Below are 66,143 nucleotides of genomic sequence, written 5' to 3'. Positions count from 1 at the left end.
TTGGCCCTGGCCCCTGCCACCAAGGACGCTGCATGCCTCCTGGCCCCCCTGGAGCCCAGGGCTGTGTCAGGGTGGATGGCCCTGGGACTTGGCACCAACCTCAGCCCCGCGCGAGCTGGGCCTGTGGCGTCTGCTTCCACAACCGGCCGCCTCCACGTTCCGCAGAAAAGCCTGAGTGCCTCCCTTCAATCAGACTTTCTAGAATTCTCACAAGTGGGGCTGGGATGCTGGGGGTCCCCTCCCTCCCGGACCCCGGCCACAAACTCCAGTCCTGCGGTTCCAGCCCCCCGGCCCCCCGCAGACACGGAGCAGGGCGGAGCTGGGACGTGTTCTGACCGCTCAGCACTCCCCTCCGCCGCCCTGCGGTACCCCTGGCGCAGCCCAGCCAGGTGTGCCATCCAGGAGGCCGGCGGGCGTGTGGCACCTCCGGAGCACAGTGCTGCTGCTTGGCATCCTTGTCAGCGAGACCCACAGGCAGGTTCATGGACATCAAGTGTCCCCGTCTAAATAAACCACTGCATCCGCCGTTCTCTGTGTGCGTCCAGACGGGCGAGTGTGGCCCCAGGGACGGTGTGGCTGCAATCAAGACGCTGTCCACAAAGCTATGGCCGGGACAGGCTGGGCATTGGGCAGGACTGTCTGCCTCCCAAAGGCCCTGTCCCTGCTGTGCTCAGTGGGGGTCACCCCAGGGACTCCTGTGGCTCTGGGGAGGGTGTGGGCTCCACTCTGAGGCCCCCAGTCTGGGCTAGGGAGCAGGTGCAGGCCACGTAGGACTGGCCAGGAAGCCACGCTCAGACTCCCGAGGTGTCAGGAGACAGGTGTGGCCTGAGGACTAAGCCCCCCCTGCCTGTGCTGCCCCAGAAGCAGGGAAGCCACGGCCACCACAGCCACACGTGGCCGGGCAGCAGCCTTTATCCGCCGACCCCATCGGGAACTGCGTGGCACGGGGTGGTCAGGGGCTGCCAGGGTCCCTGGTGGAGGGTGGGGGTCCCTGGTGATGGATGTTCGGGTCTTGAGGTGTCCACGTCCTAGCCTGGACTCAGCTTCACAGGACGTGGCCACCTTGGCACACAGGGTGGGGGAGGGGAGCGGGGGCCTCTGGCCCTGTCACCAATGAGCATGAGTCTGCATTACCTCAACGTCCAAACGCTCGTTACAGATAAATAACTAAAATCAACTCACGTGCCCCTGAGCGTCCCCACAGGAGCACACGGCTGTCGCGGGGACAGCTCTCTCCGTGGTGGCACCTGCCTGCAGCTGGCATTGGACGCGCTCGTGGGAGAGGGGCCGGGGATGCGGGCACAGCCAGGCCCCAGGTTACCAATTAACCGGGCTCCACCAGCTTTCCTTTAAATAAACCGGAGGACGCGACGGAGGGGACGCTCGGGCTCCAGGCCAGCAGAGGGTGCAGGTGCGGTGTGATCTGGACACTCCCAGAGCCACTGGACCTCTATGGCCCAGGACCTCAGCCCAGACCCCGCCATGGACGCGCGGGAGGACGAGAGGCCCCGGTGGGACAACAAGCTCCAGTACCTGCTCAGCTGCGTGGGGTTTGCTGTGGGGCTGGGGAACATCTGGAGGTTCCCGTACCTGTGCCAGACCCACGGCGGAGGTGAGCCCACCAGCCACACCTGGGTACCCAAGGGGCTGGCCTTCCCCACCCCGACCCCTGGGCAGTGCCACTGTCCCGGGAAGCCAGACACGCGGGCCCCAGGAAGAGCCCGGCCTTGGCGTCTGCGCCCCGAGGACTTCAAGGGTCCGCACACAGGGTCCCAGGCCAGCACGCAGCTCTGTCCCCAGCGTCGCTGCCCCTCGGTGTGGAGCCGGTCTCCGGGGCGACCACCCCGGCGTCTCCCGGGTGACGGGAGCCCCGGGCTCACCAGCAGTCACAGCACACGGATGCACCAGTGTGGCCACACGCGTGCACCAGCCAGGGGGGGCTGCTCAGGGCTGTCGTAGCCCGAGTGCCCCGTGTGACGGGCAGGCCTGGAGTGCCCGCCCCTCCCAGTGAGGAAGCTGGGGACGTCCTCCAGGGGCCAGGGCCTCGGACGCAGAGGTCGGGGGAGGGGCCTCTCATCAGGGGTGCAGGCGAGAACATTCTGTCTTCGTCCTCCCCGGGCTGTGCTGAGGGGCGGTCTCACCCCAGCCCGTCCCTCGGGATTTTGTAAAGAGCGCCCCCATATCTCGCGCGGCTGCACTCACCCTCCTCGATCCTGGGCAGTTCCGGGGTCTTCTGAGCCGGTGGCCCTTCCTCGTCCTCACGCCAGCTCCTGCTCCGGGTGTCTGCTCGCCCACTCCGCCTGTCCACACTGGCCATGCCCACTCCGCCTGTCCACACTGCCTGTGCTCACTCTGCCTGTCCATACTAGCCACTTACACACTGTCCACACTGGCCGTGCCCACTCTGCCTGTTCACACTGCCTGTGCTCACTCTGCCTGTCCATACTAGCCACTTACACACTGTCCACACTGGCCGTGCCCACTCAGCCTGTCCACACTGGCCGCACACACTCTGCCTGTCCACACTGCCTGTGCTCACTCTGCCTGTCCATACTAGCCACTTGCACACTGTCCACACTGGCCGTGCCCACTCCGCCTGTCCACACTGGCCGTGCCCACTCCGCCTGTCCACACTAGCCGCACAGACAGCCTCTGAGTCTGCCCCACAGTGCCACCCGGCTGGTTTATTCTCCCAGGAGGCTGAGTATGCAGCCAGCGGCTATGCCAACCGCACCTGGCCAGAACTGGGGCCGGCCACCGGCAGCACGCCAGGCGCCCCGACGGGGAGCGAGGGTGGCCGCCCCTGACGCCGTGTCCCCGCAGGGGCCTTCCTCATCCCCTACTTCATCGCCCTGGTCTTCGAGGGGATCCCGCTCTTCCACATCGAGCTCGCCATCGGCCAGCGCCTGCGCAGGGGCAGCGTTGGGGTGTGGACGGCCATCTCCCCCTACCTGGGCGGCGTAGGTAGGCCGCCCTCTTCTCGCTCCCCAGGAGGACCCGCTCTGCGCGTGGGCGGACCGCCCCTCCCCTGCCGCGTGACGCTTTGTCCTCGCTGTCCACAGGGCTGGGCTGCTTCACGGTGTCCTTCCTGGTCAGCCTGTACTACAACACCATCCTCACCTGGGTGCTGTGGTACTTCCTCAACTCCTTCCAGCACCCGCTGCCCTGGAGCAGCTGCCCCCTGGACGGCAACAGGACGGGTGAGGGCGTGGCCAGTGTGGACAGGCGACCTCTCCTGGTCACCGGTCCCCGCTGGACCCAGGGGCCACCCAGATCCCCATCCGCTCACACACCAGGCCTGGGCCTCGCTTCCCAGTCTCAGCCTCAGGGGGAGGCGGGAGAGCACGGCTGGGCTGCCGGGTGGGGGCCGCTCCAGCGCAGGGTCAGCCGTGCCGGCGCCCGTGGCCCTGCTGGCTCTCGGGGCAGGGCGTGCACTGGGCCTGGGCCCTGTGGCCGGCCCGTGACGGGACCGCTGGCCGCAGGGTTCGTGGCGGAGTGCCAGGGCAGCAGTGCCGTGAGCTACTTCTGGTACCGGCGGACACTGAACATCACTGCCGACATCAGCGACAGCGGCACTGTCCAGTGGCGGCTGCTCGTCTGCTTGGTCACCTGCTGGGCCATGGTGTACCTGTGTGTCATCAGAGGCATCGAGACCACTGGGAAGGTGAGAGCGGCTTCCTCCGGCTCCGAGGCCCCCTCCCCGCACTGCCAGTGCTGGCTTGGCATGGGGGGGGCAGGCGCACTCGGGGCCCCACGGGCGGCTTCTCATCCTGGTGACAGTCTCTGCCCTGAACCGCACTCTGTGCCAAGGCAGCCACGCCGGCTCTTCCGGCGGCCACCGTGGTGTCACCCTGCCCATCCATCTCGGTGGACAGCGCCTCTCGTAGCCACCGCTCCACTGGGTCCGGCCTGAGGAGCCCCCACTCAGAGCCAGCGCCTCCCGGGCGGCTCGGGTTTGCCTCTGCCTCCCGACCGTTCCCCGTCTGGTCCTCCTCCTCCCATCTTTCCGCCTCCTGCGCGGCGGGGACACTGTCAGTCTTCTGACTCTCGCTGGATCCCAGAGCAGCGCCAGGGCGGAGGGCGCATGTGGCTCACGGTCTGGAGGCTTGGGCTCCGAGATGGGCAGCGCCTTGGGTTCAGGCAGCCGGGCGGCTGCAGGGTGGCGAGGGACCACCCCGGGGGCAGAGACACAGGGGGCTCACAGGCGAGAAAGAGCAGACACTGGTTTCTCTCCTAGGCGACTGGCTTCTCAAGGCCTTCCCTTGGGGCCACTGGGGTATACCGGGGTGGGGGGGTCTTGAATACTCGCGGCGGGGCCAGGGCTCCTCACGCCCCCTGCTCTGGGGCGGCCCACGCAATCCAGCAGCCACCGGCCTGAGCCTTTTCCCACGAGGCTCTGAGGACAGAGCCGGCGACCAGACCCTGCGGCTCTCACAGATCATCCTGTTAGGAACGCACTGGGGAGGCCCCGTGGCTTTGGTCTGTGTGGGGATGTGGGGCCGGCCCTGGCCCACCGCGGACTGGGAGCCACCAGGACAGGGGAAAGAGGGGGCTGGGCTGAGAGCCTGAGGCGTGCACAGGAGGGCCCCAGGCGGACGAGGGGCAGCCTGCGGTGGGGGGAGGGGGCCTGCCTGTCCCGAGTGCCGGTGCCCACCTTAGCTGACCCCCGGGGCCCGTGTGACCATCCACCTTCAGAGCTTGACCCAAAGAGCCGTGCCTGTGTGGTCACCCTGGGCCACGTGAGCGGCCACAATGGGGCGTGGCCCCTCCCTCGCGCCTGCAGGGCCGCTGTGCGTCTGACCCGGTGTCTCTCCCAGGCCATCTACTTCACGGCCCTGTTCCCTTACCTGGTGCTGACCATCTTCCTCATCAGAGGCCTGACACTGCCCGGGGCCACGCACGGGCTCCGCTACCTGTTCACCCCCAATGTAAGTGGGGGGGGGCAGGGGACACCCAGCGGGCAAGGGAGGAGGGCCTCGGGGTCTCAGCAGGGTTGGGGCAGGGACTTTGGTCTGGGGGCGTGGACTGGTGCACCTGCAGGAAGTCCAGGTGCCAACGAGGTGGGGCTGTGGGGGAGGGGCCGGCGGGGATCAGCTGTCACCTGGGGCAGGGGCGTCCAGCAGGTGCGGCACACAGGACCAAGGGGCTTCTCAGAGCCTACAGCGCTTCTAGACCATTCCATCGGTCCAGGACCCCAAGGGGGTTTCCAGAGCTGCCAACCGCCACCAGGAGTCGGCTGCACACCTGGGCATGAGGCTGTCTGCCCAGACACCCAGCAGTGGGCAAATGGGGCAGTGGGTGCAAACACCCCTGCCCAGGGGCCTCACACGGCCAAAGCCACGCGTGGGAGAGGGTGGGAGCATGCCCGGGTCAGAGTCGGCTCAGATCTGGTTCTAGGCCCCAACACAGAGTGCCAGCCACGCTCTGCCGTGGGCCTGACCAAGCCACAGCTTGCTGGCCGCATCGCAGAACAGGGGAGCCGCGTCAGCTGCCACGCCAAGCAAGCTCCCTCCGGGCACAAAGTCCTGAACGGTTCTTGGAATCTGTACAGGTCACACCTGGTTATGGCGTGACCCAAAAGGGCCAGGGAACGTTCTGGAACAGCGTCTGCTGTGTTCACGTCCCAGATGCAGATTCTCCAGAACCCGCGGGTGTGGCTGGACGCAGCCACCCAGATCTTCTTCTCCCTGTCCCTGGCCTTCGGTGGACACATCGCCTTTGCCAGCTACAACCCGCCCAGGTGGGCAGCTGCCCCAGCTTGCTTGGCACCCTGGCACTGCGGTGCCAGCCAGCAAAGGCTGAGCTGGGCACGGTGCTGTGGGACCTGCTGGCCTGGGGTGGGCTCCAGCTGGCTTGTCCGTTCCAGGAGCTGCTGTGTGTGCCCAGCCTGACTGTGGCCTGGGGCAGGTCTGGGGCCCACAGGCACTGAGCGCAGCTCTGAGCCTCTCCACAAATGGTCAAGGAGCGGAGTGACGCAGTGGGGAGGGGCCCAGGCTCGGTGGGCGGGGGGCCCTGAGTACAGCCCTGTGTGAGGGGCCCAGGCTCGGTGGGGGGACCCTCAGTGCCCCCGTGTGTGGGGGTCCAGGCTCAGTGGGGGGGGACCCTCAGTGCCCCCGTGTGCGGGGTCCAGGCTCAGTGCGGGGGGCCCCTGAGTACAGCCCCGTGTGAGGGGCCCAGGCTCAGTGGGGGGGGCCCTCAGTGCCCCCGTGTGCAGGGCCCAGGCTCGGTGGGGGGGGACCCTCAGTGCCCCCGTGTGCGGGGTCCAGGCTCAGTGCGGGGGGACCCTCAGTGCCCCCGTGTGCGGGGTCCAGGCTCAGTGGGGGGGGACCCTCAGTGCCCCCGTGTGCGGGGTCCAGGCTCGGTGGGGGGGGACCCTCAGTGCCCCCGTGTGCGGGGTCCAGGCTCAGTGGGGGGGGACCCTCAGTGCCCCCGTGTGTGGAGCCCAGGCTCGGTGGGCGGGGGCCCCTGAGTACAGCCCCGTGTGCGGGGTCCAGGCTTGGTGGGGGGGGGACCCTCAGTGCCCCCGTGTGCGGGGTCCAGGCTCAGTGTGGGGGGGTCCTCCCGAGGCCCTGAGTGCTCCCGTGTGCAGGAACAACTGTGAGAAGGACGCCGTGGTCATCTCCCTGGTGAACAGCATGACCTCCCTGTACGCCTCTGTCGCCATCTTCTCCGTCATGGGCTTCAAGGCCACCACGGACCACGGGCAGTGCCTGGACAGGTGAGGCCGGGCCACGCCGGGCAGGGCGGGGCAGGCACGCCGGCGTTCCCGAGGATGCTCACTGGAAAACTCGGGTGTGGATGGAGCTGAGGGCGCCCTGGGGGACGTGGGCCCCGAGTCGGGGACAGCCCCAGGGGGCGGGAGGGGTGCCCCCAGAGCCTCTGGGGGCTGCCACCCGACCCCATGCCCCCGGGGCCTCCAGGATCACAGGCGGCCTCCTCCACTCTGGGACGTGCACAGCGCACGGCCAGAAGGCAGCCCCAGGACGCCAACGCCGCCCGAGCGACCCTGAGGCCCTCCGGACACGGCTCATTCCGGGTGTCGGGTGGGCTGCAGCCTCTGGCACAGGGAGCCCTGCCCCCGCAGAGTACGCATCCCCAGGGGGCTCCAGGCACGCGGGGGGGCAGGGCTCCTGCTGAACCCGTCGGCACCCAGGACAGCCCCCGTGTGCAGAACCAATGGGTGGCGCCTGTGCCAACCTCACATCACTCAGAGGGAGGAGGCAGTGGACAGTCCAGCCACGGCCAGTGCCCCAGGAACACTGTGTGAGCGTGTGTGCCTCACGTGTATGTGCGCCTCACGTGTGTGCACCTCACATGTGTGCACCTCACATGTATATGTGTACCTCACGTGTGCCTGACGTGTCTGTGCGCCTCACGTGTATGTGCGCCTCATGTGTGTGCCTCACGTGCACCTCCCCTCAGTGCCACCCTCACCGGCGCAGGAGCTTCTCCCGCTCCTCCACCCAGACCCCAAGGACAGGGTCCTGTCAGGTGCTGGCCGGGCTCCCAGGGTGCTGTGGGGCACGGCAAGTGGTGGCCATGCTGCACCGTGCACAGCTGCTCTGTTCCAGGTCTCCTGCTCCTGGGGTCTCTGCCAGCGCTGGGTGAGGGGGCGCTGGGCCAGGGTCCGTGCTCCCGGGGGCCGTGCCCCACACTGTGTTCCCGGGGGCCATGCCCCACACTGGGGGTGCTGGGCTGGGGTCCGTGCTCCCGGGGGCCGTGCCCCACACTGGGGGCGCTGGGCTGGGCTGGGTGCCTGAGGCATCAGGATGAGGTCGCGCTTCCTCCCCCGGCCACACTTGGCCCTGCTCTGCGTGGCTGCGTGAGACCCTGCTTCATACAAGGCCCCAACGCCCCCGCACTGAGCGTGGTCAACAGCGCTGTCACTCATGCCTGGCGCCCACCTGACACGCGGCTTCCTCCGTGAGGCACGTCCCGGCCTCCCGCACTTAGGACACCGGACACGGGGCCTCTGAGCAGCCCGACCGGCTGCCGACAGAACACAGCAAACCTGCGGAAGACATGGCGCCTGAGCGACCCAGGAAGCTCACACGGGAGGGCTGGGCTCGGCTGGGCCCCCGGCCGGGAGCCTCAATGCCCAGATCAGGGCTCAGTGGACTGTGTGGGAGGGTGACAGGAGCAGCTGTGTGGACAGCGAGCCCCAAGGCCGACCTTGGGAGCGTGCGACGCCGGGTGTGGGTGCGGGGGCTCCCGGCCCCAGAGTGCCTGACCCTCGAGTCCTGAAGATGGGGGGGCTGGGCCCCTCAGCTGAGCTGCAGAAGCCAACACCCCTGTGCCAGCCGGGGCCTGCAGGGTGAGGCCGCCCCCTCCCGGAGCAGGAGTACACGTGGGTCGCCCACAGGAGCGGAGGCGTGGGCAGGCTGGTCCCCCAGGGTGCCGTGGGCCCTGTGCCTGGACACATCCGCTGGCCCGGGCGGCGGGTGGCAGCACAGCCCCACAGCCCCACCCAGTGTCCCCACAGCCCCACCCAGGGTGCCGTGGGCCCTGTGCCTGGACACATCTGCTGGCCCGGGCGGCGGGTGGCAGCACAGGCCCCACAGCCCCACCCCGTGTCCCCGCAGGAACATCCTGGGCCTCATCAACGAGTTCGACCTCCCAGAGCAGAGCATCTCCAGGGCCAGCTACGAGGCCGTCCTCGCGCAGCTCAACGCCACACAGCCGGAGAGGCTGGCCCGGCTGCCCCTGAGAGTCTGCCGCCTGGAGGACTTCCTGGACAAGGTAGTGCACGCGGGGCTGCGGGGCCACCCCGGGAACCCCAGGCGTCGGGCCAGGCCACAGGGCTGCGAGCCTGCCGGAGTCCAGTGGAGCCCTTGTCCAGTGGGGTGGCTTCAGGGCCGGGCTGACGGGCAGCCGGGCGCAGAACCAGGTCCCAGGCACCCGGGGCCTTCTGGGGGGCGGTGGCCGCGGCCTCCATGCAAGCGCACCCACGGCCCGTGCGCGTGGCCCACCGTGGCTTCCGGTTGCAGAGCGCCTCGGGCCCCGGCCTGGCCTTCATCGTCTTCACGGAGGCCGTGCTGCACATGCCGGGGGCGCCCGTGTGGGCCGTGCTCTTCTTCGGGATGCTTTTCACCCTGGGGCTCTCGTCCATGTTCGGCAACATGGAGGGGATCATCACGCCACTCCTGGACATGGGGGTCGTCCCCACGGGGTTCCCCAAGGAGGCCCTCACGGGTGAGTGCACAGCTCAGCCCAGGGATGCCTGCCGCCTCCCCTACAGAGCTCAGGGGCACGAGGCCAGCCCAGCGGCTCCGGGCAGGACACGGGTGGACCCCCGCTGACCACGGCCCGCTGAGGCCACGCCCTCGCCCACTCCAGCAGGCAGGGCGGGTGGGGGAGAAGGGCGGGTGCAGGCCTCCCACCCAGCCCCCTGCACCCCAGGGCTGGCCTGCCTGGCCTGCCTGCTCTCGGCCACCTGCTTCACGCTGCAGTCCGGAAGCTACTGGCTGGAGATCTTCGACAGCTACGCGGCCTCCCTCAACCTCATCATCTTCGCCTTCTTCGAGGTGGTGGGGGTCATCTACGTCTACGGCCTGCGGCGGTGAGCTGAGGTCCACGAGGAGCCCGGGGGCTGGGGAGGGCCCCGCAGCGCCGCTGAGCCCCGTGTCCGTGCAGGTTCTGTGACGACATCGCGTGGATGACGGGGCGGCGGCCAGGCCTCTACTGGCGGGCGGCGTGGCTCGTGGCCAGCCCCCTGCTCCTCCTGAGCGTCTTCCTGGCCTACCTCGTCCTGCTGGCCCAGAGGCCGCCGAGCTACCGGGCCTGGAACCCCCAGCACGTAGGTCCTCCCACGGGGATCAAGGGGCCGCAGTGACCCGCAGGGCGACCCTGGTGGGACCGAAGCCCCTCGAGTGAGGGCCTCAGAGCAGCGTCCAGACCCTGGGGACATCGGTCCTTCCAGCCCGCACTTCCCACGTGCTGTGGGGACAGGCAGCCAGGGAAGCGACCGATCCAGTGTCTGGGAGAGGTCGGGCGGCAGACTGGAGGAGGTCGCTCCCTGCCCGGTCCTCACAGGGGACCACGCAACACCTGGCCTGGGCTGGCCCTCCGAGTGAGCACCGGAACCCCTCAGGGTCCGCCTGGGGGAAGTGAGAAATTTCTGCTTTATCCCGGGGTCTCAGACCACACCTCACCTGTCCACAAGTGTCGGAGGCCAGTGGGTGGGGCCACGTGCCCTGCCTGCCCTGAGGGCTTCCACCCAGAGGGAGCCTCAAGCCCCAGCTCCCTCATCCCTGAGCACCCACCCAGGAAGCTGCCCTCTGGTAGTCCCAGGGAGGACTGGGGCTGCCTCCGTGCACAGTGGTCGGGTCAGCCTCGCTCTGCCCGAGGCCTGGGGTCTGAGGCCGGGGCCCACCCCTCCAGGCTGAGCTAGCTCTCTCTCTCTTGCGCCCCCTGCAGGAGCAGTTCCCCTCCAGGCAGGAGAAACTCTACCCCGGCTGGGTGCAGGCCACCTGCGTGCTCCTGTCCCTGCTGCCCGCTCTGTGGGTCCCGGGCGTCGCACTGGCCCGGCTGGTGGCCAGGTGCAGGAGGCACAGCAGGACACGTGGCGGGACAGGAGCCTGAGGCCGCAGGACAGCAGGGCCCGCTGGGGGCAGGGATGGCCGTGGGTGACCTCATCACGCCCTCCCGCCGACTCTGCAGGACCCTTGGCTCCCCACGTCTCGGGCCTGCTCTCTCCGGGCGTCACTGCTGACAGCAGCTCTGAGCAGACAGCCAAGGGGACAGGAGCTCGCGGGACCACAGCCGTCTGCCCACCCTCAAATGGGAGGCAGAGTCCACCCAGGGGTACCCCAGGTCCTGGCTGCCATGGGAGGCCCTCTGCGTCAGTGCCGCCCACACAGCCCCCACAGGGCACCGCCCACGCAGCTCAGCGATGGACAAAGGGCAGGCGAATCCAGCCCCAGGCTGACCGCAAGTCCAGCTCAGGACGGGGGACAGGGGTCATCTGCACACGCGTGAGGGGGACTCACGGGTGCTGGGAGCCCAGCCAGGGAGGACTCTGGGAGACACCGCCAGTGTCAGTGCCCATGCTCCAGTGACCTCTCGGCCACTCCCTCACGGTCCCCAGCCGCCCTCCCCGCACCAAGCACCCAGGCAGTCAGCCCCCACCTGCCCACCCCAACCCCGCTTCCTTCTGACCACAGACCCCGGCCTCACACTGCCAGACCAGCACCCACAGAGCCCCCAGCCCTTCCCTGGTGCAGAAACACACGGCTGGCCACGCCCCCGCAGCACCCCAAAAGGCTGTAGCACTATCGCCCAAGGGGCGTCTGCTGGGAGCAGCTCTCGCCGCCACGGGTGTGACCAAGCCCCGCCTGCAGAGCAGCTGAGAGCCAAACACCCCCTCGGCCCCCGCGCCCCGTGCACGTCCGAGCCCACAGTGGCGGAGGCCGACACTTAGCCCTCCATCGTGGCAGCCCTCCCCACGCCATGCTGAGACAGGTGGCAGTGAGCATGGGGTGTCACACGGGGGAGCCCACGGCATGAGGGGCGTCCCAGGGCTCAGCCCCGTCCCGCTCACTTGGACGTCACTGCTGACAGCAGCTGAGCAGACAGCCAAGGGGACAGGAGCTCGCGGGACCACAGGCGTCTGCCCACCTCAGCTCTGCCCTGCGGTGCCCCTTCGGCTGGCCCTCCCGGTTCATGACCTGCCCTCTGCACAGTGGACAGTGCAGGCAGGCCCCCAGCAGGGTGAGCGAAGCCCCCACAGGGCTGGGAAGCGAGGGCAACGCTGTCCCGACACTGCCGCTGTGGCCTGCACATCCTACCACTGCCCTGAACGGCTCCAGGGCTGCCCTTCCCGTCCACACCTCGCCTGGCCACCCCGTGCCCAGGAGCTTGGCCTGGAGGGGCCCTCGGGGGCTGGCGGTGGTGGTGTCGGAGCCCTGGTTCAGCAGCCAAGCGGGAAGGGGTGGGGCGTGGGGACAGAGACCCAGTGGACACCCAGCCTCCAGAAAACTCAGCCACGGATGTGTGGACAGATGGACACTCATGTGAACGTGGACATGGCTCGGGGGCTGCAGAGGGCAATGGCCGACCCGCGTGACACCCCCATGGGCACGAGCCCTCGATGTGACACCTCTGACTGGCAGGGGCTGGCACAGGAGCAGATGCTGCCCTCATGTGGCCAGAAGTGGCCAGAACAGAGGAGTCCACAGGGGGCCCCTCCCTCCTGGGTGCCGTGTCCATGGGCAACAGCCCCCAAGGGCAGACAGGGCCACCGCCACAAGGTCAGCCGATGGGGGACTACAGTTAGCATGACCAGCAGGGGGCGCTGGGGAGCAGGGCGCAGCATCTTGGTTTTGGGGGCGCTATCCCTCAGTCACAACAGCCCCCACTGGTGACACCAGTGAGCCCCCCTGGGGGTTCCCCCCCCCCCCCCGGCAGGAGCTGCTCACTGCGAAGGCCAGAGCTCAGGCAGCGAAGAGGCTGGTGCGCTTCGCCTGTGGGGATCCCGTGTCCACAAAGCGGCTACTTGACACTGCATCCCGTCAGCGCTGGCCAGAGGCCTGGCCGCCCTGCTCCCACCCAGCTCCCTGATGGCCCTGGAAGGCAGCAGAGGATGCCCAAGCACCGGGGCCCCTGCCACCCATGTGGGAGACCCAGATGGAGCTCCAGGCTCCAGCCTGGCTCAGCGCTGGCCATGGCGGCCACCGGGGGCGCCGGCGGGTGGGAGCTCTCTCCCCCTCTCGGTCGCTCTCAAATGAACCAATAAACCTGTGAATCACGAAAGCTCAGCTTTTCCAAGGTTCAGCACTCGGTGAAGCCCGAGAACCGAGTGACAGCACAGCATGGCTTGGGGTCCCCTGGGCATCGGCACAGTGACCAGGGTCTGGGGTCCCCCGGGCATTGGCTCAGTCACCAGGGTCTGGGGTCCCCTGGGCACGTCGGCTCAGTCACAGGACGGTCTGGGGTCCGGCTCAGTCACCAGGGTCTGGGGTCCCCTGGGCACGTCGGCTCAGTCACCAGGACGGTCTGGGGTCCCCCGGGCACGTCGGCTCAGTCACCAGGGTCTGGGGTCCCCCGGGCATGTCGGCTCAGTCACAGGATGGTCTGGGGTCCGGCTCAGTCACCAGGGTCTGGGATCCCCCAGGCATCGGCTCAGTCACCAGGGTCTGGGGTCCCCCGGGCACGTCGGCTCAGTCACCAGGACGGTCTGGGGTCCCCCGGGCACGTCGGCTCAGTCACCAGGGTCTGGGGTCCCCCGGGCACGTCGGCTCAGTCACCAGGGTCTGGGGTCCCCCAGGCATCGGCTCAGTCACCAGGGTCTGGGGTCCCCCGGGCGTCGGCTCAGTCACCAGGACGTCTTCCAGACGAGCGGCAAAGGGGCACATCCTGTGCCATAAAACCCGGCACGAGGCGCCAGGAGCCCTGTCCAAGGTCCACGTCCATGGCCCCATCTGCGACATCCTGGAAGGTTCTGGAATTGCTCACAGCAGCTGACCCGTCACACAGGTGCCAGCTCGGCCAGGCTTCAGGCTGCCCAAGCCGGCCCTTAGGCAGGGGCCACTCCTTCACCAAGATCCTCCCCCGACGCTGCCCTTCCTGCTCAGTAGGGTCCTCGGGACGCATCTAGTCCCCTGCACGCTGGGGCCTGGGGAAGGGGCTCCCTGCTCGTCCTCGCTGGGCACTAGGCGGCCCCACGCTGCCCGCCAGATGCGTGGCTCCAGCACGCGGCTCCAGACTCCCCCACGGCGTCCACGTGTCCACCTGCCCTGTTGTCCGAGGACGGGAAGGGAGTCCACACACACTGCACCAGACACTGGCTCCAGGGGGCCACTGCAGGGATGGGGGCAGGGGCGGGGCGAGGGGAGGCCGGGGCAGGGCTGCACAGCGGACACCTTGGCTCAGGGACGCTCAGCCTGGACTTTGGATGAGGGGGTGGGTGGCTTGCTGCTGCCAGGTACGTGTGGGTCAGCGCCCTGGGGCCTCCTCACTCAAGCTGGGCAGCGTAACCAAGCACAGAGCACAGGGCTTCCCCCAGCAGCCCTGGATCACGCGGGGGTGATGAGCAGGTCCAGGGTGGGGCCCACGCTCACAGGCCCACGGCCCACGGCCCACGGCCAGGTCTCCCACTGCCTCGGGCCATCCGTGGCCGGGGTCATGAGAGGTCTTGGCAGTGGGCTCTGCTCCCCTGAGGACAGCAGGGAGGGGACTGACCTGAAGGAAGGAGCCCCCGAGGACAGGCCCTGCCCTGTGTCACAGACGGCCCCTCCCCCGACAGCGATGTGCCCGGCTCCTCCGGCCTCAGTCCAGGATGGTCTTGAAGTCTGCGGTCAGGGCCGGGTCAGTCGCGGCCTCCAGGGCGGCCATCGTGGCCTCGGGCAGCTTCCCACGCAGCTGCGCCTGGGCTGCAGAAGTCGGGCAGTCAGGCCCCTTTGGTCGGTCCCCGGGGCGGGACACAGGCCGGGGTCCGGGAGGAAGCACGGAGCTTGGCCTGGCCACCCGGGGCGGCCAGCGAGGGTTCATGGCCCGGCATACCCGGCACACCCAGCTCAGCCAGGCGCCCGGGGGCTCTCCCCCCGCTTACCTGTCCTGAGCGCCCGCAGCAGGCACTTGTAGCTGGCTCGGTACCGGCCCAGCCGGCGTGCGAACGCGCAATAGCAGAGCCACCGCGCGGCTTCCGCAGGGAACGGGCCCGAGGCGCCCTTGGCCCCCAGCGACATCCCTGGGGGCAGAGCACGGCTGGTGACCCCCAGACCCCAAGCTCCTGCCTTCCCCCAGGAGACCAAGCGCCCTCAGCAGCGGCCTGACTTGCCCGGGGTCCCTGCAGTGCAGGCACACGTGCGGGCGAGGCACACGTGTGGGCGAGGCAGACGCACTTGCTCCCGGGCATCCACACCCGCCAGCCCCGCAGGCACCCTGCAATCCCCGATGGCACCATGCCCGCCCACCTGCGACCCCACAGCGTACCGCCTACCCGCGACCCCACGGCAGCGCAGCCCCGGCCCCAGGCACCTGGGTTCTTGGCTCTCAGCATGGAGTAGCAGCAGGACGCGGTGTCCGAGATGACCCGCAGGAAGAAGGAGGGGTTCCCGCGAACGTGCTGGTTAAACGGAAGCCGCAGCACACACGCGTGGAACCTGGGGGAGGGCGCAGGCGTCAGAGGACGCGGTCCCTACCAGGGCGTGCTGTGCGTGTGCAGACCGGTGCCTGCTTGTCCGCCTGTGTGCGCGCAGGGGCACACGTGTGCTCACGCGCGCACGACAGGGTCTCCCTGACCACCGCAGCCTGCTGTGGACAAGGCGAGGCTGTCCACTCGGCCAGTGCCCTTTCCCAGCCACACACCGAGGGCCCCCCTGCCGCCTGAGGGGGGACACACTGGGCGGGGACGGGGCCTTGGCCCTGTGGTCGGCTAAGTCAGGGTGCTCCGTGGGAGCCCACGGGAGACCTCTGCCCGCAGGACCCCGTGCCAGGCCTGCTGGACTCAGCCTGTGGGCTCGAGTCAGCTGCACCCCAGGCACTGCTGGGACACAGGTGGACACGTGTGGAATGCACCCACCCGCGACGTCACAGTCCAGCTCCTCTCCCCACGCCTGCCTCCAGGGATCCAAGTGCCCAGGACATCCGTGTGCCCGACCCTTCCCGACACAGCAGCCACCAGCCCTTCTGCCCCGTGGACGGGGAGGGAGCCACATGTGGCTGTGGCAGTCCTCGGGGCCTGAATGCGGGCTCAGGCCCTGTGGCTAGAACGGCTCCCGTGGCTGACTCGTGACCTGTGGGCGATCCCTGTGGACAATGACCCTGTGTGTGTGGCCCCGTCCCAGGTACACCGCGAGGACCTCTGCTTCCGGGGCCGGGCGGGTGGCAGGTGACGGCCACCACCTGCCGACTGCAGGCTGAGAGCCAGCGGCTTCTGCGTGTCCCTGGAGACAGGGTCGCTGGAGGTCAGCTCCCGCCCGAGCTGCAGGGGGCAGCGGCTTCCTGGAAACCTCAGGAGCCAAGTCCCCGGGGCACAGAGGCTGAGGCACGGGCACGGCCAGGCCAAGGGCACAGCGCCCGAGCCCGGAGGACACGGCCTGCAGGGGAGCTGCCCGTCCACCCCCCGTCCCCAGGATCAGCGAAGAACAGGGAATGTTCCAGAAGCACCATCAGCCATGGGCAGGAGCCCGTGTGTGGACACCAGGCTGGCAACGTGCTTGGAGCCACTGCCACCCTCCGCTCTGTACCCGACCGCGCCCTGTGTCTCCTGCCCAGCCGGCTGCTAACTCAGCCGCCTCTGAGCCCGACTGCCTACCCCAGGACGTGGGCCACTGTCCCCACCCGCAGGTGGGCGTGGAGTTGCCCGAGGCGGAAGCCAGGGACTCACCTGTAGGCCTGCAGCAGGAGGATCTTGTACAGGTTCACGTAGACCGTGTGGAGGCTGTTCACCTGCGTGGCCGGGGCAGCGGGGCGTCACGGGCACACGCTGGGAGCCCCTGGGCAAGGAGCCACCGTCCCCGGGGAGTCAGCCAAGCCCTGGCCAGGCGGGGGGTGGGGTGCCCAGCAGGGAGCCTCACCCTGAGCGTGCTGAGGCCAGGGAGGGCGGTGACCAGCCCCACACGTGCACACCCACAAGCCCACGTGCCCTTCACACAGGTGCCCCTGCCCCTCACACGGACGCACACACCGTCAGGCACGTGTGCCTGGTGCGCGCTAGCCACACCCGATCGCTCAGGTCTCGGCCGCTGCCCGCTCACCTGCAGGTCCAGAAACAACCCGTGACACTTCAGCCGCAGGACCGCCAAGAGCTTGCGGCGCAGGCCCCTCCCGGCCTGGACGCCGGGGTTGAAGGTGAGGCTGGCCCTGACGGACGTCCCTGCGAAGCTGACACAAGGGCACGCTGCACACCCAGCCCTGCCCAAGTGTGGCCCCGAGAACCCGTCCCCATCCTGGCCCTGGGTGTGGCTGACGGGGACGCCTGCCCGCCCTGCCCCGGGGTGGCTCCGAGAATCCATCCTGTCCGCATCCTGGCCCGGTGTCGCTGACGGAGATGCCTGCCCACCCTGCCCCGGGGTGGCTCCGAGAATCCATCCTGTCCGCATCCTGGCCCGGTGTCGCTGACGGAGATGCCTGCCCACCTGGCTCCAAGAATCCGTCCCCGCAGAGCCTGGGACGTGGCCTGCAGGGTGACGTCCACCCAGGACTTGGGCTTGCTCATCAGCGACAGACGAACGAGCCCTGGGGAGACCCGGGCAGGCCTCACCGGGAAGGAGGCGCCCGGCAAACCACACGGCCGGAAGCCTGGACGCCAACGGTGGCCCCACGCCCGACACTCGGTGGGCGACGTCTCGTCCCTGGACACAGCACAGAGCACCTCGGCCCGCGCCTCAGTGGCCCTGGCTGAAGGCAGCGCCCAGGGGCAGCAAGCAGAGGCCTCCCCACCCCGAGCCACACGGCAGCGGCGGAAATGAACTTCAGTGTCATCAACGTTCCAGAACAGGTGTCTCCCTGTGGCCGCGTGGCCGCTAAGCCCCTTGTGCGGGCTGCGCCGTCACTCCGCCAGCATGCCGGTCGGCCAGGGCTCCCTGGAAGCACCGGGGTCTCCAGTGCGGGCCTCCCGGGCCTGGCCAGCTCCGAGCGCCCAACGCCGTGGTCTGCCGCTTGCTCCAAGCCTGGGCGGAACCCCCGGGAGCTGCCACTGAGCACCTGCTGCCCGGTGCGCCCCGAGAACCGAGTGGGAGGAGCGTGGGCACCCAGCACCCGCGTGCGGGGAGACGCCTCTGCCTCGCGGCCGCTGATGCTCAGCTGCTCCCCTGGGGTTGTGTCCCGCCTGCACCCACCCTGAACTCCCGTGCCAGCGTTTCTCCGCACGTCTGTGAGGCGAGCGGGTGTCGGTCACGTCTCCCGCCGCAGCCACAGGAACCCCCTCGTGCCCCTCACCCGCTCCTCGCGGGGTTAACGCATTCGCTGGGCAGAGGCGGCCTCCTCCGCGGTGCGCCACTGCGTCACCGGGGCTGCGGCTGGGGTGGCCCCAAATCTGGCCGGGCCTGCCTTCACCCCACAGTTATTCGGTCTCCTTCCGGCCGCGGCTTGAAGCCCTCGGCCACGTGTGCCGGACACCCAGATGCAGAGCTCCGGAGCGGCTCTGGAGCCACTCCTGACGCGGCCACGACAGCCCCAGGGCGCCGGGGCCCCAGCTGTCCCAGCACCGGTACACACCTGCTTCCCCCACGCCCGCCGACAGGCTCCCTGGCTTTGCTAGTGTGTCCCGAGGGGCACGTCTCCCGACGGCGTCACCCACAGCTCGGCAGCGCTGGAGGCAGGGAGTGGGGGCGCCTGTCCTCCAGGGAGCCGAGTCCGTGGGCGAGGGCGTGGTGGCGGGGGCGGGCCCACACGGCTGCCGGTGCAGCGGACGGCAAGAAGCCCTGGACCATCCGATCTGAGTCCCAAGGACGAGGACAAACCACCCAGAGCCAGGGCAGGCTGGGCAGCCGGGCACCCCAGGTGGACAGGACACGGGGTTGCGGGGGACAGACAGGGCCTGCCCCACCCCCACGCAGCAGGTGCCCCGCGAGCACTCTGGGAATGGGGCTCTGTCCAGACCCGGACAGTTAACTGCAGAGTAACAGGCACTGCCCACACACGGAGAAGGAAACACTGACTCCCCCTCACGTCACTCGTGGCTGTGCCGAGCCTGAGGCCAGGCTGTGAGCTCTTGGCGTGGGCACACCAAGACGGCTACCAGACCACACGTGTCCTGCCAGAGATCCGGGGGCCCAGGCTGCTCCTGCACTCCACAGCCTGCACCAAAGCGCCGGGAAAATGTGCCTGGCAAGCCTCCCACGCCACGGTGGCCACGCTGCGGCCAGCTCTCGGCTGAGGCTCCATGGCGCCCCCCCCCCCCAGGCCCGCGGCCCTCACCTGGAGTAGTCACAGGACACCTCCAGGGTGCGTGTGTCGAACAGCAGCCCGCACCAGGGGAACAGGCAGTGGGCGGGCAGCTGGAGCGGGGCGGGGCCGTCCGGGGCCACGTCCCCCACAGGGAAGTTCACGACCGTCTTCTCCAGGTTGATGTGGCAGCCGTACTCGGGGACGCCGCTGACCAGGGCCCTGAAGCAGCAGGAGTCCGTCTGCAGACACGAGCTGGACACGGCCGGCAGCTGTGCAGGGACGGGCTTGGGCCGGCCAGCAGGGCCCGAGGCTGCTGTACCCAGCTCCCATGCTCCCTGGGGGCCCGTGGCCACCGCCCTGGCGCGCACCTGCATTCCCCGCCCTGACATTCAGACCCTCCCAGGAGGCCCCGGAGCAAAGGGACCCCCGGGGCAGCCCCTCGAGCGGGCCCAGCTCCCGGCTGGCAGGAGCGGTCTGGCTGGGGGGGTGGGTGGTCCCAGGCCTCGGAAGCCCCGGCACTGTCCCTCTGGGGTCCTTAGCTCTGGGACACGGGAACCACAGCGGTAGTGGCTCCACACAGAGCAGCCTCAGAACACGCACACGGCTGGTCCTGGCCTCACCTCCACGCGATGGGCACGGGCGTCTGTGTGGAGGGCGTGTGGAGGGTGTGGTGTTGTCAGTGCCTGTGGTGTGCACATCTGTGGCACGTGTCTGTGTGGGGTGTCTGTGTGGGGTGTGTCTGTGTGGGGTGTGTCTGTGTGGGGCGTGTCTGTGGCGTGTCTGTGTGGGGCGTGTCTGTGTGGGGCGTGTCTGTGGGGTGTGTCTGTGTGGGGTGTGTCTGTGTGGGGTGTGTCTGTATGGGGCGTGTCTGTATGGGGCGTGTCTGTATGGGGTGTGTCTGTGTGGGGTGTGTCTGTGTGGGGCGTGTCTGTGTGGGGCGTGTCTGTGTGGGGTGTGTCTGTGTGGGGTGTGTCTGTGTGGGGCGTGTTTATGGGGTGTGTCTGTGTGGGGCGTGTCTGTGGGGCGTGTCTGTGTGGGGCGTGTCTGTGTGGGGTGTGTCTGTGTGGGGCGTGTCTGTGGCATGTCTGTGTGGGGTGTGTCTGTGTGGGGTGTGTCTGTGTGGCGTGTCTGTGTGGGGCGTGTCTGTGTGGGGTGTGTCTGTGGGGTGTGTCTGTGTGGGGTGTGTCTGTGGGGGTGTGTCTGTGGGGCGTGTCTGTGTGGGGCGTGTCTGTGTGGGGCGTGTCTGTGGGGTGTGTCTGTGTGGGGCGTGTCTGTGTGGGGTGTGTCTGTGTGGGGCGTGTCTGTGGCATGTCTGTGTGGGGTGTGTCTGTGGGGGTGTGTCTGTGGGGTGTGTCTGTATGGGGCGTGTCTGTGTGGGGTGTGTCTGTGTGGGGTGTGTCTGTGTGGGGCGTGTGTGTGGGGCGTGTCTGTGTGGGGCGTGTCTGTGTGGGGCGTGTCTGTGGGGGTGTGTCTGTGTGGGGTGTGTCTGTGGGGGCGTGTGTGTGGGGCGTGTCTGTGGGGGTGTGTCTGTGGGGTGTGTCTGTGTGGGGCGTGTCTGTGGGGCGTGTCTGTGTGGGGCGTGTCTGTGTGGGGTGTGTCTGTGGGGTGTGTCTGTGTGGGGCGTGTCTGTGTGGGGCGTGTCTGTGTGGGGTGTGTCTGTGGGGTGTGTCTGTGTGGGGCGTGTCTGTGGGGCGTGTCTGTGGGGTGTGTCTGTGTGGGGCGTGTCTGTGTGGGGTGTGTCTGTGGCGTATCTGTGGCAGGCTCCTGTGTCGTGGGAACCTGTGTCCTGGTGCCCACAGCTCGGCAGCCCCCACAGCACCCCGGCTGGCAGGTGCGAGCCCTCACCTGAGGAAGGCTTTTGCCTGGGCCAGGTGCGGTGTAACCAGGAGGAAGTCGTCGACCAGACGCAGGAGCACCCTGGGGGACGGGCTCACTTTAGTTCCCTCGCAGCACCCGCGCAGGGGCCAGGAGGGCGTGCACAGCGGGACCTTGCGCCTGCGTCCTGCCCCCGCCGGGCCTCCGTATTGGCTGCACAGGCTGGTGGGATTTGGCACTGACAGCAGAACCTCACAACCAGGCCTGGCTCGGAGCCCTGCTCCAGGAGATGCGACCGAGAGCCAGACCGGGGACGGGGACAGCCAGGCAGGGCACCCTCCTGATCTCGCCCCGCCCGTGGAGCAGCTACACGCACGCACACGCACACACACCCCTGTCGGTGCACACACGGGACCGGCTGGGCTGCCGCGTGGCACGCTCACCCGTCCTGCTGGACGCCGGGGAACAGCCTGTTCTCCATGTCTCCGTAGCACAGGCTGCAGAACAGCGTGGACAGCATGGAGCCCTGCGGGACGCCCCGGCACTGCACGTAGGACCTGAGGGGCACAGGACAGAGAGGGACGCCTGCCGCGTCTGCCGCCTGGACAGCATGGAGCCCTGCGGGACGCCCCGGCACTGCACGTAGGACCTGAGGGGCGCAGGACAGAGAGGGGTGCCTGCCGCGTCTGCCGCCTGGACAGCATGGAGCCCTGCGGGACGCCCCGGCACTGCACGTAGGACCTGAAGGGCGCAGGACAGAGAGGGGCGCCTGCCGCGTCTGCCGGCTGGACAGCATGGAGCCCTGCGGGATGCCCCGGCACTGCACGTAGGACCTGAAGGGCGCAGGACAGAGAGGGGTGCCTGCCGCGTCTGCCGCCCCCAGGCTGCCGGCTGGACAGCACGGAGCCCTGCGGGACGCCCCGGCACTACATGTAGGACCTGAGGGGCGCAGGACAGAGAGGGGCGCCTGCCGCGTCTGCCGCCTGGACAGCACGGAGCCCTGCGGGATGCCCCGGCACTGCACGTAGGACCTGAAGGGCGCAGGACAGAGAGGGGTGCCTGCCGCGTCTGCCGCCTGGACAGCACGGAGCCCTGCGGGACGCCCCGGCACTGCACGTAGGACCTGAGGGGCGCAGGACAGAGAGGGGCGCCTGCCGCATCTACCGCCCCCAGGCTGCCGGCTGCGGGCCGTCCCCGGGCCCTCCCGCCCGCTGACAGGCAGGAGCCGGCCGGGGCGCCCTGCACCCACCTGTCCCCGACCCGGATGACACTGTGGTGCACAAGGCGCAGGAAGAAGTCGAAGAGGTCGCTGCTGGTCTCGTTCAGAGAGGAGCTCTGCAGAGAGGGAGCAGCGTGGCCATGGCCGTGGCCGTGGCCCAGAGGGGGAGCGGCCGTGGCTGTGGCTATGGCTATGGAACGGGGTGGGGGAGCGGCCGTGGCCACGGAACGGGGTGGGGGGCAGCTGTGGCCGCAGCCATGGAACGGGGTGGGGGAGCGGCCGCGGCCATGGCCATGGCACGGGGGTGTGGGGTGGCTGTGGCCGTGGCATGGTGGGGAGCAGCCGTGGCCATGGACAGTCTGCTGGAATTCCGGCCAGGACAGCGTCCCACGAAGTGAGAGGCTGTGCTGCAGGCCAGGGCCATGGCAGGTCCCGGGAGCTGAAGGGACAGCCAAGGCCTCAGCACACGTCCTGAAACCAGCACACGGAGCAAGGCCCCTGAAGGCACAGCAAGGCCTGGCACAGGCAAGCACACACGTGTGCACAGCACACAACCCAGCACAGCAGAGCCTGGTGTGCTCGGAAACGTGCACACACACACGTGCACAGCACACACACACGTGCACACACAACCCAGCACAGCAGAGCCTGGCGTGCGTCTCACATACACACAGAATGCGGGAACCTGGCTCTGGTGTGGGGCTTCCTCCCTCGCATCGCCGTGCCCCTCCCGGGATGGAGCTGAGCGACCCCCCTGGCATCTGGGCAGTGGGGGCTTCCTCCCAGCCTCGCCGTACCCCTCCCGGGATGGAGCTGAGCGACCCCCCCGGCACCCGGGGCAGTGGGGGCTTCCTCCCTGCCTCGCCGCGCCCCTCCCCAGGGCAGTGGGGCACCTGCTCGATGACGACAGCGTCCCTCAGCGCTCTCGTCTCCTGCAGGTGCGCCACGAACTGTCCCATGTAGGGCTGGAGGTCCTCCAGGGTGGACACCTGCGGCAACAGGGCGCGGGCGTGAGGCCGTGCACTGGGCACGCGGTCCTCCGGCCAAGACCTGCCCAGCGGGCACTGTGGCCCCTACGAGCCAGGAGTGTCCCCCGGCAGCTCCCAAGCGGGCACTGGGGGCGAGCGGGAGCTCACGGCCACGCCCCGCCCTGCCCCCAGCTACCAACCACCACCGAGGGTCACAGCCCAGGAGCCCCTGCAGCCACCGTGGGGACGGAGAACCTGCTGCCCCGGCCCACCTCTGCACCCGGCCCCGGCCAGGGGGAGAGAGGACCCCAAGTCAAAGGAACACACGCATTTGAGGAAGCCCCACTCGGCGCCCGCACAGGGAGGCAGGTGCTGCCCAGCCCACGCCAGACACGCCCCCAGAGGCTGGTATTCGGTCACACGTGTGTCATGACACCAAGTCACGTTACAAGCTTGCTGCAGATACACCTGTGCTACGGACACATCCCAGACACGCCTGGGTCAACAGGCTCACACGCAGCACCTGCCCGCCAGGGCCGTACACATCTCGTGCCTGTGCTACAGACACGCCCTGGACATGCCTGAGTCGACACGCCCGCCCTTACGTGCGTTTTGAAGGCCTTGTGCACATGCCCACGCGCAGCTCGGCGCACCACAGCGAAACGGCGCACGCAGTAGGTCCTCTCTGGGTGCCGGATGATGCCCCCAATCACCGCCACCAGCCTGTCCTGGGGTATGGCGTCGAAGGCCCCCGTCACGTCCACCTGCACGAGACACCGGGGCCTTGTGCACTGCCGTCCCGACCCCACCCTGACCTGAGGTGGAGGCCTCCAAGCCCCACGTGCGTGAACAGGTAGGCTCTCAGCAGGTGACCAGGGTGCCCAGGAGCTGGTGGCCAAGCCTGACTCAGGTCCCTCCTTGAGCAGGGCCAGCCTCCGGGGACCGGGGCATCCCAGGGAGGGCTCAGCGTTCTGCCCTCTGGGCTACCGGTGTCCCTGCCAAGGTGCCTGCAACACTCAGCTGGGAAACTTGGCCAGCAGCAGGCATGCGGGGGCGGGGCGGCAGGGAGGCAGGAGTGGGCGGGGCTCCGGGAGTGGGCGGGGCGTGAGGGGGACAGGATGGGGCACCAGGAGCGGGCAGGCGCGAGGGGGAGGGGCGGGCCCACCTTGACGAAGTGCAGCCTGGGAGCGGGGGCCCCAGCCCGCATGCGCAGCACAAGGGCCCGCCAGGCCCGGTGGACGTCATCCAGGCCCAGCACGGAGGCGCCCAGCAGGCCGGGCCGCTGCGCCCGCTCGTAGTTGAGCACGCTGAACAGTGTCCTGACACGCGAGGTCCAGGGCTGGGCCTGGGGCACATGGGACGCAGTCTCAGGGGGGCTGCAGAGGGGCGGGCAGCCCCACGCCCCCCCAGCTTCCCAGGATCCTGGGAGAGCCCAACGCAGAGCCGGCACTCAGCCCACCGGCCGGGCACCTCGGGGTTCCTGTCACTGCACCCCAGGAGCCCCCGCCCGGCAACACATGTGACCCTCAGGGACGCTGGGCACCCACCCACCTCCAGCTGAGCGGCTGCCTGGGGCTGGGGTCCGCAGCACCCCCCCCACAGAGGCCAGGTCCTTGGAGTGACCGTAGCAACGACAAAATCACCCCACCGTAGCAGAGGCACCAGCAGCCACGGGGGCAGGGGAGCCACGGGACGAGTCACGGGGACAGGGGAGCCACGGGACGAGTCACGGGGGCAGGGGAGCCACGGGACGAGTCACAGGGGGCAGGGGAGCCACGGGACGAGTCACGGGGGGGCAGGGGAGCCACGGGACGAGTCACGGGGGGGCAGGGGAGCCACGGGAAGAGTCACGGGGGGGCAGGGGAGCCACGGGACGAGTCACGGGGGCAGGGGAGCCACGGGACGAGTCACGGGGGGGCAGGGGAACCACGGGACGAGTCACGGGGGGCAGGGGAGCCACGGGACGAGTCATGGGGGGCAGGGGAGCCACGGGACAAGTCCCACAGGCCTCAGGGGGCAGTGACAGCTGTTCTTCCCACCCCTCTGTGTGGCGCCACGGCAGGATTCCGAGGGCCCTGGCCAGCTGCCCACTGTGGGCGCCCAGGCCCGGCTCCTCGTCCACCCGCGGCAGGACCCGTCTTGGGCACACAGGCGCGAGCCTGTGCACTTTGATGTGGGGTGAGACGGAAGCCGGGTCACCTTCTCCCTACGGCGCGTTCTGGCTGCCACCACGGAGTCCGCGCTCACGATGGGCCGCAGCCCGCCGGGCTTGGGGATGAAGCGCAGTCTGGCCGCGGGCAGGGCCGACCTGGCCTGCCGCTGGGCCTCCGCGGCCGACAGCTCCCGCAGCCGCACCCGCTCCAGGTGCTGCCTGCAACACGCCCGGGGCCGGGGTCAGGGCCCCGTGGACACGGCACACACTGCGGAGTGGGGCCGAGGCCACGGACGCCCACGCCCACCACAGACACCTCCCGGGGACCCCCACCCACACTCAGCACGACCCGGCGCGATCAGTCCTGGTCCCTCAGTCTGACTCAGCAGAACCAGGAGCCGGCATCTCTGCCACTGGGGCCCCATCCCCCTATGCCACCCCCACCAAGGTTGTCCAAGCACGGGGCCTCCCCTCTGCGGGCCAGCACGGGGCCTCCCCTCCAGCGACCAGCATGGGGCCACCACGGGCCAGCACAGGGCCATGGGCCAGCACGGGGCCTCCCCTCCAGCGACCAGCATGGGGCCACTGCGGGCCAGCACAGGGCCATGGGCCAGCACGGGGCCTCCCCTCCACAGGCCAGCACGGGACCGCCCCTCCGCGGGCCAGCACAGGCTGTGGGGAGTCGGGACAGGGAAGCCACACGCGGTACCTGATGCCCAGGCTTTGCAGCCTGCTCCAGACGCTCTTGCGGTAGAAGAGGAGCCGGTTCTTCTGGAACGTGGTCTCCGTGACGTAGAAGAAGGACCTGAGCAGCCCCACCACGTAGGCGTCCAGCAGCCAGAACAGGAACCTGGCCAGGATCCCCTCCCTCAGTCGGTGCTCCGCGGCCGGGACGTGGCCACGCCCTGGAAGGAGGCAGACCCCGCACGTGCACCCTCACGGGGCAGCCCTGGCCGGAGTGCAGCGCGCGAGGGGCCCCGCAGTCCCGAGCTGGCTGCCCCGGCTTTGGTGAACATGTCGCTGCACGCGTGCCGGCCCCTGGCACCCCCACGGTGCACACGCGGCTCTCTGCTCGGGCTGGCACGCAGAGCAGACAACGTGGAAAAGGCTCCCGGGTGCAGAGTCAAACTCACAGCCTCCGGGCGGAAGACCCGGCGCTGGCCAGGCCCAGCGGCTCGGACACACAGCGTGGCTGCACGGCTGGACCCCTGGGGGCCCTGGCATCAGACACCGCAGGCCACTCAGGGCCCACCAATAACCCGCTTAAGAGAAACCAGGGAGGGGCCGGGGCGGGGCAGACCCTGACCATGGGGACGGCGGCTGGGCAAGCAGGGACAGCGGCCAGAGTCCAGGTCCCTGCTCAGGAGAGCCAATGGCACCAGTTGGGTTTAATGCCCTCTGCCGCCCACCGGCGGCTTCCAAGGACCCGAAGGCAGAAGACAGTAAAGCCCGGGGAACGGGGACGCCAGGGAGGCAGCGGCGCCGGCGCCGGGGACCTGGAGGCCGCTCCTGGCTCTGGCTTTGGGGGCCGCTGCAGGCGTTTCAGCGGTGAGCCCGAGGACGGGCGCTGTCCCCCGTCTCTCTCGGCCTCTAAGGAAATGGGAAGCACACTCAGGCCGGCCTCTCCCTAAACGCCGTCCCGCGGGCTGGAAGTAATGGAAGCCTCACCCGTGTGCGTGGCTGAGCTGCAGCTAAGCCGAGGAGCCCGGCAGAGTAAACACCCAGGAGCAAACAGCACCACGGGAAAACACCCAGCCGAGGACGGCTGCAGGGCGACGTGGGGTGGCGAGTTCTGTCTCTGCGCAGGTGCGTGGTGGGACCCTCAGCCCCAGGGGCCATCTCCTGTGCCCACCCACCTCCTGGCTCAGCTGACGGCTCCACGGCACAGAGCCAACCCTCGGGAGCCCGGCGCAGGAGCCGCAGGACACCACCCAGGCCTCCCGGTTCAACCGTCGCCCCGTGCAGGCTCCGCCACCAGGAGTCACCACAGAGGGGCCGGTGCTGTGGAGCTGCAGGCTAAGGACCGCGCGACGCCGGCATTCATGTGAGAGCCGGGCGCCAGTCCTGGCTGCCGCACCGCCCTGCTCATGTTCCCGGGAACGCAGAGGAAGATGGCCCCAGCGCTCGGGCCCCTGCACCCACGTGGGAGGCCTGGAGGAAGCTCCCGGCTTCAGCCTGGCCAGCCGGGCGGCTGCAGCCATCTGGAGAGTGAGCCAGCAGATGAAAGCTCTCTCTCTCTTTTTCTCTCTTTCAAAGTAAATCAAATCCTTTGAAAAGCGACTGGTATCAAAATAACTGCTTCTTACAGCACGAGGCGCAGCCACAGCAGCACTCAGAGGCTGATGCGTAGCCACGCGTCCAGTCAGAAGTTTATACAGAACCACCGAAGAGAGAAACAGAAATCACTGAAACGCAGAACAAAGGCTCCACAGAGAGGACCCCACGGGGACAACAGCACTCCACTCTGCAGGTCAAAGGGCAACGGGGGGTGGCAGGAGGCTGAGCCGCACACAGGAGCACAGGGCCGGCCCTCAGGGAGGGGAGGAATCGGCAGGCAGCACACAGCTACCCAGGCCATCGGGCCAACGCCGCGGGCAGAGCGAGGGAGACAGGTCCCGCGGGCAGAGCGAGGGAGACAGGTCCCGCGGCTGCAGCGAGAGGGACCGGAGACAGCCCAGCGCCACAGCGCCACCCCTCCCGTGCGCAGCCCACACTGGGAAAGCCGGCCCGTCCCGCCCGTGCAACAGGCAGATCCCAACCCCAGCAACCCTGCTCCCCCGCGAAGGCTGAGCACACAGCGCCCGGGGGGGGGGGGGCGGGCGCATGGAGCAGCGCTGGGGGTGCCCGGGGCTGGCGTCGCGCCTCCCGCCGTGGGGGCATTTCCACGACACAGGGACAGAGCGGTCACCGCACGTCCCCATCGCTGGGGAGCCCAGCAGGGCATCCACCCCCACAAGCCCTCCCCATTGGGTCCCGAGGGAGGTGGCCAGCTGACTCAAGCCCCACCCATCCAGGAGCAGGCTGGGGGCTGGCAGAGACACTGCCACCGTCCCCTGGAGCTCAAGTGGGAAACACGACGGGGTCGCTGGCTCAGCCACCCGGGGAGCCAGGGCAGGAGCCCCACCCCTCCTCCCGGGCAGCGCTCACAGGAAGTGTATCCCCGCTCCTCTCCCCTGCCCAGCACCTGACCCGACACCCCCAACCCCACGCCGTCAGCACGGGACCTTCCAGTCCAGGGGCAGGGCAGCCGCGCCCACCACCCCCTCAGCTGCCGGCCTGGCGCTGGCCGCCGCCCGCTCACCTGGGCTCGCGCGCAGCCAGGTGCAGTCCCGCACCCTCACCTTCCAGGTCAGCTCCCGCAGCGAGAGCTTGGCGTGCTTCCCCAGCGAGATGAACTTCTTCGTGTTCCTCAAGAAGCGGCGCTCGTTGTGCCTGGAGCCCCAGAGGCCGGGGGGCACCAGGCGGCGTAGACAGGCCCGCAGGAACGCGTGCACCTGCCACGGGCTGCTGTGCTGCCGCAGGAGCCGCACCAGGCGCCGGGAGCCCGCGTCCTCCTGGGGGTCGGCGGCCGGCCTCGGGGAGCGCACCTGCGAGGCCGGCCCCCGCAGCGGGCAGTGCGTCCGGAGGAGCGCGCCGTAGGGGCACCGCGCGTGGTTCGCGAGCAGCTTCCGGAACAGGGGTCGCATCCTCCAGTAGCGCGGGGGCAGCCGGCGCGGCCTGCGGCTCGCCCCGGGCCTCGGCGTCCAGCCCAGGAAGATGGCCTCCAGCAGCCTCCGGGCGCCCGCCAGGCTGGGCCGCAGGGAGCTGAGTGGGAAAGACGCGCGCAGCCGCTCGCCGTCGCCCGCGCAGTAGAGGAAGCGCTTGGTCTCCGCGTACACCTGGGCCTGCGGACGCGGTGACCGCCGGGCGGCGGAGCGGCCGGGCTCCCGCTTGCGGTCCACTCCCGCGGACGCCCTGGAGCGCGTGGTCTCCAAACACTCGGCAGGTGTCACCGCGAAGGCCGCGGCAGGCCCGCGCCCCGAACCGCAGGCGGGCGAGCCCAGGGGCGCCCCGGCCTCGCCACCGCTGCTGTTCCGAACCTGTCGCGTGGCCGCGGGGCCCGTCGGGGTCCCACGCGCGCGTGGTGCTGGGGGCCGGGCCTCGGCGTCGGCCTCGTACAGAGGCGGCCCGCACACCTGGTAGGCGCAGCTCGGGGCCACCAGCAGGTAGAGCGCGCAGCGCGCCAGCAGGTGCGCGAGCACGTCGTCGCCCACGCGGCGCAGCAGCAGCCCCCACGCGCCGCTGCCGCGCAGCGTCTCGGTCACCGTGTTGGGCAGGTAGCTGCGCACGCAGGTGGTGAAGGCCCAGGGCGGGCCGCCGCGGGCGCCGTCCAGCAGCGCGAAGCCGAAGGCCAGCACGTTCCTCGCGCCGCGCTCGCAGAGCCTCTGCACGACCCTGGCCACCAGCTCCTTCAGCGAGGACACCTGCAGGGACGGGGCCTGAGTCCCGGGGCGCCGCTCCGCCTCCCCCTCCCCGAGCGGGTCCCCCGGGCGGCCCACCTGGCGGAAGGAGAGGGCGGCGGGGGGCGGCTGCGCGTCCCAGGGCACGCACACCAGGCACTGGGCCACCAGGGCGCGGAAGGCCGCCGGGTCCCGGCGCCGCACGAGCCGTCGGCCTTCGGGGCCCAGGCGCCGCACGAACGTGGTCAGCGGCAGCACCTCGCGGTAGCGGCTGCGCAGGAGCGCGCGCACGGCTCGGCACCGGGGCGCGCGCGGCATCGCGGGGCCGGAGCCCGGCGGCCGGGCGTGGAGATCCGGCCGCCCGCGCGGGGGCTCTGGCGAGCTGTGCGCGGGCTGTTGGCGCCCCACGTGCCAGGATCCTGCCGAGTGGCGCGCGCACGCGGGGCGGCCAGGCTCCCGCCCGTGCGCCAGCGCAGTGCGCGGAGGAGGCGGGCCCGGGCGGGGTCCGTGTGGAGGAGGCGGGGCGCGGAGAGGAAGGGGCGGGGCCCTACTGGGCGGGGGCCGGGGTCGCAGAGCGGGGTCCCGAGCCGGCGCCCGCGCTCCGCCCACCGCCCTCCTAGCGCTGCGCGCGGGGCCGCTTTGTTGGCGAGGGGCGCGCTGGAGGCCGCTCGCCCCTCTGGAGCTCAGGCGCTGAGTGTCCCGCGGCTCTGGGGTCAGTGACCACGAGGCGGGGGCCCTGGCGGGCGTCTGGGTCCTACTCCGCGGCTCCGCACCTTCCCAGATGCGCCGGGGCCGAGCGAGTTCGGGAGGGCGTGGACGGGCCCCACGGCTCCAGGCCGTGACTCACCGCCGTGGGTCTGGGACCCCCGCCCGCCTCGGTGCCCGCGAGCACCACGGGGTCGACCCAGCGAAGGGCGGGAGCGCCAAGCCCGTGCTCAGCCGGGACACCTGCAGGCGGCCGGCGGTGGTCGCGCAGCGCAGCGTGGCCCGCGGGCTGTTGGAGTTTGAATCTCTGGGAAGCGGAGACACGTGGGGCTCCGAGGCCTCGCCGCGCTGGGTGTGCAAACACCGAGCGCTCATAAACTGCACCCGCTGGCCGTGATTGCTGTTATCGGTGGCGGTGGCGGTGGCTGGCGCCTGCGGGGCCGCCCTTGCCGGCGCTTCCTGCTTCTCCCAGGTGCCCGTGTCCCCCGACGGCCTTTCCCACAGGTGCCCGCTGTCCCCCGACGGCCTCCCCCCGGGTGCCCATGTCCCCCATGAGCCCCTCCCCCAGGTGCCCGCTGTCCCCCGATGGGCCTCTCCCCCGGGTGCCCATGTCCCCCGATGGGCCTCTCCCCCGGGTGCCCGCTGTCCCCTGACGGCCTCTCCCCCGGGTGCCCATGTCCCCCAACGGCCTCTCCCCCGGGTGCCCATGTCCCCCGACGGCCTCTCCCCCGAGTGCCCCTCTTCCCTCACCTGTGGCTCCCACCAGCCTTGGGAGCCGTGTCCTCTCCCGCGGTCGCGTCCCTAGAGGACGTGCGTTTTCGGGGCGGCACTTACAGGGATGGGGGCCACGAGCCCTCCCCACCCCGAGGACCGCGGGACACCTGTGCTCAGACCCTGTCTGAAAAGCGATGGCAGTCTTTTTAAAACGTTATTTATTTGCAGGCCGGCGCTGCGCCTCACTTGGCTAATCCTCTGCCTGCAGCACCAGCACCCGGTTGGGGCGCCGGATTCTGTCCCGGTCACTCCTCTTCCAGTCCAGCTCTCTGCTGTGGCCCGGGAGTGCGGTGGAGGATGGCCCAAGTCCTTGGGCCCTGCACCCACATGGGAGACCAGGAGAAGCACCTGGCTCCTGGCTTCGGATCGGCGCAGCGCTCCGGCCGTGGCAGCCATTTGGGGGGCGAACCAACAGAAAAAGGAAGACCTTTCTCTCTGTCTCTCTCTCTCTCTCTCTCTCACTAACTCTGCCTGTCAAAACAAACAAACAAAAAAACCGTTATTTATTTGCTCACTCCCCAGGTGCCTGCAGCAGCCAGGGCTGGGCGGGGCTGCCCGGAGCGCCATCTGGCTTTGCCGGTGAATGGTTTGAGGCCTCGCCTGCTGCATTAGGGTGGGTGTTAGCAGGGAGCTGTGATGGACAGCACGGCCAGGCGTTGGAGAGTGGGGTGTGGGGGCCCTGCTCCCGCTGTGAGCGCTGGTTCCAGTCCCGGCTGCTCTGCTTCCAGGACACTCCTGCTGGCGCGCCTGGGACAGCCCTGGAAGATGGCCCCGGTGCTTGGCCCTGCACCCACATCCAACACCGCGTAGGAGTTCGCCCCCGGACTGAAATCCACCAATCCGTCGCTCCCCCTCCCCTCCCCCTCCCCTCCCCCTCCCCTCCCCCTCCCCTTCCTTTCAAATAAGCAAATCTTAAAAAACAAAAACCAGTGGGATGCAGGTGCTCCGAGGGCAGCTTAACCTCTGCGTGCCATTGCCGGCCGGGGGATGACCTTAAGTCATCACGTTAAACGTGAGAAATGTCTTAGGAAACATTTAAATTGCCAAGTTACAGTAAATCCAGGAACACCTGATCGGGGTTCCTGGCCCCACAGCACCGCCGCCCTCCTCCAGAGCTGCGTGACGGGCACGAAGCGTGGCCTGTGCCGAGGGGCCACGCCGGCCCCGGGAGCCGTGGCCATCAGCAGTGGACACAGTGGCCCCAAGGGGGGGCCTGCGTGTGCCTGCAGAGCTGTGCGTGTCCCTCCCTGGGTCCCGTCACGGGCAGTGGGCGGGGGCTGCAGGCCAGACCCTCGTGCTCCCGTTGCCAGCAGTCCTGCGGCTCAGGAGTGGAGGCCACGTCCTGGTGGCAGCAGGGCACAGCCACACCTGCGCAGGGGCCTCGTCCAGTGGAGGGGAGGGGACACGGCGGGCGTGGGGCAGGCTGGGGAGTCAGCAGGTCTCAGCTGCTCAGGCCACACGGAGCCCTTGTTTCTGTGAAAGCTGACGGGGGCGGGGTAGGGGTCCCAGCCCCGTGCCCCCCCTGCCCGCACTCCTGTCTTGGCGAGTTCTTGAACTTTTGCTGTGAGATGGTCAACTGGCCCTGTGCTGGTTTCCCACTGTGGCTGCCCAGGTGGGAGCAGGCTCAAGTGGGGTGAGTGGGGGCGGGGCCCGCGCCTCCCTGCCTCCCTCAGGATAACCCAGAACATCCCAGCTGCGGTGCGGGTCACAGGTGCAGGGGTCAGGAGGCGGACGGCGTTGGGGACATCGTTCTGCCCAGGCCACGCAGCTCTGCCCCTGTCCCCGTGCGCATGTGCCCTGTTGTCACCATACTCAGGCCAGTCCCAGAGTGGTGTCCCTGGAAGGTTTGTGTGCGTTTCCACGCCACTTTGCCACGTGTGGCCCGTGAACCGCCCCCAGTCAACACCTCAGGGGCTGGCCTGCACCCCCCACAGCCTAACTGGCCTGGGTTGACCTTCCATGTTGAATAAATGAGATGTCACGTGGGCCTTTGAGGTCAGAGCGACAGTTTTGCTCCGTGGAGTTCCTTTGACACTGTCCAGTCGGTCATGGGTACTGTGGTCAGTGGCTGGCTCCGCGGTCAGCTGGTTCTGTGGTCAGCAGCTGACTGTGGTGTGGCCACACCAGTTCATCTACCCAGCTTGTAGAGGACTGGGGTTTTCCCACCGTGGAATTCATGAATGAAACTTGGCCCTGGTTCCCGGCAGCCACGGCGTTTCCACCGCCCTGCTGGGTGGAGTGAGAGTCACCAGGGTTCCCCGGGGCGGGTCACCGTGCTTTCCCGTGGCCGCTGTGGCGTAAGCGGGGGGCAGCGCCTGGAGGTTGGCCCAGGCCACGGCCCCACACCAGGAGCTGCGCGTGGACCGGGCCAGGCTCAGAGCCCAGCAGGTTAGGGGCTGGCAGGCCCTGTTCCCTTTGCCATGAGGGAGGGGAGGGGACAGGGAGCCTCGTGCAGAGAAACGGTGAGCGCTTGGCCGGCTGGGGCGAAGGGGGAGGGCCCAGCCAGCGTCCCAGGGCCGGCCACACCACGGGGGTGGGGGCAGGCTGATGGCTGTCCCCAGGAGGTGGGGGCCACCCTGGGTCCTGGGATTCCCAGTCCTGTCTGCCAGGGGCGGCTTGGTTCTGTCCCGGGAGCCTGAGGTTGCCACCTGTGGTTTGTGAGGTCTGGAGACGCTGCCGGAACAGGTGTCTGTGGTCGGTGACTGATGGTTTTATTTACACTGGGATTTCCTGTGCGTTCTTTGCAGCCTGGGGCGCTGAGCTGGCAGCTGCAGGTTCTGTGTGGGCTGGGGGGCGCTGACTTCCTGCACACCCCAGGGGCAGCCCAGGAAGGCAGTGCGGGGGCGGGGACAGTCCCAGGCCAGGGAGCTGCTGCCAGGGGCCCAGCAGGCTGCGTTTAGTCCACCCCCAGGCCACTTCCCCGTGTGCTCTCCACCTGAAACCACCTTAGGAAACCAGTCAGAGGCGCTCGGGGCAAAACCCCTGTGCGTGTGGTGGCTCAGCCCTGTGTCGGGATTTCTGCCTGCTTGAAGGTCATCGGTGAAGTTTAAGGAAACGGTAAAGCTGTCGGCGCCCAGGCTGGGAGGGTTTCGGCGCACAGAGAAGTCTCCATCGGGCCGTGCCGCGGAGCTGGGGCGCGATGGCTGTGGCAGGGTCTTGACCCTGACTGCGCTGCCCCAAACCGTCATTGCTAAGGTGAAGAGTGAAGCCCCCTCCGGCCGCCCCCACGCCTCTTCCTGCCTGGGGTCTGCAGCCGCTAGCTGACCCCTCCATGCCTGCCCGCCGCCTGCGCCAGGGGTGTCCACGCGGCCCTGAGACGTGTGGACAGGAGCAGACTGCCTGAGCCGCTGGTCCTGCCCGAAGTGCACACCCTGTGCACACATCCCATGCTGGGGCCCAGGGTCCACACGGACTGGTGTCAGCCAGAATGGACACGTGGCCCTGGGCCTCCAAACACGCAGCAGCCCAGGGAACGAGTGGAAGCAGCCGCCGAGCAGGGCACGGGCAGGCGAAGCAGCAGCCACAGCGCATCCCGCACCGTGTCCCCTCCCGCCCGGCCAGCTCCCTGCTGGTGCTCCTGGGACGGCAGTGGAGGCCGAGTGCTTGGGCCCCTGCACCCGGTGGGAGCCCCGGCCGTTGCCAGTGGACGGGAGACCTCTGCCACTCTGCCTTCCAAACACATAAATCTTAACTAGCACGAGACAGAACCAGCACCGCACAAGCGACAGGAAAGAGACGAGCTCACACAGCGCGGAAACCCCCACCAGGGCCTGCGACGCCGGCTGGGCTGACGGCAGGCACGAGGGGCCAGCAGGACGCCCTGGGCCGCGGCCGCCGGGAGCCACTGCTGCGGGGGGCTCCGGGAAGCAGGGTCCCCGGTGTTAAGAAGAGAAGGGGCCAGGTGCCCGTGCACAGGGTGAAGGAGGGGGGGGAGAGGGAAGAGCCCAGGGGGCGCCTGGGGCCGCTCCCCGCTGCCTCCGTGGTCTGGGGGCCTTGGTGGGCGGCCCCTCCACACTCACACTGCTCCTTTCCTGAATGCCGGCAGGAACCCCCCGCCCCGCCCCGCGAAGCCCCGTGGTCCAGGGCTTTCTCGCGGCTTCCGAGAGGGCGGGCTCCCAGAACGTGCCGTCCGCAGCTGTGACCACTCCTGGGCGCTGGAGGCCAACACCGGCCGCTCAGGGTTCCCGCACAGGACGCGCCCTCGGCCGGCCGCCCCCAGCGCTCACAGCAGTCACGGGAGTCTCCGCTGTGTGCCAGCCCCGATGCCCACAGCGAGGTCCCCCACGACCCACTCGTAGGACGCCGTTCAGAAACCCCGAGGGAGCGCGCATGGCGAGGGAGCCGTGGGCGGGGCTTCTCACACCACGTGTACAGTGACGGAGCCGTGGGGGGTTTCTCACACCGCGTGTAGGCCGAGGGGCCATGGGCGGGGTTTCTCTCGCACGGTCCCCTCCGTAAAGAGCACACGTTTGCCGTAGTCCTAAGGACACGATCCTCCCCTCCGTGCCGTCAGCACCACAGCTAAGGCGGCGCGCGGCGTCTTGGGGTCTGGTCCCGCGCACTGCGAGGCGCGGCGGCGCTTGGTCTCCACCGCTGTAGCCCCCGCAGGTCCTGGCGCCTGCTGCCCGTGTCGGAAAGCCCTTCTCAGGAATCGTGTTTTCTCCGGACAAAGCCCTAAGGCAGCCCCCGGCCGTGCAGCGTCAGCCCCCGCCCCGCCCCGGAGGTCCCGTCCGCACCGTGAGCCCCGGGAAGAGGTGAGGCCCGAAATGCCCCCGCGTCACCAGGTCAGGAAAACGTCACAGTCAGAGAAGTTTACTTTAAAATAGAAACATACATACATTCATCTTTAAAACAAAATCTTCAACAAACAAACGGGGAAGGAGCGTTGATCCCAGAGTCCACGTGGAGCGCGCTTCCGTCCGCTTGCGTTCCCGTAAGGAGCACTTAACACAGGGAGAACCGAGACCGGCCCGGGCGGGCGCGGGCGTCCCGGCGAGGCCTGGGGGCGCGTGGGGAGCTTTCTCGGGGGTTTGGCAACGCAGAAGATGCAGTCTGGGGAGCTCCGCTGAGCCTCGCAGCAGCTCGGGCGGCTCAGTCCGTGTGGGATTTCCGCCGGGGCTTCTCCTCGTACGACTCCCCGAACTCGTTCACCCTGCTCTTATCCACGGGATAAAGCCTGCAAGCAAGCGCACGGCTGCAGCGCGCAGGCCCGCCCGGCAAGGCGGCGGTGGGCGGGGCACTAACCCCCTGTGGGAGGGGCTGACACGCCTGTGGGCGGGGCACTCAACACCCTATGGGCGGGGCCGACAGGCCTGTGGGCCCTGGACCCCCATGAGGGCGGGGCACTAACCCCCTGTGGGCGGGGCTGACACGCCTGTGGGCGGGGCACTCACCAGCCTATGGGCGGGGCCGACAGGCCTGTGGGGCCCTCAATCCCGCGTGGGCGGGCACTCTCCCCTGTGGGCGGAGCACTAACTCCCCTGTGGGCGGGGCTGACACGCCTGTGGGCGGGGCCGACAGGCCTGTGGGCCCTCGACCCCGCGAGGGCAGGGCACTCTCCCCTGTGGGCGGGGCGCCCCCTGGCCAGCACAGGTGCTAGGAGGACTAGAGGACTCTCCCTGCGTGGCTCCCCAGTCGGCTGCCGCAGCAGGCGAGCAAGGGACTAACGTCAGCCACCATTCTCCTGCCGTCCCGCAAGGCAGCAGGCGCAGGAGGGGGCGGGCAGCCCGCACTGTGGAGGGGCAGTGGTCACTTCCTCCAGCCCCGGGAACGGCCGCCCGGCCTGCCCAGCGTCACCCCGGTGAGAGGTGGGGACGTGGGCAGGAGCACAGCACCGGCCGCCAAGACTCCTGGCGCCAGTGTTCAGCCTCAGAAGCCGGCCCTTTCCCACCAAGCACCTTCGCCCGGACTGGAGTGGGGGCGGGGCCTCGGAGAGCGGCAGGAGCCCCCTCTGGCCTGACGCCCCCTGGAGAACCACAGCAGGCACCACCGAACCGCGGCCCCAACTGCAGCAGCCGCGGACGGCACGTGGGTGCAGACCCGCGGACACACCAGGCGTGGCGGGGAGGCCGGAGCCACGGACCCTGTCTCACAGCCCGGTGTGGGCAGTGCCCTGCGCTGCGTGATGTGACATGGTGACATGTCCACTGGGACCCCGCCTGGCTCGGGTGGGAGGTGGGCTGTGAGTCCGGCACATAGGCCAGGCTGGGGGGAGAAAGCCCCTCCCCTCCCCGGGAAGACGCTGGCCCCGGGCAGGGTGCAGACAGCGTCAGGGCCGCTGTGGGTGAGTGATGGAGGGACTTGGGGTCTTGGGGGAGAGGACACAGCCTAGCAGCACACGACGCTCACTCCAAGGAGACCCCCCCTCAGGAGGGGAGGGGGAGGCGAGGCTCTCGTTGCGGGCACGGCACGAGGCTGGGCACCCTCATGGGTGCAGGGCGCGGGGAAGCCTGGGCTGGGGTCTGCCGTTTCCCACCCTGACGGAGGACGGAGCCCTGCGGTCTCGGGCGGCACCGCCAGTGCGGGGGAGCGAGCCTCCAGCAAGGCTACCGCCCACCCCGCGGCCAGCCCCCCAGGAGGGAGGACAGCTGGGCGCACGGAGACCCCGCCCCTGCGGCGGCTCAGCAGCTCGGCAGGGTCCAGCCGCGCCGGCAACACGGAGAGGCCCAGCGGCAGACGGCCTCTCCCCACGGGCGCCACGCGAGGGCCGCGGCTGCAGCCGGCACTCACCATCGCTGGTACAAGTAGACCAGGAAGACCACGTCGTCCCGGAAGCACGCCAGCCGGTGGGACGTGGGCATGGTGATGATGAAGGCGAAGACGTCGTCGATGAAGGTGTTGAAGGCCTGCGGGGCGGGCGGGGGACGGCTCTGCACCCCGCCCACCTGGCCCCGGGGCTCTCCCCGTCTACACTGAGGGGGCCACGCTCTCCCTCTCTACACTGAGGGGCCGTGCTCCGTCTACACTGAGGGGCACTGGGCTCTCCCTGTCTACACTGAGGGGCTGTGCTCCGTCTACACTGAGGGGCACTGGGCTCTCCCTGTCTACACTGAGGGGCTGTGCTCTGTCTACACTGAGGGGGCCGTGCTCCGTCTACACTGAGGGGCACTGGGCTCTCCCTCTCTACACTGAGGGGCTATGCTCTGTCTACACTGAGGGGACCGTGCTCTCCCTGTCTACACTGAGGGGCTGTGCTCCGTCTACACTGAGGGGCACTGGGAACTCAGCAAGGCTGTTGCACAGCGCACGCTAGGAGCAGGGCTGGCTCGCGCTACTCCCACACCCCGGCCCCTGCACCAGCCCCAGACTCCGAGGTACTGGGCCGGGGGTGGGGACGGGGCCTGCTTCTGACAGGTGACAAGAGACAGGAAGCCACCGCGGCCGCCCGCCCGCCCGGCACCACGGACACCACGCACCTTGTAGGTGAAGGCCTTCCAGGGCAGGTGTGCCACCGACTTCATCTGACGGAGAGAGGGGCCAGTCAGGTGGGCGGCATGACCACGGGCCCGGGCAGTGCCCGCCCGCGCCTTACCTTGTAGTTCACGAAGAGCTGCGGCAGCATGAAGAGGAAGCCGAAGGCGTAGACCCCTGCAGGGGGACAGAGGCAGCGTGAGACGCCCGGGGCTGGCCCTGGGCCAGGCCTGCGCGGAGCTGCTTCACCCCGCAGCCACCGGCAGCCAGGCCCGCCCGCGGGGGCCGGGCGAGTGCCGGTCACTCCTGCCCCGGGGGCAGGGGAGGCGGGGCCAGCTCCCGTATCACACCAGGGAGCGTGGGGTGCAGGAGCCGCCCGCTCCCCCAGCCTTTCACACACACGGGGAGCGTGGTGACAGCCACCCCGCGGGGCCCACGCCAAGCTCGTGCTCGGGCGTCTGCGTGGGGACGCAGCCCTGCTCTGTGGGTTCTGAATTGCGGGTCTGCTCCCGGCTCGAGTCTAACGCAGGCCCTGGGTTTGAGCTCGGGCCAACCAGAGGCGGCTGCCTGGGCTGGGAGGGGCGGCATCGGCCTCGTGCAGCCAGGGACGAGCAGCAGCTGGGGAAACACGTGGACGCACCGTTGACGAAGCTGTTGATGAGCCAGGAGTACCAACTGCAAGAGAGAAGACGGACACCCTCGTCGCCCAACAAGCCCACCTCACGGAGACCCCATGAACGCCAGGGGTGACCTGACCCGGGAAGGCCCGTGCCCGGGGGGCTCTCATCCAGGGCAGCTGTGTTGTCTGCGCGAGTGTTCGTGTTTCAAACTCCCAGCCTCCACCCGCGCTCCTTGGCTCTGAGCTGTGCAGGAAGGCACCCAGGCACCACTGCACGGGCACGGTGAGGCCAGGGAGAGGCCGAGGGGCCGACGACAGGCCTGGGCCCGGCCCCAAGGTCCACTCCTCGTGAGCACTCTGGACCCTCAGGGGCTGGAGGTGCCCTGTTCTCCACAGCACAGCGAGGCGGCCAAGGCACGGGGTCCCGGCAGAGCAGGGCAGAGCCAGGCCCCCCACTGGCCCGAGCTCGCCTGCCAGGCCGGGTCTGTGAGAGCCCAGAGGCACCGTGGATCCGGGGGGGAGGTGCCGGGGTGAGGGCTGTGGGGCCTACCTCTTATACTTGATGTTCAGGAGGGAGTAGATGGCTCCCCCGACACACAGCGGGTACAGCAGGTAGGACAAGTACTTCATGGCCTGTCAGGGGAGCAACGGGGATTTCCAGGTCAGCGCTCCCAGGACCCGTCTGTCCTGGACTTAACCCACAACAACGGCACCCGCACATCGGCCTGCCACACGCAGGCTGGTGACACACGCTGTGGGGCGCGGGGACAGCAACGGATCCCAAGCACCAGCTACAGCATCAGTCCACAGGAAGTGCTAACGTGGCTCCAACACTCCACCCTGCACCAGATCAACAGCCAACAGGAAAATTGAGACCCCACAGTGAGCTCTGGGACCCTACAGTGAGACCCCCAGTGAGCTCTGGGACCCCACAGTGAGCTCTGACCCCACAGTGAGACCCCACAGTGAGCTCTGACCCCACAGTGAGACCCCACAGTGAGCTCTGAGACCCCACAGTGAGCTCTGAGACCACAGTGAGACCCCACAGTGAGCTCTGACCCCACAGTGAGACCCCACAGTGAGACCCCACAGTGAGCTCTGGGACCCCGCAGTGAGCTCTGGGACCCCACAGTGAGACCCCACAGTGAGACCCCACAGTGAGACCCCACAGTGAGCTCTGGGACCCCACAGTGAGCTCTGGGACCCCACAGTGAGCTCTGACCCCACAGTGAGACCCCACAGTGAGCTCTGGGACCCCGCAGTGAGCTCTGGGACCCCGCAGGCAGCACCGACTCCTCTGGCCATGTGACTAACTGCCCTGACTCGAGCTTGGGCTAACCCCAGTGGCGCCACCCAAACAGAAGCGGATGGCAGCTGCTCCGCGCGGGAAGGTCGCTGCTCTGACTCGGAATACATCGCCCCGGACACCGCCCTCGGGCAGGTGCGACCTCAGAACAAACACGGGCCGCTTACCCACGAGGCCTCTGTGCGTCCCAGTCTCCCACCTCCTAGGAGGCCACCTCCCAGGACCCACGAGGGCCCCGCAGGCCGCTGCCCACTGCTCACCTGAGTGTCGTACTCCTCCGTCCTCCTCTCCGACTCGCTGTAAGTGCCGAACTGCGGGAAACAGCGTGGCGATGTCAAGGGACGCAGCCGCGAGGCCCGTCGCCGCCCGGCTGCCGGCACCACAGGGGGCCCCTCGCCTGCTCTCAGGACAGGGAGGGCACTCGGGGGAGTCTGCAGGGCTGTTCCTGCCTGGCCACGGCCCTGCGTCCTGCGGGCCACACTGGGTGCTGCGTGGGCAGAAGCCACCCGGTGCTGAGGATTCAGGCCGCCTCACGACGGATCCCGTGGGGGCGTGACACCGGCCAGAGACGGACGGTTCTGTGTCAAGCCGTCTCCAGGCCTGATCCAGCCCCACTGGCCCAGGAGCCTTGTCCGTTCCCGGCTGGATGCACCCCTCCGGCTGCGGGCCAGGCAGACGCCAACAGCAAGCGCCCGGCCGAGACGGCCCTCCTCTGCACAGGGCTGCTCGGGGTCGTGGCAGCCGTCCCCTGGGGGACTCGCAGGTGACCAGGAAAACCCGCTGTGCGCAGGCGTCTCTGCTCCACCAAGAGGCTCAGGGGCTGAGAGCTCGCCTGCCCCCGGGGGCCCTGGAGAACAGGGCAGGGCAGGGCGCGCTCACCTGAAACACAGGCCGCAGGCCTCTGCACACCACGGTCATCTTCAGTGCCTTCTTCACCTTCCACAGCTGCAGGAGGAAGCACGGGAGGCCAGAGTGGGTGCTCGGCTGCACAGCAGCACGGCCCCTCCCGCCTGCTGCTCTCCCTCACCCCGGCCTTGGCCCTGTGCTCAGGAGCTGCCTGGTGGCCACTGTGTGGCCGACCGACGAGCCCAGCCGGCAGCCCGCTACTGACCACTCCTTCCGGGGGCGGAGCCTGTGTCTCTGGCCCCACCCTGCCCTCAGCTGGACCCATCCTGCGGCTGGCGTGACACGCCGCTGCCTGGGGTCGTTTTCCATCATGTCACCGAGACCCCTCCTCCTCGACCGGCACCATCGGTGGGCTCTTCCACAGGACGGGTGGTCCCAGCCTCCCCTCCCGGCACCCGGGCGGACAGCAGGGCTTCTCAGAGGCCGGTGGACGGCCAGCTTCCCTCTCTGCGACTCACCAGTGTGCCTGAGGGCCGCAGCCTGGTGGGCAGCGCCCCCGGAACCCCCCTCCCAGCACCTCCCCACAGCGGCCCCCGCCTACGGCAGTCCTGGACACGGAGATGCCCGGGCACCCATCTGCCCTCAGGAGCCAGGCGCGGCCTGCAGGCCACAGGTGTCGGGGCTCGGGGCCGCGAGCAGGTGCTGACGCCTCCGGCCTCACCCACCTCGTCACTCGGCCGGCACTGGCGGCCTGGGCTCACCTCGATGGCGGCTCCGACACCCGCAGGGACCAGCACCAGCAGGCTCGTCTGCTCGTCCAGCAGGAAGAGGAAGATGACCACGGTGCTGAAGCAGCGCCAGAGCACTGTGGGGCGGACGGCCACGCTGAGGGCAGCGCCGCACGAACCCTCGCGGCCGCCCGCAGCCACCACGCCCAGTCCAGGTCAGCCCACCCGAGATGGCCACAGAGGCGCTGATGAAGACCCCTGCAGGTCCCGGGTGCCGTGGCTGCCCTCCGAGGCCTCGTGGCACAGCTGTGCGTCCGGCACCAGCCAACTGGCAGGCGCGCGCCTCCTCTTGAGCAGCCGAAGTGACGCGGCCTCCGCCCGTGCGTGGCACGGGAGCGGCAGACTTGGCTGCAGAGCCCGGCAGCCACCGGGGCCCTCACGCGGGCAGATCTCTTCCACTCGTCTCCTAAGAGGCGCTTGCTCAGGTCTGACGCTGGCAGCCGAATCCAGCTCCCACCCAACACGGGAGGAAGACTGGCACCCACGTCCACCTGCCCACTTGAGAGATTCTCCCCACCTCCACGACCCCGCAGGACTCAGAGGGCCCCACCCTCCTCTCGGTCAGCTACCTACACCCTCACCCGCCTGTTCGCCGCCCCAAGACCTACAAAAGGGGACTTGGGCCAGGCCACACGGGTGAGATGAGGGGCCGAGGCGGAGCACCCACGGGTGACCAGGCTGGCTGCCCAGGGCCAGGGCTCCCGGTCTCCACCAGCCCAGGGCCAGACCCCCCCCCCCACATACCAAGGGTCCCCAGCCCCAGCAGCTCTGTGCCCTTGGAAGAATGGTGCTCAGCTCAACCAGAGAGCACCTGGGGCGGGTGCCCATGCTGAGGAGGCTGCTCGCGCGGCCCACACCCGGGAGGTCACAGAGCCCCCGACAGGCGTGCAGCGCACACGCGTGTGCCGGGCACCCACCTGCTTTGGTGGACATCCCAATCATGCTCTTCTTTTTCTTCCAGAAGCTGATGTCGTTTTTAAACGCCAGGAAGTCAAACAGCAGCTGAGAAGAACAGAACAGGCTCTGCACTTCCGTCGTCCCCGTCTCCACCTCCTCCCCAGGCCGGGGTGCTCAGGGACAAGGCGAGAGGACACTCGCCGCGCAGCACCGTGTGTGCCAAGGCGCGCGCAGTGGGCTCCGCTCCCGCCTGCCCCCGGCTTTCCTGGCACTGCAGCAAAACCACAAGGGCCCGCCCACCAGGCACTGAGCTTTCGAGAAACCCCGCCAGGGACTGCCTGGGAAGTTCCAGCCGGATGGCGTTCTGCGCGGCACACCAGCACAGCCGGGCACTTCCTGCCCCGCCCTAGCCACGCCCAAGGCTTCCCCGCAGCTCGAGGTCTGCAGGCACAGAGCGTGACCCCGCAGGGCTGACCCTCAGGACGCACAACCAGCGTGCGTGACCCCGCAGGGCTGACTCCGGAGTCCTGCCCGTGCCTCCCCGTGCGCACGCTGCTCCAGGCGCTCCGCATTCTCTCAGAACCACTGCCACAGGCCGCAGTCAGGGGTCCTGTGCCCCTCCCGTCCTGGGGTGGGACAAACGGCCCCTGTGGACCCCTAGGGACCAGACCCACAGGCGGAGTCTCAGGGGTGCTGGCTGCCAGGCAACAGGGCCAGGCACCGGAGGCCTGGGGCCCTGGCTCAGCTGGCCCAGCCGGGGCGGCCAGTGCCTGAGCAGCCCGCAGCCCCGCGTGCGCCCCTCACTCCTGTGACGCACGGCTACTCACGTGGAACGCGGCCACGAGGAAGGTCAGTGCCAGGAAGTACAGGTTGGTGTCTACGAAGATCCCCTTCACCTCGTCAGCATCCTTCTCCGAGAACCCTGCGGCGGCACGAGAAAGCCGCGCCCTGAGTGGCAGTGCCAGCCCACGCCGACCCCACCGGGTGTGGTGGAGGTGGGGGCCCCAGGGCCCGCGTCAAGGGGCACCCTGCACAGAGCGGCAGCCAGGCAATCAGACACAGCTCCAGGGAGCCTCCGGCCGCGGTGGGGCTGCCCAGGGCAGACGCAGGTGCCGGACACCGACAGCCCCTCGGCCAGCCACCACAGCCCAGCCCGTGCCCCCATGAGCCCGGCACAGCAGCACCCACCGAACTGCTGCAGGGAGTACACGGCGTCCTGCATGTGGATCCAGAAGCGCAGGCGGCCCAGCGAGATCTTCTCGTAGCTAACGGTGAGCGGCAGCTCCGTGGTGGAGCGGTTTATGACCTGTGGCACGAGAACCCGTGAGGACCGGCCCTCGGCTCTGGGCAGCCCGTGGCCCCAGCATCCTGTCAGTGCCCTGCACGCGTGCAAGGTTTCCAGCAGGCAGCCCAGCCTCCTCTTGACCCTGTGCAGCCCCAGCCACGTCCCACGCGTGGACACAGCACCACTTCCTGCAGCCACATCCCACGCGTGGACACCTACTTCCTGCAGCCACGTCCCACGCGTGGACGCAGCACCGCTTCCTGCAGCCACATCCCACGCGTGGATGCTGCACCACTTCCTGCAGCCACATCCCACGTGTGGACACCTGCTACTTCCTGCAGCCACGTCCCACGTGTGGACACCTGCTACTTCCTGCAGCCACGTCCCACGCGTGGACGCTGCACCGCTTCCTGCAGCCACGTCTGCCTCTGCTGGTGCAGGGGCAGCGGGTCCACCTGGCCAGGGCCTGTTCGACGCTTGTCCGGCATTGCAGGCCCCTCAGCAGCCAGGCTGCAGCCCCCTGCAGGGAACAGGCAGGTTCCCTGCTCTCCTGAGCAGCGTGCTATCTTCCTCCTCCTCACACGGCACAGCATGGCCAGCACCCAGCCTCCCTCCTGACCCACTGGGTGCAACTGTGCTGGACCTCAGAGGACTGAGACAGCGTTGGGGAGAGCGCAGAACCCAAGGCGTGGATGGGGCAGCCCTTGGGCCAGGCTCACAGGACACGGGGTTGGGAGTGGTGAGGGACACTGAAGGGACAGAGCTCAGGCCAGCAGCAGCCAGGGCCTCTGTGAGAGGACAGAGAACAAAGCCCACGGACGGTGAGTCCAGGACCTACAGCACACGGGGCAGTAACCACCCTGTCCCCACGGCTGCAATCTCAAGTGCCCTCACTCCCACCTAACCCTGAGGAGGGCGTACTGGACCCAGTGGAGCTGGCAACCAGAAGCTGCTGGAGTAGGCCCAGGTGTCCTGGGCTCGGCTGCTGCTGGTGTCACACACATGGGCGTCCTGGGCTCGGCCACCACTGCTGCGTGTCACACAGTGGGCGTCCTGGGCTCGGCCACCACTGCTGCGTGTCACACAGTGGGCGTCCTGGGCTCTGCTGCTGCTGGTGTCACACACATGGGCGTCCTGGACTTGGCTGCTGCTGGTGTGTCACACACAGGTCCAGGTGCGGGAGGTGTGGGCATCTGGGCCCTTCTTGTCCAAGGGCTCCACCAGCAATGCCTGCCCCACTGGACCATGTAGGCCCAGAGCCCACTGTCGGTGGCACCAGTGGACCTGGCTGCTCTCGGGGGACAGCATCCTCCAAGGAGGGGCTCGGTGGGATGAGGGAACAACCCCGAGTGCGGCTCATGTGCTGGGGGCAGCCGCCACACTGCCGAGAGGCACGCCCTCGCCAGGATGCGTGCCTGCAGGTGCTGCCTGGAGCCCTCGCTGGGGAGCCCTGCAGAGAGCCAGCCCTCACCCCCGTCCCCGGTGAGCGCCAGCAGAGCCTGGGGTGCAGGCAGCACCACGCACTGTGACAGCAGCGAGAGCCCCAGTGGAGGCTGGGAGCAGCCAGGCCTGCCGGCTGCCACGTGGCACCTGGACGGCGGGAGCTGCCTGGGCCTGCATGAGCACCGCCTGAAAGACTGTCAGCCTGCGCGTGGGCACCGCCCCTCCGGCCTCAGTCTCTGGTTGCAGAGTGGGAGGGTCCTCCTCAGACTACTGAGCCAAAGCAAGGAAGCCCCGGCCAGGCGCCCAGCGAGTGCTTGGAAGCAAAACCTACGGCTCCCAGGAGGGGCAGCTCCCCGGAGGGGCAGCGCAGGCCGGCCGACGCGTGACCCCAGCCAGAGTTCAACTTCTGACCCTAAGTAACCTCGCCTGCGGGACGAGGCCAAGAACAGGGCTGGCACAGCCTGGGCTGCAGAAGCCTGCGCCGGGGGCAGCAGGTGGCGTTCCCATGAGCCCCCTCCTCGCCGCCCAGGGCTGCGGCTCCCGGGCAGGGCCTGACCGGCCCAGGCAGCGGAGCGAGCTCAGGTGCTGTCAGCTGCCCCACGCGCACACCAGCAACAGCCACGCAGAGGCACCTGCCCCCCGACCTGAGTGAGTCACTCGTCTCGGGAGTCCGGCACCAGCGAGGGAGCGGCAGCTCAAAGCGGGTGGTGAGGGGGCGGGCCTCGGGAGGCCCCGCAGCTGTCTGCAGCGGAGCAGGACCGCGTGCCGAGACTCACCCACAGCCCCCGCACCCCGCTCCGAGCCCCGCTGCAGACACAGCCCCCTCGGGCCCCGGCTCGCTCGTGCCGGGCCCATGTGCGCAGGGCGGCACACTCACCATGAGGTCCTTCACGCGGCTGCTGAGCTGGTCGATGAACAGGATGGGCAGATAATGCACCGTCTTCCCCAGCCGGATCCTGGGGGCCGAGGCCGGGGTGAGCCTGTGGCCTTCCAGGGGCCACACACCAGGAAGCAGGTCCCCAGCAAGTCCCACGGGCCCCTTCTCGGTCACCTAAGCCCGGGGCACCTCTGCGGTGGAGCGGACAGCTCTCGTGACAGACGCAGGCGGGTGAGCCACCCCCACCCGCAAAGTCACAGCCACACGGAGGCCAAGGGACGGCAGTGAGCCCGTGCTACCGGGGGGACCAGCACCAGCAAAGGGGCCCGAGCCAGGCGCTGAAGACGAGCCTCGGGGAACCGTAAGTGAGCGAAGGTAACGACGCCTGGAGGCCACAGCAGAGGCAGCAGACGGTGAAACCGCCGGCGGCCGGTGAAGCCTCTGTGAGAGCCGCCGGCGAGGAGCACCGAGGGACCCCCAGCCTTCACTTGGGTCCTCTGGGGCGACCCTGAGAGGCGGCTGGGAGGAGCTGGCAGGTCACTGGGGCCACCCCTTTGCCGTGTACCCCAGGGGCAGAGTGGGCGCGCTTACATCTTCATGTAGCGGTGCACGTCGGCAGGCAGAGCTGACCCGTCGAAGACGAAGTCCTCCACCATCACGTTCAGGGTCAGCCTGGGCCTCCAGTGAGACACCGGCTCGTCCAGGGCGCTCGACGGCCTCTGCTCCGCCTCCACCTGCTGCTAAACGAGGGACAGGGGCCGGCGCTGTGGCGCAGCGGGCTCGGCCTCCGCCTGCAGCGCCAGTTCCTGGCCCGGCCGCTCCACTGCCATCCAGCTCCCTGCTGTGGCCTGGGGAAGCAGCAGAAGGTGGCCCCAGCGCTTGGGCCCTGCACCCGCGCGGGAGACCCTGATGAGGATCCTGGCTCCTGGCTTACGAACAGCCCAGCTCTGGCTCCAGCCGTCGCAGCCATTTGGGAAGTGAACCAGCAGATGGAAGACCTTTCTCTCTCTCTCTCTCTCTCTCTCTGTAACTCTGCCTCTTAAATAAATGAATAAATGAGGGACACGGAGGCCGGTGCTGGGCGGACGGCCAGCACCTCACCTGCCAACATGCCAGCTGCCCCTTGTATATGACTGGGGAGCGGGGGCTGGGCTGGGGCCTCAGGGACCCAGTCTGCCTCCCTAGACTGGCCACGCCCCCTTCCTTCCCACAGAAGGCCAGCGGAGGCTGCCCACAGTAAACGGTCCCGGGTGCCAGAAATTCAGCCACACGACCCGGGGGCAGACAGGCAGACCTGGACTGGAGGTGACACAGCCCCGCAGCTGTGAGGCACTGCAAGCGTCAGCTCCCCACGCACGCACAGAAAGAAGATGGCCAAGGACCCGCATCCACCCCAAAGGGCCTAAACTCAGCATAGGAGCTCGGCCGCCTGGGAAACCACAGCCGCTTCAGACCTGACTGGGAGTCCCGAGGCTGTGTCATCTGTTCACTTTCCAGGGATACGACGCAGCTACGGTACCTGACGTCACAACGGTTTTCCCACGGCTCTCCCTCAGGCGGCCTCACATGCTACACACCACTGCTCCCCGACCCTCCGGTGCCCACGAGGACGCGGGGCCCGGGGAAAGAGGGCCACAGCCGACAGGGGAGCGCACAGTGCGGGAGGCTGACCCGCCGCTCACGCAGCGACGCTGCCCCCGCCCCCCTGCTGCCACTCCCCCGCCCCCACACAGACGTGGGGGTCCTCCTGTTTCCCCTGCGGCCCACTCGGGGGCTCTGCCTCTCTCTTTCTACAGACGTGGAATACACAGCCTGCACGTGAGACTTCCCATAAATCCAGGCCCGGGGCGAGTCCTGGACGCGGCTGGTTGAGCTGCTCTCTGCATCACCCACCTCCCGTACCAGAACGCCTGGGACTGGGTCCCAGCTACTCCTCTTCTTACCCAGTTCCCTGCCACGTGCCTGGGAAGGCGGCAGCTCGGGCCCCTGCACCCACGTGGGGGACCCTGATGGATTTCCTGGCTCCTGGCCGCAGCCTGGCTCAGCCCTAGCTGTGTGGTCGTTTGGGGAAGAAACACATAGAAGATGCTTTTCTTTCCCTCTCAAATAAATAAATCTACTAGGGAAGAGACAGACAGACAGACAGACAGACAGAGGAAGGAGGGAAGGAGGGAAGGAGGGAAGGAGGGGGGGAAGGAGGGGGGGAAGGAGGGGGGGGAGGGAGGGAAGGAGGGGGGAAGGAGGGAGGGAAGGACGGGGGGAAGGAGGGAGGGAAGGAGGGGGGAAGGAAGGAGGGAGGGAAGGAAGGAGGGAGGGAAGGAAGGAGGGAAGGAGGGAGGGAAGGAAGGAGGGAGGGAAGGAAGGAGGGAGGGAAGGAAGGAGGGAGGGAAGGAAGGAGGGAAGGAAGGAGGGAAGGAGGGGGGGAAGGAGGGAGGGAGGGGGGGAAGGAAGGGGGAAGGAGGGGGGGAAGGAGGGGGGGAAGGAGGGGGGGAAGGAGGGGGGGAAGGAGGGGGGGAAGGAGGGGGGGAAGATCCAAGACGACTATGTACACTACGCAGCGTGAGCCCAGCTCTAGGTGCTGACCAGCTCTAGGTGCTGACCAGAGGTCAGCTGACCTGCACGCCCAGCCTGACGGACAACTCGTAATGTAAAACGCAACCCATGGGCACTGCCCAGACGGAGACAGTGCGTGCGACAGCGGCAGGCAAAACGCCTCCCTTTCCCGTAAGGCCACGCAGCCCCGGACGCACACGCGCGTCCCGCGCAGTCCCTCACCTGGGCGGCAGGCTCCCCGGTGAGCAGACTGACTTCCTCCGGCCTGGGCACCATGTAGGTGGTCAGGGAGCTGACCAGGTGCACCTCCTTGCCGTCGTGCCAGGGCAGGACCCCCGCGTGGTGCAGGAAGATGTAGGCGTAGAGCGTGCCGTTGTTCCTCGTCTTCTTTGGAACAGAAACGTTGACTGTCCTAAGACGCAACAAACGGCACTTTGAGCGCGCGCGTCTCGTGTCCTGTTCACGCACGGGGTGGCTATTCAAATACTTGACACGCAGCCCAGCTAATTTTAGCTCAGAGACATAAAAGCGAAACCCAGCTGCCCGAGACCGGCCGCGGTCCTGCCTCCACTGCACCCTGCTCAGAGTCGGTCATCACGAGGGGCCGGGCCGGGCCTGGCAGACAGCGGCTGGCTTCCACGGCACACACAGAGCCGCACGCTGCCCCAGACTCACCGACGTTCCGTGAGGGCACGAAAGACGGCCGGTTTCCGGCCACAAAGGCCAGCGTCGGGCCTTCGCAGGGCACACACTGTGCCACGTCCCAGGGTCACACCCAGCGGAGTCTGCAGCCACGCTTCTCACGGCATTGTCCTGGCACACACTCGGCTCCACCCCAGGAAGCCGATTCCCAGCCGTCCACAGAGCTCAGGTTCCTGCTCCTAGTACCCACCTGTCCACAGGTCACCTGGTCCCCCTCCTCCCACCTCCTCCTGTCCACAGGTCACCTGGTCCCCCTCCTCCCACCTCCTCCTGTCCACAGGTCACCTGGTCCCCCTCCTCCCACCTCCCCCCTGTCCACAGGTCACCTGGTCCCCCTCCTCCCACCTCCCCCCTGTCCACAGGTCACCTGGTCTCCCTCCTCCCCCCTGTCCACAGGTCATCTGGTCTCCCTCCTCCCACCTCCCCCCTGTCCACAGGTCACCTGGTCTCCCACCTCCCCCCTGTCCACAGGTCACCTGGTCTCCCTCCTCCCACCTCCTCCTGTCCACAGGTCACCTAGTCCCCCTCCTCCCACCTCCCCCCTGTCCACAGGTCACCTGGTCCCCCTCCTCCCACCTCCCACCTGCCCACAGGTCACCTGGTCCCCCTCCTCCCACCTCCCACCTGCCCACAGGTCACCTGGTCTCCCACCTCCCCCCTGTCCACAGGTCACCTGGTCTCCCACCTCCCCCCTGTCCACAGGTCACCTGGTCTCCCACCTCCCCCCTGTCCACAGGTCACCTGGTCTCCCACCTCCCCCTGTCCACAGGTCACCTGGTCTCCCACCTCCCCTCTGCCCACAGGTCACCTGGTCTCCCACCTCCCCCTGTCCACAGGTCACCTGGTCTCCCACCTCCCCCCTGCCCACAGGTCACCTGGTCTCCCACCTCCCCCTGCCCACAGGTCACCTGGTCTCCCACCTCCCCCCTGCCCACAGGTCACCTGGTCTCCCACCTCCCCTGTCCACAGGTCACCTGGTCTCCCACCTCCCCCCTGCCCACAGGTCACCTGGTCTCCCACCTCCCCCCTGCCCACAGGTCACCTGGTCTCCCACCTCCCCCCTGCCCACAGGTCACCTGGTCTCCCACCTCCCCCTGTCCACAGGTCACCTGGTCTCCCACCTCCCACCTGTCCACAGGTCACCTGGTCTCCCACCTCCCCCCTGCCCACAGGTCACCTGGTCTCCCACCTCCCCCCTGCCCACAGGTCACCTGGTCCCCCTCCTCCCACCTCCCCCCTGCCCACAGGTCACCCTGCTCCTCTCCTACAAACCCCACGGCCGAGGTCTGAGCAAGTCCGGCTGCGCGGCCAGCATCACCAGGTGTGCGAGGGCTCTGCTTCGGGCAGGTGCGGGGTCTGGGGCTGCAGAGCCCGGCTGAGGGCCCTGGAGATCTGCGGGTGTGCCAGCCGCACCGCCTGCCCCCAGGGCACGAGCACAGGGCTGGGACGGAGGCAGCCCGGGGAGGAAGCCCCACACGGCTGCGTCCCGAATGCCCCGAAGCCTGCAGCCACGACAGAACACGGACGGGTCAGCAGGTCCCGCCTCCACCTCGGGCGGCCCGGCCGTAACGTGCCAGACACAGGCCGACGTGGCCAGGCGAAAGGGACCGAGTCCAGCACCACGTGTCCGTCGCACTCTGACGACTTAGCTTCGTTACGCTGCGCTCCACTTTCCAAAACCGTGAGCGAGGCTCCTGTGAGCGTGTGGACACCGACCCACCGGCGGCCACGTCACTCAGCCTCGACCTCTGCACCCCTGCTTCCCCAGCGACTCGAGTCCCCAGGGGGGCAGCCCTCGGGCCAGGAGCGGCTTCCCGCCCCGCCGGCGGGGCACCTGCTCCTTCCCCGGCATCTGCTGCCTTCGGGCCGACGCTCAGGCGCCCGGGACCCACGCCGGGGGCTGCGCTCTGCCCGCCCCTCTCGCCGGCGCCCCGTCCTCCCTACCTTTCGAATTTGGACTCCACGTCGAAGTCTTCCACGTTCAAGACCAGGTCGACGTTGTTCTCAGCACCCAGGTTAGACCGCGTGGTCGTGTACACGCTCAGCTGGGGAGGGGGCGCACAGTCAGCCGCGCCCCGGCACGGCACGCCCCTCCCGAGCGCGTAGGCTGGAGGCCAGGGGTAGCGGCGAACAGGGTCTGGGGCCTCCTGGGCAGGTGATGAGGCCCGGGGGTCGCGCGGGAGAGGCAGGGGAGCCCCCCAGCCCCTAACGCAGCCCAGGCCCCGTCGCCCACCTGCAGCTTGGGCCGCCGCGCAAGGTAGGGCTGGATGCAGTTGCTGGTGCCGGCGCACGGGCGGGTGTAGACGATGCCGTACATGACCCAGCAGGTGTGCACCACGTACACCACGAACACGCCCACCACCAGGCTGGTGAAGGAGCTGCGGCCGCTCCACATGGCGCCCGCCGCCCCGCCGATCAGCGCGGGCCACCGGTCACGGGAGAGCCGCCGCGGACTGCAGCCACCGCCGCGGGAGAGCCGGCTGCGGGCCGCCCGGCATAGCCCTCCACCTCCGCCGGCGCCGTGGACTCTCGCTTCCGGGCCCCCGCTTGCCGGAAGTGGACGCGCCGCGCGGCCCCATGGGAAGCGGGGCAGCGGGAGCCGCGCACGCGCGCCTAGGCCGGGGGCGCAGGGGTGACGTCAGCCTTCCGCGCCGTCCTCCCGGCGTGCCCCGGGGCTCCTGTCCGGGTCCGCGGGCCGGGTAGAGGAGGGGTACGCGGGAGGCCCGGGGCCGCGGTCCCGCGCAGCCCTTCTCGGCCGAGTTGTGCGGGAATAAAAAGGAAGGAGGCGGGCAGAGCCCGGCACGCAGACTCAGACCTGCTCCCGCGTGTCCCGGCGATGCGGTTAGGAAAGCGGCATGGCACCCCCAGAATAAGTGGCCCCGGGCCCGGTCCTCGTCCTCTGGCCCAGGGGCAGCAGAATCGCCGGGGCACGCAGTTCCCGTCACGACCGCGGAGTCGGGGACCCGTCGGCCGGCGCTCTGTGGCTTCTCTGTGACGAACGGGCGTCGCTGGCGTCCTGGCCGCTTGGGGCAGTCACAGAGAAATTGGCCTCCGGACAGAGGGGAGGCCGGGAAGCCGGCGGAGGGCGGGGTGCGGCCGGGAGCTGGGCCGGCCCCCTCGTCTGCCCCTCGTCTGCCCCTGGCCCTGCGGCTGCAGCCGCGGCGACGCCGGCTCCTGCGACCTTGGTCAAGTCCCTCCTCCTCCCAGGCCCGGGGCCGCCGCGGGCTCCACAGGGCGCCCTGCAGGGAGCGCCCTGGGCGCTGCAGTCTGCGGAGATGGGTGGGCTAGGGCTGGCCTTCGTGCAGCAAGGAATTCGGACGTGAGACCGAGGAGCCCGTGAGCAAGGCAGCCAGGTGCAGTGGGGTCAGAACCGTCAGGACGGGTGGGCGCGCCTCCGGACAGAATCCGCGCGTCACTCAGCCTGGGAAAGCAGCGGTGCGCGGTGTAAAGGAGAGAACGCGGGCCAGGCGGGTGGCTCCCGAGAGCGCTGAGCTGAGCGCGGTCTGTCCGGCGGGTTACCAGGGGGCCGGGTCTCCCCTCCCCCTCCAGGGCCTGCTGAGTGTGCACTCCTCCCAGGGTTTCCCTGCCCCCCTGGCGCCTGGCGGAGGCGCTTCCTAGGGTCCTCCCTTGGGGGAAGGCCGAGTCGCTGTGCAGTTACTGGGCTGTGGGCAGCACTTCGCAGTGTGACAGCTGCCTCCCAGGCGTGACTCCTCTCCCAAGAAACTGGCTTTCCTCAGTCCCCCCCCCCCCCCCCAGGCTAACTCCAGCTTCCTGCCCAGCACAGTCAGCAGGTGCGTGAAGGCTGCAAGCCGGTGGGCTCCAGCCGCTTGAGCGTGAAGGGTTGGCAGGCCGTCCAGCGGGGCGTCCAAAGGCCGGGGGCGGAGCTCTGGGCTGTGGCCTCCCTTTGCTGCCGGGCTGCAGGCCAGTGCTGTGAGCTGGAATCATTGGTGCCCCGAGGGTCAATGTCCACCCCTCATGCCATTAACAGCGGTCACAGAGCTGATGGGCAGTGGTGCAGGACATTTGCCCTCTGAGGCGAGCTCACAGCCTGGGCCTGGGGGACTCTGCTGCAGGGTGGTCAGCTCAGCCCCGCCCTGGCCGGACCCCAGCAGAGACACGTGCCTGAGATGAGCTGCGGTGACTCCGGGCCCCAGAATGAAGGAGAGGTCCCTTGCGAGAGCCTTGGAGGTGGGGCTGCTGGCAGACTCCAGGCCCACAGCCTTGCGTGGGAGCCGCTCCGGGGCTCTGCCAGGGGAGAGGCCGTGGGTGGAGGGTGACAGGAGCATCCAGGCGTGGGAAAGGGGCCCAGGGGCGTCCTGCTGTGCTCACGGCGCTGACCAGGCCCCATGCGCTGGTGCAGGTGTGACCGTGTCGGGTTGTGTGTGCCTGTGCCTCCCAGAGCCCCCCACGTGGTAGCTGGCTCTCGACTCGCAGGAGCTACTCCCCGTGCTGTTCCCACACAGCCAGGGTGCGTGCCGTGTTACCTCCTGTCGGCACTGGCAGTGGTTGTGGGAAAGGCCAGGGAGCGGTGCCTGCTCAAGCAACAGGCGCCGCCTGTCCTTGTCCCTGCACTGCTGGCCCCGCTCCAGGGCCACCCATCCCTGAAGAAGCAGGGACTCGGGTCTCTCCCTGGGCCTGGGCCTCGGCCTGCGCTGGGCTCAGCTCCTGGTTAATGGGTGACGTGTTAACTTTGTAAGCGCTGTATCAGCCCGTCGTGTGCGGGCCTTGGGCGGAGGAGGCTGTGTTCCAGAAGTCCCAGGACACAGATGGAACTGCTGCACCTGGCTGCATGGCTCGGAGTCCTGATAGACTCACCTGTGTGAAGTCCTTGGTCAGACGATGGAGGGGGCAGGGACGGCACCCCACACCATGAACCTCCCTCCTGGGCAGCACCAGGGGTCAGCCACGGGAAGGGGAGGGCCCCTGTGCCATGCACACGCTCCTGGGGCCGGGGTGGGGGCGCCTCGGAGGCAGCCTGTCCCGCACTGGGAGCAGCCGGATGGAGCCCCATTTTCCTTGCTCACCCTGCTGGGTTCCTCTCCCCATGCGCTCTGACCTCTTCAGGGCTCACCAGAGTGGCTGCACAAGCCCGAACCTGGCGGTGTTAGCAGACGCTGTGCCCTGCCGGCCGCCTGTCCCAGACCTCACGCTCGGCTCTGGTTCTTTGCAGATAGCCAGGGGCAAGCAGGGGCAAGCACCTGTGGAATGATTTACCAAAGCCACTCGGCGTGCAGTTGTAGGAGTCGGCTGCCCACGCGGCGCCTGCCATGGCGCGGATGTGGAAGTGGCCGGTGCTCTGCCCGCCGTGGGCGCTGCTTTCTGCCGCTCTGAGGGTTAAGTCTGTCCTGGTGGGACAACATGGAGGCCTCCGGCCTCTGCCTCCGGCTCTGCTTCCTGAGTGCAGCACCGCACTGTGGGATCACCTCTGGGATGGGGCAGCAGCTCTGTCCCCGCCCGGGCTGCTGTGAGGGGCTGCCCCAGCATGGCAGGACCAGCCCTTTGAGGCTGCAGAGTCTCCTGGCCGAATCCCCAGAGACAGAACTGCTGGGCCACACAGCCAGCGCGCGGAGCACCCGGGGGCGCACAGCTCAGTCTGCTCTGGCTTTTGTTGCCGCTGCCGGGCTGGCTGCTCCTTTCTGCCTTCAGCGTGCCTGTCTTTGGAGTGCGTTTCCCGCAGTAGCGGGAGGCGGCTGCCCCGCTCCTTCGGCGGGCGGGCTCTGCCGTTCCCTGGGTCTTAGGCCGTGTGAGTGAGTGCGCTGCTCAGCGTGTTTTCTCCTGGGCACAGCAGGTGTTCGTTCTCTTCTTGGTTCTGCCTTCGTTTTAAAAATTAGTTTTATACTTTCAATGCATTCATTTTTATTAAAGATTTATTTGGTTTTTTGAAAGGCAGAGTTACCAAGAAGCAGAGGCAGAGAGAGAAAGAGGTCTTCCATCCACTAATTCACTTCCCAAATGACCGCAATGGCTGGAGCTGGGCCGATCTGAAGCCAGAAGCCTGGAGCAGGTGCAGGGGTCAGGGGCCCAAGGACTTGGGCCATCTTCCACTGCTTTCCCAGGCCATAGCAGAGAGCTGGATCAGAGGTGGAGCAGCCGGGACTTGAACTGCCACCCACAGGGGATGCCACCGTCATAGGCAGTGGCTTTGCCCGCTCTGCCATAGAGCCAGCCCCTCAATATATTCTTTATTGCTTTCTCAGCCAGCCTTTTGTTTTAGTTACTCAGTGTTTTCCGTGCAGTTGTCAATCTGCCTTCACGCATTCGAAGGTGTCTGCCCCTCTCTGTCGTCTGCTTTTCCCTTTCATGTCTGCCGTCGACTTCATGATACATGGTGGCTTCCACTCCACACAGCCTGTTCTCTTTTAAACCACGTAAAAATGAGCAAAAACATATTTCGCACTCATGCATGCACAGGTCCATTCTGGCCTCCCCGTCGCTCTGTGTAGACCCAGGCGTCCTCCGTCAGTGGCTCTTGCTTTGTCGATCGGCCGGGGGTGGGCTCCACCAGCCGTTCCTTGCATGAAAGCGTTTTTAATTTGCTTCAATCTGGGGGAAGGTGTCCTCACTAATTACAGGTCTGGGCGGGCGGCAGCGGCTGGTGTTCCAGCGCCTGCTGACGGGGTGCGGACGGCGGCCTGCAGGTGGCGCCGCCTTCGTTGCCCTGGTCTCCTCCTCTGGGCGCCGTGAGGACTTTACAGTCAGAGGTCAGCGATTGGGGCAGCAGATGAGGCGCCTGGCTGGCCCCCTCTGCCGGCCGGAGGCGCCCGCAGCTCGTTCGTTTCAGGGGGCTCATCAGGCGGAAGGCGAGCCTGCCAAGGCTTCATCCCAAGTTTACTGCTGGCCCTTCCTGCGCCTGCCCGGCGTCCCCCGCGCTCCTGCTGGAGGAGAGCTCCCGAAGCCTAGAGTTCAGGTTCACTGGCACATTTCTGCAGTCCCCATCTTGCTTTAAATCCTTCCTGTGAACTTGCCAGTCCAGGGGCTGTGTCTCATCTGGAGAGTTCCGCTCAGTTCTCTGCATCTCTCTTCCTGCCGAGGGTCTGTGCTTGGGACAGCTGCCCGCGGCGGGGACGCTCCTGCGTCTCCCGGCTGCGCGGCCCCGATCCCGTCTCCCCACGATCCCGGTCTCCCCACGATCCCGTCTCCCCAGCCTCCCTACATCTGGGCTGTCCCCAGGCCGGGCCTTACCAGCAGGGCAGGTACATAGTTTTCTCTGGTCCTGAGTGTGTCTTTGGGGTAGCGAAGTGATTCTAGTCCCAGTGTAAATGCAAGTGCCCTCCCCTGTGGCTCCCTCCCCTTCGGCGTCCCGGGCATGTGCCACCGGGCCAGGCCCCCGCCCTGCTGGCAGCGCGTTTTCCAGTCAGAAGATGGGTCGTTCTCGTTTGATTTATTTTTGTCTCCTTGAAAGGCAGGGAGAGACAGGTGTCTTCCGTCCGGGGTCCACTCCCTAAATGTCCCCACTAGCTAGGGCTGGGTCAGGCTGCGGCCAGAGCCAGGAAATCCATCCAGGGCCCCACGCACTTGGCCATCCCTCCTCGGCTTCCTGGGGCTCCGCGGGGAGCTGGATCGGGGTAGAGGGCCGCAACTTGAAGCAGGCACTCCAGCGTGGGACGCAGGTGGCCCCCGCGTCTGTGGTCCTGGGAAGCATCGGCCTCATCTGTCGCAGGAGCAGCTGCTGTTCTGCGCACGCGCCTCGGGAGCTGGGGGACAAGCTGCGGGAAACACGAGCTCCCGCTCCGTCCAGTTGCGGGCTTTGGCGCCACCTAGGGACCGACGTGGGGAAGAACAAGCGAGGGCGCCGGCTCTCTGCATCCTGCACTCGGGTCCTCCTCCCCCGGGGAGGCCACCTGCAGCCAGCCCCCCAGGCCAACCCCAGCTCCCAGTGAGGCGCATCGGCCAGCGCTGTCCTTTGTGAGGCCAGGAATACACCTGTTTGAAGACTTGTGCAGAAGGGTGTCTGGGAAAAGCAGCGAGAGGTGACCCACGTGCTGGGGCCCCTCACCCACGTGGGAGACCTGGAAGTCCCCAGCTCCTGGCTTCCGCCTGGCCCAGCCCTGGCTGTTGGGGCCATCTGGGGAGTGAACCCGCAGATGGAAGATTCTCTGTGTCTCCCTCTCTCTCTCTTTCAAAATAAATAAATCTTAAAAAAAAAAAAAAAGCCATTGGGTCGGTGCTGTGGCGTAGCAGGTGAGGCCGCAGCCTGCAGCACCCGCATCCCGTGTGGAAGCCGGTTATGTGCCGGCTGCTCCGCTCCCGATCCAGCTCTGCTGGCCTGGGGACCAGCGGAGGGTGCCCAAGTCCCTGGGCCTGCACCCGCGTGGGAGACCCGGAGGACCAGCGGAGGATGGCCAAGTCCCTGGGCCTGCACCCGCGTGGGAGACCCGGAGGAGCAGCGGAGGGTGCCCAAGTCCCTGGGCCTGCACCCGCGTGGGAGACCCGGAGGAAGCGCCTGGCTCCTGGCTGCGGACGGCGCAGCTCCGGCCTGTTGTGGCCAGCGGATGGACGATCTCTCTCTCTCTCTCTCTCTAACTCTGCCTTTCAAATACATAAATCTTAAAAAGCCTCAACCTGTGCACAGAGGAGGCGCCCGAGGTCAGCCTTGAGGCCACCAGGACGCGGTGTGCAGGGGCTGCCCCTGCCCCGTCCCGCTCGGCGCCCCTGGCAGCCGCGTTCGCCGGCCCTGGGGGCGGGACCGCAGATCGGGCGCTGGGGGGCTGGTTCCCCCCCACCCCCACCCCGGCCATCCCCGAGCGCGTCCTCAGCTCCTCCGCAAAGCCCTGGGCGCGCCGGGGAGGGGCCACCCCGCCACCCCACCGCACTCAGGAGCAAACGCGGGGGCACCTGGGGGGGCGGCACCTGAGGGGGAGGGGGCACCCTGAGGGGGGGCAGCACCTGAGGAGGGGGCACCTGAGGGGGGGGCGGCACCCTGAGGAGGGGGCACCCTGGGGAGGGGGCACCTGAGGAGGGGCGGCACCTTGAGGAGGGTGCACCCTGAGGAGGGGCAGCACCTGAGGGGGAGGAGGGGGCACCTGAGGGGGAGGGGGCGGCACCTGAGGAGGGGGGTACCTGAGGAGGGGGCGGCGCCTGAGAGGGAGGGGGCGGCGCCTGAGGAGGGGGCACCTGAGGGGGAGGGGTGGCACCTGAGGGGGAGGGGGCGGCGCCTGAGGAGGGGGCACCTGAGGGGGTCGCCAGCCGGTCCTGTCAGGGCCTCGGGGCGGGGGGACGCAGGGCGGGAGGGGCGGCGGCAGTGTCCACTGGCTTGGGCTCCGGCCCCCTGCTCCCCTACTGCCCCTGCCGCGGGGTCGGCCCGGGCACGCCGACCTTTGACCCCCGCCGAGCGCGTGACGTCGCCGCGCCGGCACGCACCCCCGTGTTCTCTGAGAGTTCTCTTGGAGCTCCTCGGGAGACCTGGTGCTGGACAGAGTGGACTCAGCCCGGGAGCCGCGACGGCCGCGCGAGACCCCGCCCTTCCCCGGGCGCGCGGGCAGGCGCCACCAGGGGGCGCCCGCGGGAGGGGCCACCGGCCGGTGTTGCGGGGGAGCGCGCGGCCGCGCCGTCCGCCCAGACGGCCGAGCTGCCCACGGGCGCCCCGCCCTGCGTCCGCGCCCGCCTGGCTCGCGGGGCCGGCGAGGGCACGGGGAGCGGCCGCGCTCCGCGGAGGGCCACCCTGGGGCCGGCCGCCCTGGGGGGACGGAAGGGGAGGAGGACAGGGCGTCCCCTTGGGGCAGCGCGGGGGCCCGCCCGGGGGCCCGCTGCGCCAGGCTGGGGTGGGGCAGGGCGCCTTTGTTACGGCCCCCGCGGCCCGGCCCCGGCCCCCGCGCGCACCTCCGTGGAGCGCAGAGCTGCTGCTCCAGCCCCGGGTTGGCTCCAGGTCCTGGATGCGCCGCGCCCACGCCTTCCTGCGGCCCGCGGGGTGCCCGGGCTCAGCAGGGGCTTTCCCTGGTGGGGAGCCCCCGACCCCCCGCTGGAGGGAGGAGCGGGACCCCTGATCTGTGCCCAGCGTGCGGGGCAGCGGCTGTGCTGTGCGCACAGAGGCCCGCCCCTCGGTCCTCAGACGGGGCACGCCGAGGCCGTCCCACCAGTCCCTGCCCCGGAGGAGTCGAGGGGCGGCCTCGGGCGGCCGCGGCCTTGCTGCCTGTGGGGCGGGGTCTCTGCACTCAGTTACCCCGCTGATTACCCACAAGTGCCCTCCCGCGCCGCTCTCAAAAGCACAGAGCAATTTCAGAATTGCTAACTCCTGGCTCTGGCTGGCAGCCGCCTGGCCTGGGCGCGGGGTCGGCAGCTGCTGACTCCCCACCCCATAGTGGGGGGCGCTTCTCCCCGCGTCATCTTGCCCAGCTGACGCCAGGCGCTGGTTGATTTGGGGGGTGCGCGAGGCACTGCCATGGCCATCGCGGGGTGGGGCAGGACACAGCAAGGCCCCAGGAGGCCCAGCCGCCAGCGCCCCGTGGTGGTCCTCGGAGTCCCTGGGAGGAGGAGGAGGAGGTGGCCCGGATGAGGGTTCCAGCATCCCCGAGGAGTGTCCTGGGCTCTGATGTGGGGCCAGGCGTCCTCCCCTCGCACAGGCACCCAGTGAAGGTTGGGGGGCCCTGGGGGCACGGCTGGGCAGGAACCCGAGCTGAGCAGGGTTGGGTTCTGTGTGTATCCGGCTGTGCGGGATGGCAGAGGGTTTGGCAGAGCCTCCCTGGGGTGCGGTGTGAGTGACACAGCCTCTGGAGTGCTCCCCCCCCCCCCCGAGGCCGGCCCTGGAGCCTGCTGGGAAACCTCAGCTCCCGACTGGCGGGTGCCCTGGTCACCAGCAAGGCCTGGACAGGCTCACTGTCCCTGTCCGTTAGCTCATCCTTTGTTTCAGGGCTCGCAGGTTCCTGTCACCCCCGAGTCAGGCTGAGCCCCAAGGTGGTGGCAGTAGGAAGTGACCAAGTTGGGGTGCCCGCTGTGGTGCCAGGATGCCACACCTGGGCACACCCACACCTGTGTGCACCCCACACCTAGGCACACCCACACTTGTGTACAGATGCACACCCACACCTGGGCACACCTGTACCTGTGTACACCCCACACCTGGGAACAGCCACACCCATGTACACCCCACACCTGGGAACAGCCACACCTATGTACACCCCACACCTGGGCACACATGTATACCACACCTGGGCACACCCACTCATGTGTGCACCCCACACCTGTGTATACCCCACACTTGTATACAGATGCACACCCACACCTGGGCACACCCATACCTGTGTACACCCCACACCTGGGAACACCCACACCCATGTACACCCCACACCTGGGCACACCCACACTTGTGTACAGATGCACACCCACACCTGGGCACACCTGTACCTGTGTACACCCCACACCTGGGAACAGCCACACCTATGTACACCCCACACCTGTGCACATATGCACACCCACACCTGGGCACACCCATACCTGTGTACACCCCACATCTGTGTATACCCCACACCTGTGCACACATGCACACCCACACCTGGGCACACCCACTCATGTGTGCACCCCACACCTGTGTATACCCCACACCTGTGCACGCATGCACACCCACACCTGGGCACACCCACTCGTGTGCACCCCACACCTGTGTATACCCCACACCTGTGCACACACGCACACCCACACCTGGGGCACCCCACACCCCGGGGCTGGGGCTCAGCGGGGAAGGACCCTGTCCAGGCGCCTCTCTCATTGGCAGGGTTGGGTTCCTGCTGGTCTGGGCCTCCTCAAGCTTCCAGGGGCTGCCGCTCTGCGCCCACCGTTGCTTCCCCAAGGTCACAGGCAGCAGGGGCAGCAGGGGCAGCGGCGAAGTGGCCGGGTCCTGCTCCTGCATCCCCGCCGCTGGGTGCTGGGGCTGCAGGCAGCTACAGCCGGGACACCGGGCAGAGGCCCTCGGGTCTGTGCCACAAGCAGGAAGTCATGACAGGACAGGAGACACGGGCGCCGGCTCACTCAGTGACCGGGGGTGGCGGTCGCGTGAGCGTCCTGGCGGCAGGGAGTCTCCGCTCAGAAGGAAGGTGTGGACGCTCCAGGCCCCCTGGCTGGTGCTGAGCTCCGTGTGGGCAGCAGGTGTCCTGAGCCTTCTGTGGCACCTGCCGTAGTCACCTGGCTCCTCGTGCACCGTCTGAGGCACACACAGCCACGCAGCTTGTCCCCAGCGGCTTGTGCCTGGTTGGACAGGCAGAGGGGGACAGGGACAGTGCGGCCACGGCGTGCACAGGCAGGCACGGCCCCACGTCTCGGGAAAACGTCTTCTGTGGAAGCTGCCGCCGCTCGCCGGGTCTGGTAGGAAGCCGAGTGCTGATGGAGTTCTTTAGCCCCCCGAGGCGTTGCAAGAGCTGAGGGAGCGGCCCTGCACCCCCAGCTGCGCCCACGCACCAGGCCCTGTCGGCTTCACCTGCCCAGGGGTTCTGACCACGTCCCAGGCTGCTGAAGGGGGGTACGCCGAGGCACAGGCATTGGGAACCGGCTCGGAGGGGACAGCGCCCAAGTGGAATGGGCCCAAGGCCTGCCGAACTGACCAGAACAGCTGACGGGTGGGGCGGGACAGAGCGGAGGTAGGACGTCGCCGCGTAGGGCCCGCGTCCCAAGGCCGGGTGGACTCGGAGCAGAGCTTGAGGGACGGAGCCACAGGCGGGTTTGCCCCACTCCTGAGCCCTGAGATTTGCGTGTTGCAGGCCCGGAGCTGTTTAGCATTTAGGGTGCGGCTTCCCTGTGTGAGGGAGGCTCACAGGAGATGAGCCGCTCTAATCGCCGCCTCGGAAGGCACACACCGGAAAGCTACTCCAAATATTAACCTCTGATTCCACACGGGAGCGGGCTTAACCCGGGCAGGGCCGCACCAGCCGTCACGCGGGGTCTTTCTGAGCCACTAATGCTGTGCAAACACGCACCCCGGCCAGGTTCTAATCACGGCAAACAGTCTGGTGGAGAGAGGGGTGCAGGGACGAGGCTGAATTATTCAGATTCTAGGTAAACACAGCGCGGCCTGATGCCTCAGCACTGGCTCCACTCGTGGGCTCAGTTACGTAAAGGGAGCCTGCTGGCCGCCCAGGACAGCCGTGTGCAGTTTGCCAGGTTCCCGTCCACCGCCGGCCACCACCCGTGCACCTCCCTCTGCCTGACACCTGTGCTCAGAGCACCTGCGTGGCTCTGCCCTCGTGGGCCAGCCGCTCCTGGGCACCCACGGGGCAGGGCTGCTGCTGGAGGGGCTCCCGTGTCCCGAGATTTCCCTTGCTGAGTTTAAAGCCCTTGGCCGGGAGCAAGGCCGGGTGGGGACGGAACACAAAGTGCAATGCTTTAGTTGGACCGCGTGAGTGGACATTTGGTAGCCTGGATGTGGTCTGGGAATGTGAGCGACACGTCTACTTACCCTGCTACGTCCCCGAGCCAGACTCAACCCGGGCGACACGGCCCTGTGTGCCGCAGGCTCCCTCACCAGGCGAGGGCACAGCAAGGCGTCCACAGGAGCCCCTGGCCCCAGGCCCGCCCGCCCGCCTGCCCGGCGCCTCCACTGCTTGCCCACACTGGGGCTGGTTTGCACAGCTGTCCCTGTCCACCCCTGGCCGGTCTGAGCCGGTTCTGTGACCTGCACTCCTGCATTTGCGCCGTGCACGCTGCGTGCAAAGCTGTGCAGAGCCTGCGGGGCCGTGGGGAGTTGGTGCAGGAGCCGTGGCACACGCTGACCACGGCAGGAGCTGGATTTCACATCAGATCCACGGGCTCAAGTCGGGGAGAGGGCCGCCCCCGGGTTTGCCCACCTGCCCAGGCCACAGGGACGCCAGGGCCCCACCTGGGCTGACAGACCACCTCCTGTGGGAACGGCCTGTGGGGGCCACCCCAGGAACCCCAGGGCTCCCTGCAGGCCCAGCCCCCGGACACCACCTGGATGGCCCTGCCCAGCACCACCTCCCTGGGACCTGGGGTGAAATGGGCTGCGTGAGTTTGGGAGCCAGACCCTACCCACAGGGCACCCTTCCCGCCATCGGTTCACCCTACACGCCTTGCCCTCGAGTCTCCCCACAGCCATCTCTGTGCCCACAGGGCCCATCTGGGCCTTCTCCCTGATCAGGGCAGAGCAGGGCCGGCCAGGCAGAGGTGTGACCAGTGTCCCCTGAGTTCCAGGAACTCCTCTGGCCCAGGCACAGCGGGCTGACCGGTCACCACCTGGAGGAGGACGCACAATTCTTAGGCCTGACCTGGTCGCATCTTGCAGAATTCTGTGTCTCTGCCTCCCCTTTTCCCACCCCCCTCCGCCTCACCACGGAACCTGCTGTTCACTTAGGACTTCTGCCGTGGCTCTCACCCGTGGCTGCCCTGTGCAGCTGGAAGCTGCCGGTCAGGCCTGGCCCAGTCCTGGCTGCTGGGGTGGGGGGCTGCTGGGGGGGCAGGGGCCAGGGTGAGGCTCTGAGCTTCGCTTCTCTTTCCCTGGCCCCTGAGTGACGGTGCAGGTGGGAGGGGTCAGGCTCCTCACGGTCCTGGCGGCAGTGCCCCCCGGCCGGGTCTCAGGAGGAGGATGGCAGGTGGGTCTGATCGAGTTTGGGGTTCCAGAAGCACAGGGCTTGCCAATCAGCCGTTCTAGAAAAGGCCCCCTTCTCTCCTGTTGTAAAGGCCGTGACCTTTGGGCTGGGTGGATGAATCTATGGAGATTAGAGGAGGATTGCGGAGTAAAAGCAAAAATAGCCAAACACAGAGGGATCCGTTTACCCTTTACAACACGGATTTCACTTGCGGAACCTTTATTAAAAAGCTCCTCTCGAAGGGGAAGCCACGTGGCGTTCCCAGGCTCTTCCGCTTGGGCTCTGTGTCTAAAGGTCACCTGGCAAAGAGCAGGAGACGGAGGTGCAGGGCAGGCGGGTGGACGGTGGGCCCTCCCGCACAAACAGTGCAGGAAGAGAGAGCAATGCCTTTACTTGCTAAAGAACCCAGCCTCTCCCCGGAGAGCAGGCGCCAAATGTGGCGCTGCCATGTCCCGCCCCACAGGGGATCTGAGGTTGGACCAGAACGGCTGACTTCAGGGCTGATCTTCCCCCACCCATCTGAACGTCCCCTACTTGCCCGTTCACCCACACATCCACACTGGCATCCATGCATGCATCCATCCTTGTATCCATCCACCCGCCTGCTAAACCCATGCATGTGTGACTGCATCCGTACACCAATGCATCCACGCCTCCGTCCACCCAAGATCCCACCCATGAATCTGTCCACACCTCCATCCACCCAGGAATCCACCCCAAGTCCGTCCACGCCTCCATCCACCCAAGATCCCACCCGAGTCCGTCCACACCTCCATCCACCCAAGATCCCACCCATGAATCTGTCCACGCCTCCATCCACCCAAGATCCCACCCATGAATCTGTCCACACCTCCATCCACCCAGGAATCCACCCCAAGTCCGTCCACGCCTCCATCCACCCAAGATCCCACCCGAGTCCATCCACACCTCCATCCACCCAGGAATCCACCCCAAGTCCGTCCACGCCTCCATCCACCCAAGATCCCACCCGAGTCCATCCACGCCTCCATCTACCCAAGATCCCACCCATGAATCTGTCCACGCCTCCATCCACCCAGGAATCCACCCCTGAGTCCGTTGACGCCTCCATCCACCCAAGATCCCACCCCTGAGTCTATCCACCCAAGAATCCACCCCTGAGTCCGTCCACGCCTCCATCCACCATCCACCCCTGAGTCCATCCACGCCTCCATCCACCCAGGAATCTACCCCGAGTCCGTCCATGCCTCCATCCACCCAAGATCCCACCCGAGTCCGTCCACGCCTCCATCCACCCAGGAATCCACCCATGAATCTGTCCACACCTCCATCCACCCAGGAATCCACCCCAAGTCCGTCCACGCCTCCATCCACCCAAGATCCCACCCGAGTCCGTCCACGCCTCCATCCACCCAGGAATCCACCCATGAATCTGTCCACACCTCCATCCACCCAAGATCCCACCCCTGAGTCCGTCCATGCCTCCATCCACCCAAGATCCCACCCATGAATCTGTCCACGCCTCCATCCACCCAAGATCCCACCCATGAATCTGTCCACGCCTCCATCCACCCAAGATCCCACCCATGAATCTGTCCACGCCTCCATCCACCATCCACCCCTGAGTCCGTCCACGCCTCCATCCACCCAAGATTCCACCCCGAGTCCATCCACACCTCCATCCACCCAAGATCCCACCCCTGAGTCCGTCCACGCCTCCATCCACCTAAGATCCCACCCCTGAGTCCGTCCACACCTCCATCCCCCATCCACCCCTTCATCAGCCACCCATCCACCATCTGTAATCATTTGTAAATGAGCATCAAGTGCCGCTGTCTGCCTTGTGCCTATTCCAAGCCTATTCAAGACACTGGCAGAAGTGAACGTCCCCCCGACAGTAGAAGCACGTCTACACACACCAGCACGCCTACACTGCCGGCACACCCATGTCCCTGTCAGTGACGTCTACATCACTGGCATGCCCATGTTCCTGTCAACAGTGTCTAC

The 66,143-nt window shown here is 68.2% G+C and overlaps 3 protein-coding genes across 6 annotated transcripts; 1 reads left to right on the top strand and 2 right to left on the bottom strand.

The window, feature by feature from the left end:
- The first annotated feature begins 1,369 nt into the window (after positions 1-1,369).
- Positions 1,370-10,725, top strand: SLC6A18 (solute carrier family 6 member 18). Its single transcript, XM_070056926.2, has 12 exons — positions 1,370-1,612; positions 2,824-2,964; positions 3,063-3,200; positions 3,483-3,664; positions 4,818-4,928; positions 5,628-5,740; positions 6,590-6,718; positions 8,583-8,739; positions 8,988-9,192; positions 9,400-9,559; positions 9,634-9,796; positions 10,417-10,725. The coding sequence occupies exons 1-12, from the start codon at positions 1,453-1,455 to the stop codon at positions 10,579-10,581; spliced, it is 1,824 nt and encodes a 607-aa protein (XP_069913027.2). The 5' UTR covers positions 1,370-1,452; the 3' UTR covers positions 10,582-10,725.
- A 328-nt stretch (positions 10,726-11,053) lies between these two features.
- On the bottom strand, positions 11,054-29,878 carry TERT (telomerase reverse transcriptase). Of its 3 annotated transcripts, XR_011382167.2 has the most exons (17): positions 29,524-29,878; positions 28,287-29,448; positions 25,695-25,890; positions 25,033-25,204; positions 23,999-24,178; positions 23,439-23,597; positions 22,759-22,854; positions 21,896-21,981; positions 21,090-21,203; positions 20,677-20,748; positions 18,862-19,050; positions 16,698-16,824; positions 16,328-16,389; positions 14,977-15,101; positions 14,549-14,686; positions 14,179-14,369; positions 11,054-13,733 (listed from the first exon to the last, which is right to left on the bottom strand). XR_011382167.2 is itself a non-coding variant. In XM_051830718.3 (16 exons), exons 1-16 carry the CDS (start codon positions 29,740-29,742, stop codon positions 14,266-14,268), a joined length of 3,201 nt encoding a protein of 1,066 aa, XP_051686678.3. In that variant the 5' UTR covers positions 29,743-29,878; the 3' UTR covers positions 11,054-14,265. The 3 variants fall into 3 exon arrangements, 1 of the variants encoding a protein (XP_051686678.3); XM_051830718.3 differs by having other exon boundaries at positions 11,054-14,369; XR_011382168.2 differs by lacking the exons at positions 11,054-13,733; positions 14,179-14,369; positions 14,549-14,686 and having other exon boundaries at positions 15,079-15,101; positions 16,328-16,436.
- Positions 29,879-35,699: 5,821 nt separating this feature from the next.
- On the bottom strand, positions 35,700-52,181 carry CLPTM1L (CLPTM1 like). 2 transcript variants are annotated; one of them, XM_070056923.1, is made up of 17 exons: positions 51,863-52,181; positions 51,574-51,674; positions 49,150-49,339; positions 46,966-47,114; positions 46,375-46,453; positions 43,958-44,075; positions 43,597-43,691; positions 42,790-42,874; positions 41,846-41,949; positions 41,118-41,183; positions 40,499-40,549; positions 39,483-39,565; positions 38,954-38,988; positions 38,435-38,490; positions 38,319-38,363; positions 37,633-37,748; positions 35,700-36,079 (listed from the first exon to the last, which is right to left on the bottom strand). In XM_070056923.1, exons 1-17 carry the CDS (start codon positions 52,022-52,024, stop codon positions 35,995-35,997), a joined length of 1,620 nt encoding a protein of 539 aa, XP_069913024.1. In that variant the 5' UTR covers positions 52,025-52,181; the 3' UTR covers positions 35,700-35,994. The 2 variants fall into 2 exon arrangements, with proteins under 2 accessions (XP_069913024.1, XP_069913025.1); XM_070056924.2 differs by having other exon boundaries at positions 46,966-47,111.
- Positions 52,182-66,143: the final 13,962 nt, after the last annotated feature.

Source organism: Oryctolagus cuniculus, chromosome 14 (assembly GCF_051225735.1).
Source record: "Oryctolagus cuniculus isolate XC-2025 breed Fujian yellow rabbit chromosome 14, ASM5122573v1, whole genome shotgun sequence".
Classification (NCBI taxonomy): Eukaryota; Metazoa; Chordata; class Mammalia; order Lagomorpha; family Leporidae; genus Oryctolagus; species Oryctolagus cuniculus.
The sequence above is the reverse complement of the archived record's forward strand: the minus strand, read 5'-3'. Positions and strand labels throughout refer to the sequence as shown.

Coding starts and splice junctions, on each gene's coding strand:
- SLC6A18 (XM_070056926.2), top strand. CDS start 1,453: ATGGCCCAGGACCTCAGCCCAGACCCCGCCATGGACGCGCGGGAGGAC. Junction 6,719..8,582: donor CACGGGCAGTGCCTGGACAG/GTGAGGCCGGGC, acceptor GTGTCCCCGCAG/GAACATCCTGGGCCTCATCA. Junction 8,740..8,987: donor TGGAGGACTTCCTGGACAAG/GTAGTGCACGCG, acceptor TTCCGGTTGCAG/AGCGCCTCGGGCCCCGGCCT.
- TERT (XM_051830718.3), bottom strand. CDS start 29,742: ATGCCGCGCGCGCCCCGGTGCCGAGCCGTGCGCGCGCTCCTGCGCAGC. Junction 22,855..23,438: donor ACAAGGCCTTCAAAACGCAC/GTAAGGGCGGGC, acceptor CTGTTGCCGCAG/GTGTCCACCCTGGAGGACCT. Junction 20,749..21,089: donor CCCGGCGTCCAGCAGGACGG/GTGAGCGTGCCA, acceptor CCCGTCCCCCAG/GGTGCTCCTGCGTCTGGTCG.
- CLPTM1L (XM_070056923.1), bottom strand. CDS start 52,024: ATGTGGAGCGGCCGCAGCTCCTTCACCAGCCTGGTGGTGGGCGTGTTC. Junction 44,076..46,374: donor GCCGCGTGAAGGACCTCATG/GTGAGTGTGCCG, acceptor CTCGTGCCACAG/GTCATAAACCGCTCCACCAC. Junction 38,364..38,434: donor AGCTCTTCGTGAACTACAAG/GTAAGGCGCGGG, acceptor TCTCTCCGTCAG/ATGAAGTCGGTGGCACACCT.